Source organism: Hypanus sabinus, chromosome 14 (genome assembly GCF_030144855.1).
Source record: "Hypanus sabinus isolate sHypSab1 chromosome 14, sHypSab1.hap1, whole genome shotgun sequence".
Lineage (NCBI taxonomy): Eukaryota > Metazoa > Chordata > Chondrichthyes > Myliobatiformes > Dasyatidae > Hypanus > Hypanus sabinus.
In genome coordinates this window covers 109,586,727-109,658,815 of record NC_082719.1, presented here as the reverse complement: position 1 = coordinate 109,658,815, position 72,089 = coordinate 109,586,727, and the positions used below count along the sequence as shown (strand labels likewise).

The following is a 72,089-nucleotide window of genomic DNA, read 5'->3' as shown; positions in this document are numbered from 1 at the left end:
AGATGGGGCTCAGAAAACAAGTCAGTACTGAACTCAGGTGTAGTTATGCTGAATGCCCAGTAAACACTGTGAATTAAACCCATGCAATCCCAGGCATACAGATGCCAGGTAATGATGTTTAAAAATATCATTACTCTCAGAATTACATGCCTCTCATTATCCTGGTCCATGGGTAAAATACAAGCAGGGTCTGAACGGACCCTGCTGGGTCACCTCGGGGAGGATGTATAGTGTTTAAAGGCTCGAAACACCTGACGATCTGAGGGTGCATTACTGATGATGTGTCCCAGTGCACACCCAGTTCATTGAACCAAGTGGGGTCAGACCACAATAATGAAAGGCATGGGCCAGATTAACTTGGCTTCATCATATAAGCCTATCCGCCACAGCAGTTCATACATCACCACTCAAAACTCGGCAGCCTTACCTCATCCAGCCACACATACCGGATATCCCATGTCAAGGGGGGCAAGATTCAACAAAGGCAAGTGCTGGACCTGGTTAATGAAGGTGTGGGCTGGATCAAAATGGCAGGGTCGCGTGAAACTGAATCTCAAGTGACGTGATTAAAAAGCACAAGAGGATTGATTCGCCCACTGCCCGCATATTCTCAAACTAACCTTATAGTGACACGCTCTTCATTCTTATGGCCCACGAAAGGCCAATAATAAAGCCCGGATACCCACAAGGTGAGAGAGAATCCATAAATTAAACCCAAGATGGGGCTACAGAAAACAAGTCAGTGCTAAACTCAGGTTCAGTCCTGCTGAATGCCCAGTAAACACAGTCAATTTAACCCATGCAATCCCAGGCAATCAGATGCCAGGTAATGATGTTTAAAAATATCACTACCCTCAGAATTACATGCCTCTCATTATCCTTGTCCATGGGAAAAACACAAGCATGGGTTGTGTTTGGGACACAAGCATGGGACGCTGCTGGGCCACTTCGGGGAGGGTATCTATGATGAAAGGCCCGAATCACCTGATGATCCGAGGATGCATTACTGACGATGTACCCCAGTGCACACCCGGTTCATTGAATCAAGCGTTGTTGGACCATGATAATGAAAGGCATGGGCCAGATTAACCTTGCTTCATCATACGAGCCTATCCGTCATAGCACCTCATACATCACCACTCAAAACTCCACAGCCTTATCTCTCCCAGCCAAGCATATATATCCACCAGCCCAACAACCTAATCCTAGGGTCCAAAAGGGGCACACACCCCCACAAACCCCTGGCACTTCCTGATTAACCCTGGCTTCAGCCACACAAACCCTAAGCACACCCCAATTAACCCTTACAAAACCCCCACAAACCTGATGTCCTACATCAGGAGGGGCAAGATTCAACAAAGGCAAGTGTTGAACCTGGTTAATGAAGGCGTGGGCCAGATCAAAGTGGCAGGGTCGCGTGAAACTGAATCTCAAGTGACGAGATCAAAAAGCACCACAGGGCTGATTCACCCACTGCCCGCATACTCTCAACTTAACCCTTTCCTTTCAGTTAGTCCTGACGAAGGGACTCGGCCCAAAACGTCGACAGTGCTTCTCCTTATTGATTCCACCAGCATTTTGTGTGTGTTGCTTGAATTTCCAGCATCTGCAGATTTCCTCATGTGGGAGGTGCCTCCACTTTACCTTTGTGATCATCATTTTTATTTCTCCGCTTCTTTTTCCTTTCATGTCTTTCTCCCTATCAACATTAATATTTTCCATCTTTCTGTAGACCCCCGTTTCCACAGTGCCTCCTCTGATCTGATACATTTATCCAAATGCCAGCTGACACCTGGTGGCTATATCTCATTCCCTAGTTTTTTTATCTAATGACGCCGACAGTCTGCAGAAATCATTTTCATCCCCCTGGTTGTCTTTACAAAGTTTAAATAAAGGGGTATTAGACCCCGATTCATCAAGGGTCTGATCCATTTCAGAACTCAGATTATTCACCCTTTTGTAACCTAGTGGCGTGTCTCTCTGCACCCACTTCAGGGTCTTGACCTTCACGTGGGGGATTTCTCCTCTTAACAACCGGTCTAAGGCAGCTTGTCCAAGACAGGTACTTTCAAACAATATTATCTACTATACTTCAAAATTCCGAGGACTCTAACCCCAGATACCTTAAGTTTGAGGACTCGAACCTCACCTTCTTACATCTTTTTGAACCTTACTTTATACCTTGATCTTGAGGACTCGAACCTCATCTTCTTACACCTGAGGACTCGAACCTTACCCTCTTAGTTACCGTAGTACTCGGGTAGTTTAACTGTGGTTCTTCAGGAGCTCGTCAAAGGGTCACCCGTCAGACGAAAGGGTCACCAAAGAGGTCAACTAATGAGAGGGATCGAGGAAAATCTTACCTCAGGTTGTTGCCACAGAGTCAACCACTGTGGATGTACCTTGTCTTGAGGTCCCACCTGGGGTGCCAAATTGTTATAAACTTCTTTCGAGCTACCCAATGCAAAGACACCATGTACTACAGTGAAAGTAACTTTAACTCTTTATTAGCAAGTTTCTCGAGAGAACCCTCAAGCACTCTCTCTCAGAGGCTGCTTCGACAGTCTCTCTCTCCCGAAGCAAATACAGTTCTTTTTATACCATGCAGTCACATACACAGATACATGTGGGTTCAGCCCCCCCCTTAGTTTCTCTACAGATGAGTATTGCTAACTTTATCAGTCATAAATTGTTTGTATAACAGTTTTAATTGCTATGTCTGGATGCAGACAGGCACAACCCTACCATTCAAAGCCCGCTGCCCTTGGAAATAGTCACTTCTTCTTTATGCTTACCTTGAAGGTGCCATAAGGAATACAAGGCACAATATGTTTCTCACACCAAGGATGCTGTCACCCGCTCAGCTTATCTTATGGGAAAGCATTTGTACATTCATACTTTTTTTCTCAAGCTCATAGTTGCTATGACCTTTTAAAAATATAGCCAGGATTACAAGCGGCCTATGAGATGCTAACTTCTTAATATTACACTACCTGACCAATGAATCTGAGGAACAAGGACAGCTGCTCTCTCTCTGCCAGGTCCATTTTTGTGTGGTCAAGACTTGCTGTCATCCGGTTCAGAAACGGCCCAAGTGTGGTGTGAGAGACAGGTCAATAGTTCACAGACTTTAATGTGAACAGAATTAGAGGGAAAAGAAAACAATAAATGATAGGCCAAACAGGGCTGTTAACGAAAACTCTCAAATGGAAAATGAAGCCAATACTGTGGCCAATAGGAGTAATGAAATAGAAACATAGAAACCTAGAAAGTCTACAGCACAATACAGGCCCTTTGGCCCACAAAGCTGTGCGGAACATGTCCCTAACTTAAAACTACCTAGGCTTACCCATAGCCCTCTATTTTTCTAAGCTCCATGTACCCAACCAGGAGTCTCTTCATCTATGGATGTACCTTGTCTTGAGGTCCCATCTGGGGTGCCAAATTGTTATAAACTTCTTTCGATCTACCCGATGCAAAGACACCACGTACTGTGGAGACCCTATCATTTCTGCCTCCACCGCCATCAGTGGCAGCCCATTCCACACATTCACCACTCTCTGTGTAAAAAAAACCCTGTCATCTCCTCTGTACCTACTTCCAAGCATCTTAAAAATATACCTTCTCATGCTAGCCATTTCAACCCTGGGAAAAAGCCTCTGACAATCCACACGATCAATGCCTGTTATTATCTTGTACACCTCTATCAGGTCACCTCTCATCCTCTGTCGTTCCAAGGAGAAAAGGTCGAGTTCACTCAACCTATTCTCATAAGGCATGCTCCCCAATCTAGGCAACATCCTTGTAAATCTCCTTTGTAGCCTTTCTGTGGTTTCCACATCCTTCCTGTAGTGAGGTGACCAGAACTGAGCACAGTACTCCAAGTAGGGTCTGACCAGGGTTCTATATAGCTGTAACATTACCTCTCGGCTCCTAAATTCAATTCCATGATCGATGAAGGCCAATACACTGTATGCCTTCTTAACCACAGAGTCAACCTGCAAAACAGCTTTGAGCATCCTATGGACTTGGACCCCAAGATCCCTCTGATCCTCCACACTGCCAAGAGTCTTACCATTAATACTATAATCTGCCATCATATTTGACCTACCAAAATGAACCACTTCACACCTATCTGGGTTGAACTCCATCTGCCACTTCTCAGCCCAGTTTTGCATCCTATCAATGTCCCGCTGCAACCTCTGACAGCCCTCCACACTATCCACAACTCCTCCAACCTTTGTATCATTAGCAAATTTACCAATCCTCCTATAACATAAAATGAATACCGCTGGTCTTCAGAGTCAGTTGACTCCTTAGTCCAACTCCTCAGGTAAGGCCAAATGCAAACAGTCAGCGAAACATTGTTGTGGTTTGTTTAAGTCTTGACCAGCACTATGGGAAGTTGAATGGAGTTAAATACCATCACCTTGAAATAATTAGCTGACACGTGCATATTCACGAGCACAATTACTGTATCTGCTGTGCTGCTGAATCTGTGGTCGTGATACATACTCAGTAATTCAGGACAGCTTCTTCCCCTCTGCCATCCAATTTCATTCTTGGAATCATCCTTGTGTCTGGACCTTCTCCAATGCCAGCATATCTTTTCTTAGATGAGGAGCCCAAAACTGTTCACAATAGTCAAAGTGAGGCCTCACCAGTGCCTTATAAAGCCTCGGCATCACATCCCTGCTCTTGTATTCTAGATCTCTTGAAAAGAATGCTAACAATGTATTTGCCTCACCGTTTAGAAAATAGTCTGCATGCTTATTTCTACTACCAAAGTGCATGAGCATGAATTTTCCAACATTATATTTCATTTGCCACTTTCTTGCCCATTCTCATAATCTGTCTAAGTCATTCTGCAGCCTATCTGGTTCCTCAACACTACCTGCCCCTCCACTAATCTTCATATCATCTGCAAACTTGGCAACAAAGCCATCTATTCCATCATTTAAAGCATTTAAATACAGCATAAAAAGAAGTGGTCCCAACACTGACCCCAGTGGAACATCACTAGTCACTGGCAGCCAACCAGAAAAGGATCCTTTTATTCCCACTCGCTGTCTCCTACCAACCAGGCAATGTTCTAACCATGCCAGTAACTTTCCTGTAATACCATGAGCTCTTAACTTGGTAGGCAGCCTCATGTGTGGCACCTTGTCAAAGGCTTCTGAAAGACCAAGTATACAACATACCGCATCCCCTTTATCTATTCTACTTGTAATCTCCTCAAAGGATTCCAACAAGTTCATGAGGCAAGATATTTCCTCAGGGAACCCATGCTGATTTTGTACTATCTTGTCCTGTGTCACCAAGTACTCCATTACCTCATCCATAACAATCTTCCCAACCACTGAGGTCAGGCTAACTGGCGAATCTTCCTCCTTCCTTAAAGAATGGAGTAACATTTTCAATTTTCCAGTTCTCTGGCAACATGCCAGAGTCCAATGATTTTTGAAAGATCATTTCTAATGCTTCCACAATCTCTAACACTACCTCTTTCAGAATCTTTAGGTGCAGAATCTGGTCTGACTAATTTATGAATCGTTAGGTCTTTCAGCTTTTTGAGCACTTTCTCCCTTGTGATAGTAACTGAACCTTCTTTTCCTTCACACCCTGCAACTTCTGAGACACTGCTGTCGTCGTCCAGTAGTGAAGACTGATGCAAAATACTCATTTAGACCATCTGCCATCTTCTTGTCTCCATTATTATTTATTTGTTTTCATTTTCTAGCGGTCCTATATCCATTCTAATCTCTTTTTTTTACATTCATGAAAAAGCTTTTACTATCCACTTTAATATTGTTTGCTAGCTTGCTTTCATATTTCATCTTTTCACTCCTATTGATTCCTTTAATTACTCTCAGTAGGGGTTTAAAAGCCTCCCAATCCGCTATCTCCCCACTAATTTTTGCTTTGATGTATGCCATCTCTTGCTTTTACATTAGCTTTGACTTCTCGTCAACCATGGATGCATTATTTTGCCATTTGAGTTTTTTTTTGCTTTTGGAGTACATCTAATGCACCTTTCTCATTGTTTCTAGAAATTCATGCCATTCTGTCAACCCTGCCAGTATCTCCTTCCGATTTATTTTGGCCTCTTTCAGACTAGTGTAATATCCTTTATTCTACTGAAATACTACTATGTCAGACTTTACTTTCTCCCTATCAAATTTCAAGTTGAACACAATCATATTGTGATCAGCAAATGTTTTTACTTTAAGCTCCTTCATCGCCTCCGGTTCATTACATAACACCCAATCCAATATTGCCGATCCTCTAATAGGCTCAATGAGAAACTCTCTAAAAAGCTGTCTTGTAGGCATTCATTGAACATAGAACAATACAGCACAGTACAAGCCATTCGGCCCACAATGTTGTGCCAACCTTTAAAACCTGCCTCCCATATAACCCTCCACCTTAAATTCCTCCGTATTCGACAAACTCACTCTCTTGAGCTCCATTACCAACAGTATTACAGGAAAGCTACTCGTGTAGATAGAACTTTGGCTGACTGACAGGATGTTTCTTTTGGTGCAGGAGTCTAAGACTAAAGGACACAGCATCAGAATAGAGGGATGTCCATTTAGGGTGGAGATAAAGAGGTATTTCTTTAGTCAAAGAGTGGTAAATCTGTGCAATTTGTTGCCACAGGTGGCTGTGGAGGCCACCTGTGGCAACATTGGGTATATTGGCAGAAAACGGCCAGTGAGTGAGTGGGCCAGTGAAGGAGTGGAGCTTTGAGGCTTTGATGAGAAGAGGCAGAGGACGAGTTTGTTCCCAGTTAGCCTTTACAATGCCTCCTGAGACAGTGATATCCCTCTCCTGTGAGATGTGGCAGTCTTGGGGGAACTCCCCTCTCCTGCAGAGTCACATCTGCCAGAAGTGCATGCCGCTGGGCGATCTGGAAGACCGTGTGAGGAATCTAGCAGCAGCTGGATGACCTTTGACTCATAAGGGAGAATGAGGCAGTCATAGATGAGAGCTACAGGGAGGTAGTCATACCTAGGCTGCCGGAAGCAGGTCGTTGGGTGACAATCAGAGGGGGGAAAGCGAAGGTGAGTAAACAGGTAGTGCAGAGCACCCCTGTAGCCATTCCCCTGAGTAATAAGTTTACTGTCCTGAATACTGTTGGCGAGGACGACTGACCAAGTGTAAGCCATGGTGGCAGGGCCTCTGGCACTGAGTCTGACCCTGTGGTGCAGAAGGATGGGATGGAGAAGAGGAGAGCTGTCGTCATTGGAGACGCTATAGTCAGGGGAGCAGACAGGAGATTTTATGGACGTGAGAAGGACACCCACATGGTTTGTTGCCTCTCGGGTGCCAAGGTCCTGGATGGTACGAGAGGGAAAGCAACCAGAAGTCGTGATACATGTTGGTACCATTGACATAGGAGGAAGAGGGATGAGGTCCTGAAGTGTGAGTTTTGGGAACTAGGCAGAAGGCTGAAGAACAGGACCTCAAGGGTGACGTTCTCAGGATTGCTGCCAGTACTACGTGATAGTGATGGTAAGAATTGGAGGAGATGGCAGTTGAATGTGTGGCTGATGAGTTGGTGCAGGGGGCAGGGTTTTAGATTTTTGGATCATTGGGATCTCTTCTGGGGAAGGTGGGACCTGTACAGATTGGATGGGTTGCACCTGAACTCGAGGTGAACACCTGCATATTCTTGCAGGTAGGTTTGCTAGCATGGTTCGGGAGGGTTTAAACTAATTTGAAAGGGGGATGGGACTCAGAGCAATAGAGCAGTGAAAGAAGTGCATGGAGTAAAGCCAGATCTAACATATAGAGAGGCTTTGAAGAAAGAGAAGCAAAATAAAGGGTGTAAAGGTAGTAAGGTAGAAGGGCTAAAGTGTGTGTACTTCAATGCAAGAAGCAACAGGAAAAAAGGTGATGAACTGAGAGCTTGGATACATACATGGAATTATGATGTAGTGACCATTACGGAGACTTGGCTGGCACCAGAGCAGGAATGGACTCTCAATATTCCTGGATTTCAGTGCTTTAAAAGGGATAGAGAGGGGGAAAAGGGGAGGAGGGGTGGCATTACTGGTCAGGGATACTATTACAGCTACAGAAAGGGTGGGTAATGTAGCAGGGTCCTCTTTTGAGTCAGTATGGGTGGAAGTCAGGAACAGGAAGGGAGCAGTTACTCTATTGGGAGCATTCTATAGGCCCCCTGGTAGCAGCAGAGATACCGAGAAGCAGACTGGGAGGCAGATTTTGGAAAGGTGCAAAAATAACAGGGTTGTTATCATGGGTGACTTTAACTTCCCTAATATTAATTGGCACCTGATAAGTTCCAAGGGTTTAGATGGGGCAGAGTTTATTAAGTGTGTCCAGGACGGATTCTTGTCACAGTATGTTGACAGGCCGACTAGGAGGAATGCCATACTAGATCTAGTATTAGGTAATGAACCGGGTCAGGTCACAGATCTGTCAGTGGGTGAGCATCTGGGGGACAGTGATCACCACTCCCTGGCTTTTAGCATTTTCTTTTATATATATATTTTTTAATTAAATTTTTAAGAGAATTACATAAAATGAATAGAATAATAGAGTAATGAAAATTAATATTAGCCCTCCCCCTCCCCTTAACCCTTCCCCCTTAACATCCCTGTCTAAAAAAAAAGAAAAAAAGAAAAAAAAAGAAAGAAAGAAGGAAGAAAGAATGAATGCCTGGATATCGGAGGATCCCCACATGCTCCATGGAGTTCAAAATAACTTTAGTATATATGTTTTTTTCCCCCAAATAACTAATAATTTTATCTTCAAAGGACCTATATATTTAATCCTATCTTTTGTAGATAAGGGTGCCAAATTTTCAAAAATATATCATATTAATTTCTTAAATTATAAGTAATTTTTTCAAGTGGAATGCAGCTATATATTTCATTATTCCAACTGCCCATGGTTAAGTATGAATCTGATTTCCAAGTAACTGCAATAGCTTTTTTGGCTACTGCCAATGCAATTTTTATAAATTTTTTCAGATATTTATTCAATTTAGGATTCGGTATTATCCCTTCAATATCACCTAATAAAAATAATATTGGGCTATGTGGAAGTTGTATTCCAATAATTTGTTCCAGTAAAAGTCTTAGATTTATCCAAAAAGGTTGAATTTTAAAACAAGACCAAGTAGAGTGTAAAAAAGTATGGATTTCTTGATTACATCGGAAACATTGGTCAGATAAATTTGGGTTTAATCTATTTATTTTTTGTGGTGTAATATATAATTGATGTAAAAAATTGTATTGTACTAATCTAAGTCGGACATTTATTGTATTTGTCATACTATCAAGGCATAGTCTTGACCAATTTTTTTCATCAATTTTTGTCTTGACTTATGAATTCCTGGTTTAATTGTCTGTTTTTGAATCAAATTATACATACAAGATGTAAATTTATTAATATTTCCTTTTTGAATTAAAATTTCTATTTCATTAGGTTTTGGCACTAACATTGTTTGACCCAGTTTATCTCTTAAATAGGCTAATTGAAAATAACAGAAAAGAGTGTGATTTGATATTTTATATTTATTCTTTAATTGATCAAACGACATCAATATACCTCCTTCAAAACAGTCATCTATATATCTGATCCCTTTTTGAAACCAATTATATAAAAGTTGGTTATCCATTGTAAAAGGAATAAGTCTATTTTGAATTAGGGTTCTCTTTGCTAATAAAGATTTCTTTATCTCATCATCCACATTTATCATATTCCATAAGTCGATCAAATGTTTTAATATAAGAGATTCTTTCTTTTCCCGTATCCATTTGGATTCCCATTTATGTATAAAATCCATTTATATAAAATGGATTAAAACCTTAAATACTAGTCCCAAAGCTAAAGTAGTGACAAACAGTCAAATTTCAACATCATTCCAGTTAACAAGGTCAACTAGACAAGACTGTCCATTATCACTTGCCCTATTTGTATTGGCGATAGAACAATTAGCTGAATTAATTAGAACTGATCCAGATATTGTGGGCTTCAGAGTTAACCAGGAGGAATATAAGATTAATTTATTTGCTGATGATGATCTGATTTATTTAACAAACCCATTGCATTCATTGCATAAATTATCTTTTAGATTGGAAGAATATTGGAAAATATCAGGGTATAAAGTAAACTGGGATAAAAGTGAAATTTTACCTCTCACTAAAGGAGATTATAGTCAATGTCGATTAGTAACTCAATTTAGATGGCCGACAAATGGTATAAAATATTTAGGTATAAGAGTCGATAATGATATAAAGAATTTATATATTAAATTATTTGCCATTATTGAAAAAAATTCAAGAGGATCTTGATAAATGGATGATGTTACCAATAACATTAGTAGGTAGAGTTAATGCTGTAAAAATGAATATATTTCCCAGATTACAATATTTATTCCAAACATTACCAATACAACTGCCCCAGAAGTTTTTTCAAGAGTTGAATAAATGTGTGAGGAAGTTTCTTTGGAGAGGCAAGATGTCAAGAATATTGTTGGAAAAATTGACATATAAATTTGACCTAGGAGGGTTACAACTCCCAAACTTTAAGAATTATTATAAAGCAAATCAACTTAGATTTATTGCATCTTTTTTTGATGAAGAAAAACCGGCATGGATTAGAATAGAGTTAGATAAGATAGGAGAAAATATACCAGAAGAGTTTATATATAAATGGGAAGCCTTTAGCATCATCAAAAGGATAGAATCAGAGAGGACAGGAGAATTTTTAATTGGGGAAGGGTAAATTATGAGGCTATAAAGCTGGAACTTGCAGGTGTGAATCCGGATGATGTTTTTGCATGGAAATGTACTATGGATATGTGGTCGATGTTTAAGGATCCCTTGCAGGATGTTAGGGATAAATTTGTCCTGGTGAGGAAGATAAAGAATGGTAGGGTGAAGGAACCATGGGTGACAAGTGAGATGGAAAATCTAGTCAGATGGAAGAAGGCAGCATACATGAGGTTTAGGAAACAAGGATCAGATGGGTCTATTGAGGAATATAGGGTAGTAAGAAAGGAGCTTAAGAGGGGGCTGAGAAGAGCAAGAAGGGGGCATGAGAAGGCCTTGGCAAGTAGGGTAAAGGAAAACCCCAAGGCATTCTTCAATTATGTGAAGAACAAAAGGATGACAGGAGTGAAGATAGGAACAATTAGAGATAAAAGTGGGAAGATGTGCCTGGAGGCTGTGGAAGTGAGCAAGGTCCTCAATGAATACTTCTCTTTGGTATTCATGAATGAGAGGGAACTTGATAACAATGAGGACAATATGAGTGAGGTTGATGTTCTGGAGCATATTGATATTAAGGGAGAGGAGGTGTTGGAGTTGTTAAAATACATTAGGACGGTTAAGTCCCAGGGACATGACGGAATATTCCCCAGGCTGCATCGAGGATAAGAGGAGACATGATACAGTGTACAAGATATTAAGAGGAGTAGACAGAGTGGGCAGCCAGCGCCTCTTCCCCAGGGCACCACTGCTCAGTACAAGAGGACAGGGCTTTAAGGTAAGGGGAGGGAAGTTCAAGGGGGATGTTAGAGGAAGGGTTTTCACTCAGAGAGTGGTTGGTGCATGGAATGCACTGCCTGAGTCAGTGGTGGAGGTAGATACACTAGTGAAGTTTAAGCGACTACTAGACAGGTATATGGATGAATTTAAGGTGGGGGGTTATATGGGAGGCAGGGTTTTTGGGTCAGCACAACATTGTGGGCCAAAGAGCTTATAATGTGCTGTACTATTCTATGTTCTATATTTAAGGCAGAGGTTGATAAGTTCTTGATTAGTCAGGGCATGAAAGGTTACAGGGTGAAGGCAGGAGACTGGGAATCAAAGGGAAATGGATCAGCCATGATGAAATGGCAGAGCAGTCTTGATGGGCCAAATGGCCTAACCCTGTTCCTATTGCTTATGGTCTTATGGTCTATTAAAGTGTAATTATTTGTAATAAAGTAATCATAATCACTAAGTGATGGAGCATAATCAGTGACTTGGGGGTGGATGTGCAGCTGAGCTCAGCAGGCCATCCTGCAGGGTGTGAAAGGTGATTTGTATGTGGTGAAGCAGGAATGGAGGTAACGACTAGCATGCCACACCCCCTACATGCAAACAGACTAAGCTGCTTTGCTGCCTTACTTGCATTTCTAGCATATTGTCCTATTCATTTCACTTAGGGTTCCAATTAAATAACATACATACACACATCTATTTATTTATTTATTTATTTATTTATTTATTAATTAGAAATATTTCATTAAAACAGTAAACTCATTGTAGCCCATTCAGAAAGTCCTGCAGCCCTCAGTTTCTTGTTTTTTAGATGTGGCCCCAATGAGGATAAAGAGCCAGAGGTCACGGAAATTGTTGAGAATAATGAGAAGAATGCAACATAACATTTGGGAGAATTATGTTAGAATATAACCTCAGAAGCTGTTCCGACTTTTGCATTGCATCTGGTGCTGCATGCTGCTGTGTATAAGAATGGGAGGTGTTTGGGTAAACGTGCAGCTGTAAGGATTGTGTCAGAGGCAGAGCTTTCGCTTTCTAGATTATTGGCTTGTTTCTGGATAAGATCAGGCATGTTCAAACAGTACCAAAGCAGGTCCGACATCCTTGGATGTTGACTGATGTTGGGAAGGATTTAAACTAATTTGTCAGTGGATGGGGATACAGTAGATTCCTGGCTAACGGCAGATATCCCCATACACACTATTTCGCTGAGAAAAGAAGGAACAATATAGTCTTTGGAGCACATGATAATTAGAATGGTGTATAGTGATAATTTATTACAACATATTGAAGATTATTGGAAAACTTTTTCTAATCAATTTTTGAAGGGAAAGTAAGTTGAAAGTATATTAACATTGTGCTAAATACTTTTTCCAAATCCAGATGTGTTATAACAGCTTTTTAAATCTTAAGGTTTAAAAATAGTTCCTACATCACAATCAGGTTTGACCAGGTTGAGCTTTAGTAATATTTCAACAAAGAGCAGTGACTCATGATCAAATGGAGACAATCCCGAAGCAAGTTCACCCTTCAGGAGATCACCAAATGAGCAATCAGTTCCTTGGCATCTTGTATACTTGCTGGTATTTGGCAACCATTTTCTGCAACGTGGGTTCCGATGAGGAAAAGCTTTCGTTCATCACCAAGTTGGTCAAGGGAAAGCTTCTCATGAACCTCTAAAATGGTACAGGCCCCTTTGAGATCCTGAAAAACAATTACAATAGCAAAATATTTCCATCAATCACATTCAAGATTACCTTCAATTTACATACATCAACACCCATTATGTTCTTAATCTCTCCAGTTTTGTCTATTTAGTTAAGATAAAACCTTAATGATAATTATTAAAAAGAAAACAGAACTTTTAAACCAAAATGAGATATAGTCTGCAAGAACATGCTGAGACTCGTAGCCATGCCTGCTTACTAGCAGCACAAACAGCAGGGCACTAACCTGAACAAGTGTAGACTTTATCAACAATCCCAAGATGTAAATACAAGGAACTGCAGATGAAGTGGGTAACTGGAAGGGTAGGAATTGGTCAATCCATGTCAGGGCTGCGTAAAAAGAGAGCCCAATTAAGATTAAGAGAGCCCGATTGAGATTTCAGAGTTTTGTGGCAGTTTCTCTGAGTTGAGCAACCAATTAGTGACAGAGATTCATTAGAAAGGGCCAATAAAATAATTCAAGTGCAAGCAATGCGGCCACTGGTTTTGAGTAAGCTAGTGTTTAGAATGGATTTGGATTAGAATAGAATGGATTTGGATTAGGCTCCAGCAAAGTAAATTGTCTTGTAAGTTACTCTCTGTCCTTTTTTTGTTCATTCCTCAACTGTTAGTAAGAATGGCTTCAGGGGCAGTGTTTTTTGTACTCTGTGTGGGGTGCGCAAAGTCTGGGAGACCTATGGTCTTCCAGGTAAACACATCTGCACCGAGTTGCAGCTCCTGAGAGAATGTATTAAGGAATTGGAGCTGCCAATCAATGGCCTTTTACACATATGGGAGAATGAGGAGTTGATAGGCGGAGCTACAGGGAGGTAGTCAGCCTAAGGTTGCAGGAGAAGGGTAACTGTCAGAAGAAGGAGGGGAAGACCACGGCTAGTGCAGAGTACACCTGTGGCTATTCCCCTCAATAATAAGCATATAACTTTAGATACTATTGTGGGCTGTGGCTCAGAAGAGCAGAGGTTAAGAGGACAGCAGTGTTGATAGGAGATTCCTTAGTCAGAGGAACAGAGACATGATTACTAGGTTCTGGAATGGTTCCAAAAGAGAGAACAGTTGCAAATGTCACTCCATTCTTCAAACCAGCAGAGAGGCAGAAGAAAGGAAATTATTGGCTAGTTAGTTTGACCTCAGTGGTTGGGAAGATGTTGGTGTCGATCATTAAGAATGATTAAGGCAACGGAAGGCAGGTGGAGCACCACCAAACACAGTGTATTCTTTCTCTTTGCGTGGGTTTTTTTCTTATTTTTAAACCATAAAAGAGAGAGAGGGTCTAGCAGAGTGGCCATTGCTGGAGTGGGGGCTAGAGACAGAGTGGGAACTTAGAGACTTTGACTCAAGAACTTCAAAGAAACAGGGTAAAAGGGTAGGTTTTTCCTTTTGTTGTTGCTGATTTGGAGTTGGTTGCCCATAGTACAGTGAAGGCAGGATGGCAGGTACGGCAGTGGAATGCTCCTCCTGTAGGACGTGAGAATTCATGGAACTTGACTACACCTGAAAGACTGCATTAAGGAGCTGGAACAGGAGCTGGATGAACGTGGGATCATCTGGGAGGCACAGGAATTGACAGATACAACCTTTGAGCAGGTAGTTACACCCAGAGTGCAGAATTTGGGGAGTAGATGGGTGAACACCGAGAGAGGTAAAGGGAGAAGGAAATCAGCGCAGGGTCCCCCTGTGACCATTCCCCTCAGCAAAAGGTGAACCCTTTGAATACTGCTGAGAGGGATGACCTACCTGGGCAAGGCAGCAGCAGCCAAACCAATAGCACTGTGGTCAGCTCTGAGCTTCAACCCTAATGCGAGAGTGAAATCAGGTGGAGCAACAGTCATAGGGGGCTCTACAGTTAGGGGGACAGATAGGAGATTCTGCAGCAGCAAAAGAGACACCAGGATAGTGTGCTGCCTCCCGTGTGCTAGGGTCCAGGATGTCTCTGAGTGGTTACAGAATATTCTTGAAGGGGAGGGTGAACAGCCAGAGGTCGTGGTACATGTTCGTACCAATGACATAGGCAAGAGAGGGATAGAGGTCGTGCAAAATAAGTTTAGGGAGTTAGGAAAGAAACTAAAGAGCAGGACATCTAAGGTGGTAATCTCCAGATTATTCCCAGTGCCATGAGCCAGGGAAAATCAGAACAGGAAGATAGTTTGGATGAATGAGTGGCTGAGGAGATGGTGCAGGGCACAGGGTCTCAAGTTCTTGGATCATTGGAACCTTTTTTGGGGAAGGGGTGACCTGTACAAGTGGAATGCATTGCACCTGAACTGCAGGGGAACCAATATCCTGGGAGGGAGGTTTGATTATGCTGTTGGGGAGGGTTTAAACTAGATTTGCAGAGGTGTGGGAACTGAAGTGAAGAGGCAGAGGATGGTTGACGCACCAGTAGTGGCAGCTTGTAAGGAGTTTGTGAGGAAGGATAGACAGATCACAAGACAAAGGAGCAGAAGTAGGCCATTTGGCCCATTGATGATGGAGCAAAGTTGCACTAAGCCTGATAGTTTGAGATGTGTCTATTTTAATGCAAGGAGTATTTTAATACAAAGCGGATGAACATAGAAGGTGGATCAATATGTGGAAATATGACATTGTGGCCATTACAGAGACTTTGATGTCTCAGGGAAAGGAATGGCTGCTGGGTATGCTGGATTTTAGATGTTTCAAAAAGGACAGGGAGGGATGCAAAAGAGGTGTGGGAGTGGCATTGTTAATCAGGGATAGTGTTCAGGCTACAGAAAAGGAGGAAGTCATGGAGAGATTGACTACTGGCTCATTGTGGGTGGAAGTCAGAAACAGGAAGGGGGCAATAACTCTACTGGGTGTTTTTTTTTATAGACCACCCAATAGTAACAGAGACATCGAGGAGCAGATGGGGAGTCAGATTCTGGAGCGGTTGTTGTAATGGGTGATTTTAACTTTCCTAATATTGACTGACATCTCCTTAGCACAAGGGGTTTGGATGAGGTTGAGGTTTTTTAGGTGTGTTCAGGAAGGTTTCCTGATGCAATATCTAGATAAAGCCAACTAGAGGAGAGGCTGTACTTGATCTGGTATTGGGAAATGAGCCTGGTCAGGTGTCAGATCTCTCAGTGAGAGTATATTTTGTGACCACAACTCTCTCCTTTTCCATAGCACTGAAGAGGGATAGGAGCCTAATTCTGCTCCTGTGTCTTGTGGTATAAACCGGCCTTCATCACAGAAGGACTAAAGTAAGCACTAAGCATATCTGCCTACAATTATATCAGATGTTAGCAAAAACCATACCTAGAATTGTTGTCCACAGTTTTGGTCACTTTGACAAAAAAATACATGTTGTAGAGAGAGAGAGAGAGAGAGAACAGGAAAACATTGACCAAACTGGTTCCTTGAATAACAAATCTGTCACATGAGAGACGGAGTGGGCCACACCTATATACTCTAAAGTTTAGAAGAATGAGATAAGATCTCATGAAAACCTTTAAAGTTAAACAAAATAGATGCTTACTCAGGCAGTGTCAGTATCTTAAAACAAGGCATCAGTCAAGGGGACATGTCTTCATGCAGAGGTGGGCGAAGCTGTGGAATTCTGTCTCCCAGACAGACAGCTGTGCAGGTTGTCACTGATATTAAAGTCAGAAAGATAGTTGGAAATTTGAAAATTAGTAAGTAAAAGGTGATGAATTAGATAAAAGGATTTTGCTGGGATTTGAGGATCTGAGGTATAGAGAAAGGTTGAATATTAGGACTTTATTCCCTGGAGCGTGGATCAATAATGATATATGAAATGATGAGGGGAATAGAAAGGGTAAATGCAAGCAGGCTTTTCCCACTGAGACTACAAGCACAGCCTATGGGTTAAGTTTGAAAGGCAAAATATTTAAGAGGAACATCAGGGGGGAATTTCTTCACTCAGAGGGTCTGAGAGTGTGGATCAAGCTACCAGTGGAAGTCATGCATGTGACCTTGATTTTATCGTTTAAGAGAAGTTTGGATAGATACAAGAATGGAAAGGATATGGAAGGTTCTGGTCAATGGCATGAGGCAGATTAATGGTTTGGCACAGACTAAATGGGCTGAAGGGTTTGTTTCTGTGCTGCAGTGTTCTGTACTCTAGATCAGGCCAGAATTGAAGTGTCACAGCAGGCTTGAGAGACTGGATGGCTACTGCTATTTCTTACAGCTTTTTAAAAATCAGGAAATAGTGACAGGACCCTATGACTCTAATCCCTTAAACCTATGCTGCCATTCAATGGATAAACAAACACGGACTAGGTGGGACAAATGGCCTCTTTCTGAGCTGTAATGTTCTATGATTCTATTACTCTGATCCCTCAATCTTGCTCTGCCACTCAGTAGATGATCAAGTGTACCTTGGTGACTTTTCTATCTAAAAATAATTTCAATGATTGACCATTTATAAATTCCAAAATTAGCAATAAGATTATATTTCCCTTTGCTAGCCCTTTTCCTGCAACAATGCCTTTCAAATCTAGAGATTTCAGTTTCAGGAAACAATTTCGCAGCAATGATCCACCCAGCATCCTGCACAAGTGATGTACATGAGCTTGATTTCAACACTGAGAAGTTTGGATAAGTACATGGATAGTGAGCTATGGTCTTAGTGCAGGTCAATGGGAGTAAGCAATTTAAATGGTTTCAGCACAGACCAGATGGGCTGAAGGGCCCTTCTCTGTGCTGGACTTCTCTATGACTATGAAGATGTCAGAGTGCAGAATTAAATTCCAACATCATCTCTAGGAGACTATATGCCCCCCACCAAGGGAACGTGTCGGTTTTCACTGGGTGCTTCGGCATCCTCCCAGAGTCCAAAGATGCGCCAGTTAGTAGGTTATTGTAAATTGTCCTGTGATTAGCCTAGGGTTAATTGGGGTTGTTGGTGTCACGGCTCAAAGGGACGGAAGGGCCTGTATCTCAAAAAATAAATAAATACACTCAAGTGAGTAACTCAACCTTTTGTCATGAAACAAAATTTTCTTCCCACCTAATTTGCTATTGAAACAAACCCAGGTGGGAAAAAATGGGAGATGATGCAAGAGAGTGCAAAGGAAGAAACAAGTAAACATGTTTTGGCAAAGGTGTTTCTAAACCTGGGAGGTGATTCACTTTTATGGAAAAAGTAAACTGAGAGAGGAAAGCTAAACTTTCCTCTCACAAAAATTGGTGCAGAGATATGTGCAATTGAAATATTGCACATGGGATGTTGGTATTTTATAACAAGATGTTTTAAGTGCAGGAGTAATGAAAGCTTGCTGAAATTATTAATTGTGTTTTGGAGAGACACCATCTGAAGTATTTTATTCCAACTGACTATAGGCATTTATTTCTACTAATTAAATTTGCTGATGACACTACACTGATTGCCCTAATCTCAAATAATAATGAGGCAGCCGACAGAGAGGAATGCATCATCCTGACACAGTGGTGTCAAGAAAACAACCTCTCCCTCAATGTCACAAAACAAAGGAGCTGGTTGTGGACCTATTGACATCAGTGGATCTTGGATTGAGAGGGTGAACAGCATAAGCACCACCGAGGATCTCATGTGGTCTGTACATACTGGCTGTGTGGTGAAAAAAGCACAACAGCACCTCTTTTACCTCAGATGGTTGAAGAAATCTGATATTCAAATTCTCAGAACTTTCTATAGGGGCACAATTGAGAGCATCCTGACTGGCTGCATCATTGCCTGGTATGGGAACTGTACCTCCCTCAATCGCAGGACTCTGCAGAGACTGGTGTGGGGAGCCCAGTGCATCTGTAGTTGTGAGCTTCCCACTGTTCAGGACACTTACAAAGACAGGTGTGTAAAAAGGGCCCGAAGGATCATTGGGGACCCGAGTCACCCTAACCACAAACTGTTTCAGCTGCTACCATCCAGTACTGCGGATAAAATGGTACTGCAGCATAAAAGCCAGGACCAACAAGCTCTGGAACTGCTTCTTCCACTAGGCTATCATACTGATTAATTCACATTGATACAATTGTATTTCTATACTATATTGACTGTTCTATTGTACATACTATTTATTACAAATGACTATAAATTGCACATTCAGATGGAGATGTGACGTAAAAGATTTTTACTTCTCATGTATTTGAAGGAAGTAATAAAGTCAAGTCAATTCTTGGTGGCGGTGGGATCAGAAGTAATTACAGGAACAACACTGAGCAAAGGCTCATTTCATTAACAAAGTACTTATGTAGAATACAACTCTGAGATTCATTTTCTCCAGATAGCCACAAAACAGAAAAACCATGGTTTTCATTGAAAGAAAAGACATCAGCACCTCCACCCACATAAAAAAGGAAAAGGAACAAAAACTCACAAACCCCAACCCCTTCCTTGAACAACGAACTAACAGATCACCCATCCAGAAAACAGAAAAAAGGACATCAACCCCCAACGTGACAATTGGCAACAAGAAAGAAAACATAAAACTGAAGGAGACCAATATGAAATACAGTCCACACCAGTAGTCACATGACTTGGATTTCAATAATATTCTTAGAATTTTGATAACATTCTCAGTCAGCATCGAGGAGAGTGACTGCTCAAACCCAGGCCTTCCACAGAGAGTGACACAGCAGCATGGCCTTCTGTAGAGAGCGACTGCCAAACACAGTGGTTCTCCTCTCACTTGTTCTTCTCTGCATTCACCTCAATGTTTCCTTCTTCTTTGACACTTTAATCAGCAAGAGATAAAGCCAATTATGTCCCTGCACCCTGTCTCTGAGCTTCTCCTCAAGGCACCAAGGCCCTCCTGTAATGTTCTTGGGTCAGCAGAGTGCTAGATCCCTTGGTCAAACACCAAACTGTTAAGTCACAGGCTTAAATATTGCATTTCAGAAACACAATTAAAATAAAAAGAATAAGTACAAGACAAAAGAGAATCAGTTGATGTTGTGGATTTTCAGAAGGCCTTTGAGAAGGTGCCACCCTTGAGGCTATTACAAACTACGAGCCCATGACATTACAGAAAGCATTCTAGCATGGATAAAGTGGTGGCTGATTGGCAGGAGGCATAGAGTGGAAATACAGGGAGCCTTTTCTGGTTGGCTTCTGGGGACTAGTGGTGTGACCACAAGACAAAGGAGCAGGAGCCAGCCATTCGGCCCATCGAATCTGCTCTGCCATTTTATCATGAACTGATCCATTCTCCCATTTAGTCCCACTCCCCTGCCTTCTCACCATAACCTTTGATGCCCTGGCTACTCAGATATCTATCAATCTCTGCCTTAAATACACCCAATGACTTGACCTCTACTGCCACCCATGGCAACAAATTCCACAGATTCACCACCCTCTGGCTAAAAAAATTTCTTCGCATCTGTTCTGAATGGGCACCTTTCAATCCTTAAGTCATGCCCTCTCGTACTAGACTCCCCCACCATGGGAAACAACTTTGCCACATCTATGAGGTCCATGGATTTCAACATTCGAAATGTTTCTATGAGGTCCCCCCTCATTTTTCTAAACTCCAAGGAGTACAGTCCAAGACTGGTCAAATGTTCCTCATATGTTAACCCTCTCATTCCTGGAATCATTCCAGTGAATCTTCTCTGAACCCTCTCCAACATCAGCACATCCTTTCTTAAATAAGGAGCCCAAAACTGCACACAGTACTCCAAGTGAGGTCTTACCAGTGCCTTATAGAACCTCAACATCACATCCCTGCTCTTATATTCTATTCCTCTAGAAATGAATACCAACATTGCATTCGCCTTCTTCACCACCGACTCAACCTGGAGGTTAACCTTGAGGGTATCCTGCACGAGGATCTCAGAACTTTGAATTCTCTCCCTATTTAAATAATAGTCTGCCTGCTTATTTCTTCTATTTAAATTAGGGTTAGGGTTAAAATTATATATTTAAACCCTTCCTGATGAAGGGTTTCGGCCCGAAACATCGTCACTACCTCCTCCCATAGATGCTGTCTAGCCTGCTGAGTTCTGCCAGCATTTTGTGTTTTTATGGATGATAGAATTGATGGCTTTGTTGCAAAGTTTGCAGACAATATGAAGACAGGTGGAAGGGCAGGTAATTTTGAGGAAGTAGTGAGCCTACAGAAGGACTTAGGTTAGGAAAATGGGCAAAGAAATGGCAGACGGAACACAGTGTTGAGAAGTGTATGGTCATGCACTTTGGTAGAAGAAATGAAAGGGTTAACTTTTCTAAATGGAGAGAAAATCCAAAAAAAAAACTGAGGTGCAAAGGGACTTAGGCAAGGAATCCCTAACAGTTAATATGCAGACAAGAAACTATCTGCAGATGCTGGAAATCTAAGCAACACACACACAAAATACAGGAGGAACTCAGCAGGCCAGGCAGCATCCATAGAAAAGAGTACAGTTAACATTTTGGGCTGAGACCCTTCAACAGAACTTTAAAAAGAGTAAGGAGGTGGGGGGAGGGGAGGAAGAATCACAAGGTGGTAGGTGAAATCGGGAGGAGGAAGGGCAGAAGTAAAGAGCTGGAAAGTTGACTGGTGAAAGAGATATGGGGCTGGAGAAGGAGGAATCTGATAGGAGAGGATAGAAGGCCATGGAAAAAAGATAAAAGGGAGGAGTACCAGAGAGAGGAGATGGGCACGTAAGGTGAGAGAGGGAAATGGGGATGGGGAATGGTGAAAGGGGGTGGGGTCATTACCAGAAGTTTGAGAAATTGATGTTCATGCCATCAGGTTGGAGATTACCCAGATGGAATACAAGGTGGTGCTCCCCCAACCTGAGAGTGGCCTCATCTCAACAGTAGAGGAGGTCATGAACTGACATGTTGGAATGGAAATGGAATTAAAATGGGTGGCCCCACTGGAAGATCCTGCTTTTCTTGGTGGAGTGTAGGCACTTGGCAAAGTGGTCTCCCAATCTGCATTGGGTCTCACCCCCAGTATATAGGAGGCCACACTGAGAGCACTAGTTAATTTGCAGGTGTACTCTGTGGTGAGGAAGGCAAATACAATGTTATTCATTCCAAGAGGACTAGAATATAAATTTCTTTAGCCAGAGAGTGGTGAATCCGTGGAATTCTTTGCCACAGGTAGCTGTGGAGACCAAGTCTTTATGAATATTCAAGGCAGAGGTTGATAGATTCTTGATGAAGGGATACAGGGAGAAGGCAGGAGAATGGGGCTGAGAGGAAAATTGGATCAGAAAAATGGTGGAGCGGCTTTGATGGGCCAAAAGTCTATTTCTGTTCCTATATCTTATGGTTTTATGGTCTTATAAAAGCCAGGATGTAATATTGAAACTTTATTAAACACTGGTGAGGCCTCACTTGGAGTATTGTGAGCAGTTTTGGGCCCCATATCTTAGAAGGGATGTGCTGAAACTGGAGAGAATCCAAAGGAAGTTCACAAAAATGATTCCAGGATTGAATAGCCTGTCATATGAAGAATATTTGATGGCTCTAGACCTGTATTCACTAGAAATCAGAAGGATGCAGGGTGACCTTATTGAAACCTATTGAATAGTGCAGAGAGGATGTTTCCTATGGTGGGAGATTCTAAGACCAGAGGACACATCTTCAAAATAGAGGGGCATCCTTTTAGAACAGAGATGAGAAGGAATTTCTTTAGCCAGAATGGTGAATCTGTGGAATTCTTTGCCACATGCAGCTGTGGAGACCAAGTCCGCAATCAAGATTTAAAAGGCGGAATTTCGGAGTTGGACTGCAACCAATCACCAATCAGGATTCATTAGAAAGGGTGAATAAAAGTAACGCAATTGCGAGTGAAGCAGCCATTCTTTTGAAAGTGCCAGTGTTTAGAGTGACTTTGGCTCATAAGGCCTAGGTGAGAACAGGCTTGGGCCAGGTAAAGTTTCTCTGCTCCAGGGGTAGCGTTTTGTACTGTGTGAGAGGCTTGGGAATAGTGAGACAACTTATTAAGGAACTGGAGCTACAGCCCAATGTTCTTCAAATCATACAGTAGAATGAGGAGGTGATATATAGGAGCTAGAGAGGTAGTCACCCCTAGGTTTCAGGAGAGGAGGAGGGGAAATGCACAGCCAGTGCAGGGTACACCTGTGGCCGTACGCCTCAATAACAAGTATACCACTTTAGTTACCATTGAGGGGGAGGACCAACTGGTGGAAGCCACAGTATCAGAGTCTCCAGCACTGAGTTTTGTACTATGGCTCAGAAGAACAGAGAGGTGCAGAGGACTGCAGTGTTGATAGGAGATTCCTCAGTCAGAGGAACAGAGACAAGATTCTGTAGGCACAATAGAGACACCCAGATGGTATGTTGCCTCCCATGCCAGGGTCAGGGATGTCTCACATCAGATCCAAAGCATTCTCAAGACAGATGAGCAGCCAGAAGTCTTGGTTCATACTGGCACCAATGACACATATTTGTAGACAAGGTGAGGTGGTCCAGAAGAAGGATTTTAGGGAGCTAGGTAGAAAGCTGAAAATCTGGACCTCCAAGCTAGCAATCTTTGGAATGGTGCCCATGCCACGCGCAAGTGAGGGTAAGAATAGGATGATTTGAAGGTGAATGCATGACTGTGGTACAGATTTATGGATCACTGGGATCCTTTCTGCAAAAGGTACAATCTGTACAAAAGGGATGGGTTACACCTGAACCCAAAGGGGACCAAAATCCTTGTGGGCAGGTTTGCTAGAGTTGTTTAGGAGAATTTAAACTAATTTGGCAGGGAAATGGGAACCAGAGTGATAGCACTGAGGAAGAGGCAGCTGGTTTACAAACAGAGGCAGTGTGTAATGAGACTACTAGCAAGGAGAAGCTGATGATAGGGCAAAATTGCAGTCAGCAAAAGGGTGAATACATGACAGAGGATGTTATATTTGAATGCATGCAGTGTATGGAATAAGGTTGACAAAATTGTAGCACAGTTACAGATGTGTAATGATGTGGGCATCACTGAATCATGGCTGATAGAAGATTATAGCTGGGAGTTTAATGTCCATGGGTACACATTGTATTGAAAGGACAGGCAGGTACACAGAGGGGGTGGTGTGAGTTATATATAGAACCCCCAAAACAGCAGTAAGGATGTGGTCTACAAATTACAACAGGAGATAGAAACTGCATGCCAAAAGGTCAATAGTCATAGTGGATTTTAATATGCAGATAGTTTGGGAAAAACAGGTTGGTGCAGGCTCCTGGGGTGGGGGGGGGAGGGATTTCTTGAATTCCTTTGAGGTGGGTTTTACACCAGCTCACGGCTGAGCCCACTAGGAGATCAGCTTTTTTGGATTGGGTGTTATGCAATGAACCATAATTGATTAAAGAGCTTAAGGTAATAGAACCCTTCAGGGAAAGTGATCATAATATAATTGAATTCACCTTGAAATTTGAGAAGGCGAAGCTAAAGTCAGATGTATCAGTGTTACAGTGGAGTGAAAGAAATTACAGAAGTATGAGAAAGGAGGTGACCAGAATTGATTGGAAAAGAACACTGGCAGGGATGATGGCAGAAAATAATTGGCTGGAATTTCTGGAAGCAATTCAGAAGACACACGATATATACATCCCAAACAGGAAGAAGCTTTCTAAAGGCAAAATGACACAACTGTGGCTAACAAGAGAAGTCAAAGCCAAAATAGAGCACATTTAGTAAAGCAAACATTAATGGGAAGCTAGAGGATTGGGAAGCTTTTAAGAACCAACAGAAGGCAACTAAAATATATATTAAGGAGGAAAAGATAGAATACAAAAGTTAGCTAACCAATACTATGAAAGAGGATATCAAAAGTTACTTCAGATACATAAAGTGTAAAAGGGAGGCAACAGTAGATATTGGACCGCTGGAAAACAATGCTGGAGGGATAGTAATGGGGGCAAGGAAATGGCAGATGAACTTTGCATCAGTCTTCACTGAGGAAGACACTTATATGCTGGAAGATCAAAAGTGTCAGGGGTCAGGAATCTGTGAAGATGCCATTACTAGGGAGAAGAATCTTGGGTAACTGAAAGGTCTGAAGATAGGCAAGTTCCCTGGACTAGATGGTGCACACCCCAGCATTCTGAAAGAGATGGCTAAAGTGATTGTGGTGGTATTAGTAATGATCTTTCAAGAATCACTAGATTCGGATTTCCCCCTCCCCTTCCTACTTTCAAATCTCTTACTATCTTTTCTTTCAGTTAGTCCTGATGAAGGGTCTCGGTCCAAAATGTCGACTGTGCTTCTTCCTATAGCTGCTTCCTGGCCTGCTGCGTTCCAGCAGCATTTTGTGTGTGTTGATCAATGGCTCACATCATATACACCTCTATCAGGTCACCTCTCATCCTCCACCGCTCCAAGGAGAAAAGGTCGAGTTCACTCAACCTATTCTCATAGGGCATGCTCCCCAATCCAGGACAAGCCAGAAGACTGAGTACAGGATTAATGGTCAGTTACTTAAAGAGTGTGGATGAACAAAGGGACCTTGGGGTTCAAATCCACACATCCCTCAAGGTTGCTGCACAGGTTGATAGGGTGGTTAAGAAGGCCTATGGGATGCTAGGCTTCATTAATGGGGGATTGAGTTCGAGAGTAGAGAAGTCATGTTGCAACTCTACAAATCTCTGGTGAGACCGCACTTAAGAGTATTGTGTTCAATTCTGGTCACCTCATTATAGGAAGGATGTGAAAGATTATGAGAGGCATGGGGTGTATAGTCAGTAACTGTTTCCCAGGGCACCAATAGCAAACACCAGAGGGCATAGGTACAATATTAAGGGAGGGAAGTTTAGGGGAGACACCAGGGATGTTTTTTTACAAAGAGGGCTGTGAGTGCCTGGAATGACTTGCCAGGGATGGTGATGGAGGCTAAAACATTAGGGGTATTTAAGAGCCTCCTGGATAGGCACATGGATGAAAGAAAAATTGAGGGTTATGGGGTAGTGTGGGTTTAGTACATTTTTTTTAAAGGCTTATATGGGTCGGCACAACATGGAGGGCTGAAGGGCCTGTACTGTGCTGTAGTGTTCTATGGTTCTAAAATCCATGTAAATCTCCTCTGCACTCTTTCTATAGTTTCCACATCCTTCCTGTAGTGAGGGGACCAGAACTGAGCACAGTACTCCAAAGTGGGGTCTGACCATGGTCCTATATAGCTGCAACATTACCTCTTGGCTCTTAAACTCAATCCTCCGGTTGATGAAGGCCAATGCACCGTATGCTTTCTTAATCAGAGTCAACTTGTGCAGCTGCTTTGAGCGTCCTATGGACTCAGACCCCAAGATCCCTCTGATACTTAACACTGCCAAGTCTTACCATTAATACTATATTCTGTCATCATATTTGACCTACCAAAATGAACCACTTCACATTTATCTGGGTTGAACTCCATCTGTTCATAAATCCTGCCTCTCAGGATCTTCTCCATCAACTTACTAACCACTGAAGTAAGACTCACTGGTCTACAATTTCCTGGGCTATCCCTACTCCATTTCTTGAATAAGGGAACAACATCTGTAACCCTCCAATCCTCCAGAACCTCTCCCGTCCCATTGATGATGCAAAGATCGTTGCCAGAGGCTCAGCAATCTTCACCCTCGCCTCCCACAGTAGCCTGGGGTACATCTCATCCAGTCCCGGAGACTTATTCAACTTGATGCTTTCCAAAAGCTTCAGCACATCCTCTTTCTTAATGTCTATATGCTCAAGCTTTTCAATCAGTTGTAAGTCATCCCTACAATTGCCAAGATCCTTTTCCATCTGAATCTCTGCCCCCTGCTCCAATCTCTCAGCCACGCATTTATCCTCCACCTCAATCTATTCCTGTACTCACTGTCAAATGGCACAGGCAGTAACCCCAAGATTACTACCTTTGAGGTCCTGCTTCTCAACTTCCTTCCTAACTCCCTGTAGTCTGTTTTCAGGAACTCCTCCCTTTTCCTACCTATGTTGTGGGTACCAATATATACCACAACCTCTGGTTGTTCTCCTTCCCACTTCTGGATATCATAGACATAATCAGAAACATCCCGGAACCTGGCACCTGGGAGGCAAACTACCATCCATGTTTCTTTCTTGCATCCACAGAATCGCCTGAGTGACCCCTTAACTATAGAGTCCCCTATCACTGCTGCCTTCCTCTTCCTTTCCCTACCCTTCTGAGCCACAAGGTCAGACTCAGTGCCAGAGGTGCGAACACTGTTGCTTCCCCCAGATAGGTCGAAACTCCCAACAGTACTCAAACAGGAGTACTTATTAAGGGGGACAGCCATTGGGGTACTCTCTAGTATCTGACCCTTGCCCTTCCCTCTTCTGACTGTTACCCACGTATCTGTCTCCCAAGTCTCCATTGTGACTACTTGCCTATAGCTCCTCTCTATCACCTTCTCACTCTCCCTGACCAGACGAAGGTCATCAAGCAGCATCTCCAGTTCCCTAACCCCGTCCCTAAAGAGCTGGCACAAACGTGCTCTCTGGGAGGCTGGGAGTCTCCCAGACATCCCATATCTGACACCCAGTACAGAACACCAGCCTCACAGATATACTTCCTGTTTCTATTTTTCACAAGTAACTTTCTTGCCTTGACCTGTTATCGCCGAAGCCCTGTTGAGTCAAAGCCCTCCTACTCTGTCTACCTCTACTCTGTCGCCCGCTCCATAAAGCTGTCTTCTTTTTATATTCTTCCCACTGCGCAGACATTCCTCGATTGGAGGATTAAGAATAGAGATGAGGGAGAGAGAGCGAGAGCTGTGTGACTCCCGACTCTTCGATACGCATGAGCTCAAAATTGAAAATACTTCAGGCATATATTCCCCCATTTACTGCAGGACACTGCCTCATTGGCTTTGGTTCACAAACTTTGCTTGTGCTTTTCTTTTTGAACCCAAAGCGAAACTCCACATCCATGTAGTTTTGCTTTCTGTTGGGGTTCGAAGTTCCTTCCCCTGCTTCAGGGGGGATTGGGTTTCGTTGCCGGCCAAAGACCTTTATCTTTCTCTGCTCACCTACCATAAACTTCTTTTTTTGTTTTGGGGGGCAGGGTTGAAGCGCCGTTGTTAACATGTCACAGCTGAAGTCTCGGAAGGTTGCGATCCTGGGATACAGATCCGTGGGAAAGTCTTTGTTGACTATTCAGTTTGTTGAAGGGCAGTTTGTGGACTTGTATGACCCCACAATAGAAAATACATTTGCCAAACTGATCACAGTGAATGGACAAGATTACCACCTGCAGCTTGTGGACACAGCTGGACAGGATGAATATTCTATCTTCCCTCAGACGTATTCCTTAGATATTAATGGGTACATTAAGTGATTCATGAAAAATTGTTGGATATGGTGGGGAAGGTTCAAGTGCCCATTATGTTGGTTGGAAATAAGAAGGATCTATATGTGGAAAGGGTGATCAGTTATGAAGAAGGGAAGAGTTCAGCAGATTCCTGGAGTGCTGTCTTCATGGAGTCCTCTGCTAAAGAGAATCAGACCACAGTCGAGGTGTTTAAGTGGATAATTATGGAGGCTGACCGGGCAGATAGAGGGTGCCAGCAAGCCAAATCTTCGTGCTCAGTAATGTGAGCCCCGATGATGACAACAACTCTGAAACTGCTTTACTTGAAGAGGCAAACTGCCACTTTTTCTCCAAATTTAAAAACTCTACCTTACTTTTTACCAGTTCTACAGACGTTCAGAGACTTCCTTTTCTTTCCTCACTTACGTTGAATTCTGACCATACTGCAAATGGCTTCACTTCTGCATTTAAAAAAACACTTCAATTCTTACTTTTCGGATTGTATATAGTATTTTTTTATGAGCAATGGATAGTTGTTTCTCAGCATTCATTTTCCATGCAGTAGGAATGTCAGATGGAAGTAGTTGATTGTAAACCAACAAAAAATGCATATTGTTACATGACTATTTACACATAGGCTTGGATATATCAGTTTTCTTCATGTGTTGTATGTAAATTTGTAAATAAAAGTTAGCAGCAAACTGATTTGTTTTTAATACTTGCTGGTAGAAATATACTCGAGTAAAACTTGTGTTTGTACCAGATTCTATGTATTATACAAAGCTATTTTAAAACAATCGAGATGGGTTTTATGAGCCTGCACTTCGTTCTTGCTTTGAAGGCAGCTCATGGGATCCTAAAGTTGACTGACATCTGCTTTTTGTTTTAACTAATGTATTTTCTTTGTTTTTAAATCATCTAAACCAGTGAAGGCTACCTTTGTTAATTGAATAGCTTGCTGTGTGCAGATTTCTACTGTGTATTTAAAAAGGGTTTTTGATGGTCTAAAAGTTGAGATTGGGAAGGTTTAAAATGCAATGCAACCAATTGTATATATTTGAGAAATTACCATTTACCAGAGTATTTTGTTCCTTCGAAACATAACATGATTGATTAATGTTGTCGACAATCTGCAGTAGCACAATTGCCTTATAATCTACATTCTAAGCCCACCACCCTACAGTCATTACTTGCATAGGCACCAATGCATAATTCTTCATATGGACTATTTTTGATTTCTGTTGTGTTGCACTAGTCAGTGAAAACAAATTAGTTTCTATTTTTCCTGCAAGCTCTACTGAAGGGTTGGTAAAGTCCTATTCAAATCATTTACTAATTTCTAAATACAGGGTAACTTAAAGTGGGGTTTAATCCACGGTAGATGAGATTTGCTCACTGCACAAATGCAAGTATTTGTGTTGTTAAAGTAAGATGAAAATGTAGTTTGTCTTTAGTATAAATTTGTTGTGAATCCCAACTGATCTGTACATTTGGGCAATGCAGTTTACAGCACATGAAAATATTGCTATGATTGGTCAGAAATGCAATAAAAATATTTACTTTCAAAAAAAAAAGAAAGAATAGCGATGAGGAGGAAATTTTTTAGCCAGGGAAGGATCAAACTGTGAAATTTGTTGCCATGGGCAGCTATGAAGGCCAAGTCTTTACATATATTTAAGGCAGAGGTTGATGGTTTCTTGATAGATTGGCCTCAAGGAATGAATCATCAGGAAGGAGGCTTCATGTGAACAGCAGTGGAACAAAGATAAACTGGAACACATATAGGACTGTGCTGTTTATAGTACACAGGACAGTACAGCACAGTATGGGCCTTTCAACCTACACCATTTTGCTGCCCTTTATAAACATACTCCAGGATCAACCATAACTCTTCCCTCCAACACAGCCCATAACCCTCCATTTTCTTTAATTCAGATGCCTATCCAGAAGGCTTTTAGACATAGCTATTGCAGCTGCCTCTACTACCACTCCAGCATTCCAGACACCCACCACTCTCTGTCTTTTCCTCTGAACTTTCGTCAACTCATCTTACGCAGACGTCCTCTGGCTTTGTCCATTGGCACCTGCTGCCTATCCACTCTATCTATGCCTCTCAAAATCTTGTTCATCTCTATCAAGTTGCCTCTCATCCTTTGTCGCTAGCTCTAATGTGCAACCTTTCCACTTGTGCAAACTGGTGAGTAACATACCTGTTTATTGGCTAAAACAACGACAGGAAGCGTTGAATCCCCTTGAACTAATTGGTGAAGTTCCTGTTTCGCAAGTGGCATCCGCTTAGGATCTGCTGAATCTACCACATAAACAACAGCCTTTGCTCCAGGTAGGTGGGAGGACCAGCACCGGCGTACAGATTCACTGCCACCAACTAGGAAACAAAATACAACAGCTCATACAGCAGAGTTACCATTAAAGTTACAGCAGATTAAAGCATCTAGAATCATATTCTTTCTCTTTTTTTAAAATGAGCATCACAGAATTCTACAACACCAAAGATAATAGTTAAGATGCTACAAGGCATTAGGGCTCTGGATGATATTGTAGCAAACTGTTCATCAAATTTGCAAATGACACCAAGATTGGGGTGTAGTGGACAGCGAAGAAGGCCATCATGGCTTGCAGTGGAATCTGGACTAGCTGGAAAAATGGACTGCAAAGTGGCAAGTGGAATTTAATGCAGACAAATGTGAGGTGTTGCACTTTGGGAAGACCAACCATGGTAAGTCTTACATGGTGAGCAGTAGGGCCCCGAGTAGTGAGATAGAACAGAGATATCTGGGAATGCAAATCTACAATTCCTTCAAAGTTCTGTCATAAGTACAGTACTGTGCAAAAGTCTTAGGCACATGTAAAATAAAAATTCTGTACAGCGAAGATCTTTTCAAATATAATAAAATTATAGGCTTCTAAATATCAAAAATTACTATAAAGAGCAGTAAACAGTAAAAAAAAAACTTGATCAATATTTGGTGTCACCATCCTTTGCCTTTAAAATTGCATCAATTCTCTTAGGTACACTGTCATGCAATTTTATAAGAAAATTGGCTGGTAGATTGTTCCAAGCACCTTGGAGACCCTGCCACAGTTCTTCTCCAGACTTTGGCTCTCTCACTTACTTCTATTTCTCCAGGTAATCCCAGACAGCCTTGATGATGTTGAGATCAGGGTTCTGTGGTGGGCATTCCACATGTTGCAAAACTCCTTGTTGTTCTTTTTGCTGAAAATTGTTCTTTATACTTTATTGATGCCAAAGGAAATTACAGTGTCATAGTAGCATTATTGTCCTGTTTATTATTTATTGTAATGCCTGCACTGTTTTTGTGAACTTTACGCAGTCCTGAGTAGGTCTGTAGTTTAGTGTAGCTTTCTCTGTGTTGTTTTTTTTACGTAGTTCAGTCTAGTTTTTGTACTGTGTCATGTAACACCATGGTCCTGAAAAATTTTCTCATTTTTACTATGTACTGTACCAGCAGTTATGGTTGAAATGAGAATAAAAGTGACTTGACTTGATTACAAGTGCACAGATAAACAAAAATTAGAACAGAAATAAGAAAGCATAAAATGTACATTACTTTAAAAATAAGATTTACAAGATTTCAAATATTTAAGTTTACACTGATAAGATGGTAGTGAAAGAATTACCGTATTATACAGTACTTAGTGCACATTCACACTGTCCAGATAAGAAGTGATGGCAGTATTGCATAGGGTGTCCATGATAGCAGGGTGTGGTAAACAGAGCTAAACAGAGGTTAACAACATGAATGTAAGGATGGACAAGCCAATGACAGGATACAAGTTCAGTTAGAGCAGAGTTAAATTGTACCACAGAGGCAAAATTCATAAGAGTGAAGAATGCAGGACTGAAGGTGCTGTATTTTGAATAAAGTGGATGAACTCATGGTGCAATTAGAGATTGATTGGTCTGACGTTACGGGCATCACTGAGTCGTGGCTGAAAGAAAGCCATAGTTGGGAGCTTAACACTAAAGGATATACTTTATATCAAAAGGACTGACAGGAAGGCATATGCAGTGGTGGGGCTCTGTTGGTAAGAGATGGAATTACATCTTTAGAAAGAGGTGAATAAGGTCAGAGAATGTCCAGACTTTGTAGGTGGAGTTAAATAGTAGACAAGATGCGGGGTTGAGATTGCAAAGGAAAAGGCATATATTAAGGGCAATGACACAATTGTAATGGGGAACTTCAATAATGCAAAGGGATTGGGAAAATCACATTGAAGTTGGATCACAAAAGGGAGAGTTTGTTAAATGCCTATGAGATGGCTTTTTAAGAGCAGTTTATCCTTGAGCCTACTCAAGGAAGAGCTATCTTAGATTGGGTGTTGTGTAATAACCCAGATCTTATCAGGGAGCTTAATGTAAAGGATCTCTTAGGAGGCAGTGATAATAATGATTGAATTCATACTGCAACTTGAGAGGAAGAAGCATAACTCACGTGTATCAGTGACACAATGGGATAAAGAAAATTACAGAGGCATGAGAGAGGAGCTTGACCAGGTGGATTGGAGGAGGATACTGACAGGGATGACAGCAGAGCAGAGATGGCTGAATTTTCTGGGAATTGTTCACACGGCGCAGGATAGATATGTCTCACAGAGGAAGAAGTTCTCAAATGGCAGGAGTAGGCAACCATGATTGACTTAGGAAGTTAAGGACTGCATAAAAGCCAAGGAAAGATCGTAAAAGGTAGCAAAAGTGAAAGGAAAGTTGTATGATTGGGAAGCTTTTAAAATCCAATAAAAGGCAATTAAAAAAGCTATAAGAAGGGAAAAGATGAAATATGAGGGCAAACTAGCCAATCATATAAAGCAGAACACGAAAAGTCTTTTCAGTTATAAAAGGAGTAAAAGAAAGGTGAGAGTTGATATTGGACCAAGGGAAAATGATACTTTTGAGGTAGTAATGGGGGACAAAGAAATGGCGGATGTCTTCACTGTGGAAGACACTCACACTCACAGTGTGCTCGAGGTCCATGAGTGTCAGGGAGCAGGTGTGAGTGCCATTGCTATTACAAAGGAAAAAGTGCTCGGCAAGCTTAAAAGTCTTAAGGTGGTTAAGTCATCTGGACCAGATGGACTACATCCCAGAGACCTGAGAGAGGTTGCTGAAATAATAACGGATGCATTAGATTAGATTAGACTGTGAGGACACTCAGTCCTCATTTATTGTCATTTAGTAATGCATGCATTAAGAAATGATACAATGTTCCTTCAGTGTGATATCACAAAAACACAAGATAGACCAAGACTAACTTACAAAAACCACATAATTATAACATATAGTTACAACAGTGCAAAGCAGTGCCGTAATTTGATAAGGGCAGACCACGGACACAGTAAAAGAAAGTCTCAAAGTCCTCAATAGCCCATCACCTCACGTAGACGGTAGAAGGAAGAAAAACTCTTCTTGCCATGAACCTCCAGTGCCGCAAAGCTTCCTGATGCAGCCTCTGGAAGCATCCGACCACAGCCAACTCTGAGTCCATCCGAAAAACTTCGAGCCTCTGACCAGCTCTCCGACACTGAGCACCATCTCTGCCGAGCACTTTGACCTCGGCTCCGGCCGCCAAGCAACAGGCAAAGCCGAAGATTTGGGGCCTTCATCTCCAGAGATTTCTTGATTGCACAGTAGCAGCAGCAGCGAAACAGGCATGTCAGAAGTTTCACCAGATGTTCCTCCGTGCTTCTCACATTCGTCCTCATCAAATCAGGATTGTGCATGGCCTCTACTTACAGATAACAGATATTCATTCCTGGAGTGGCCGTGCGCGCTGCCGTCACGCCACCATTTTCTCTGCATTGGTCATGATCCTCCAATAATCCCTTGATTCCAGCATGGGCCCATAGAATTGAAGGATTTCAAATGTCACTCCACTCTTTGAAAGGGAGGAAGACAGAAAAAAGGAAACTATAGGCCAGTTAGTTTAACTTCAGTAGTTGGGAAAGTGTTGGAATCTATTATTAAGGATGTTTTGAGGTACTTGCAAACTAATGATAAAATAAGTCAAAGCCATCATCGTTTCTGTAATGGAAATCTTGCCTGACAAATCTGTTAGAATTCTTCAAGGAAGGAACAAGCTGGGTGGACAAAGGAGAGGCAGTGGATGTCACTTACTTGGATTTTCAGAAGGCACTGATAAGGTGCCTCACATGAGGCTGATTAACAAGATAAAATCCTATGGTGTTGCAGGAGAGATACTGGCATGGATAGTGGAATGGCTGACAGGCAGGAGGCAGAGAGTGGGAATAAAATGGGCCTTTTCTGGTTGGCTGCCAGTGACTAGTGGTGTTCCTCAGGGGTCAGTATTGGGACTGCTACTTTTTGTATTGTTTGTCAATTATTTAGATAATGAGTTTGATGGTTTTGTGGCAAAGTTTACAGATGATACAAAGATAGGTGGAGGGGTAGGTAGTGCTGAGGAAGGAAGCAGTGTGATTGCAGCAGGACTCAGACAAGTTGGAAGAATGGGCAAAAAAGTTGCAGGTGGAGTACTGTAATGGGAAATGTATGATAATGCGTTTTGGTAAAAGGTACAATAATGTGGACTATTATCTAAAAGGGGAGAAGGTTCAAACATCAGAGGTGCAGAGGGACTTGGGAGTCCTTGTGCAAGACTCCCAGAAGGTTAATTTACAGGTCGAGTCTGTTGGCATTTATTTCAAGGGGAATAGAATATAAAAGATTATGAGACACTAGTCAGATCGCACATGGAGTATTGTCAACAGTTTTGGGTCCCATATCTCAGAAAGGATGTGTTGTCATTAGAGAGGGTCCAGAGGAGGTTCACAAGGATGATTCCAGGAATGAAGAGGTTAACACATGAAAAGCATTTGGCAGCTCTGGAATTTAGAAAAATACAGGGGGATCTCACAAACCAACTGAATGTTGAAAGGACCAGATAAGGTGGATGTTAAGAGGATGTTTCCTATGATAGGGGTTTCCAGAACTAAAGTGCACCACCTTAAAACTGAGGGGCAAGCCTTTGGAACAGAGGTAAGGAGGAAATTTTTTTAGCCAGAGAGTAGTGTATCTGTGAAATGCTCTGCCACAGACTGTGGTGGAGGCCAAGTCTGAGAGTAAATTTAAGATGTAAGTTGATTATTTCCTAATCGGTCAGGGCATCAAAGGATCAGGCACGAAAGTAGGTGTATGGGGTTGAGTGGAATCTAGGATCAGCCCTGATGGAATGGCAGAGCAGACTTGATGAGCTGAAAAGCCCAATTCTCTTCCTATGTCTTATAGTAATGGCCACCAACCTTTTTAAGCCTAAGATCCCCTACTTTGGCCTTAGTGAAAGGCAAGATCGACCCCAGATCGATTAGTTACATGCATGCACACCGGGGCAGAAAAGACAGGAAGTAAAACCCCGCAACCCAGAAGTAGAAATAATGTATAAACACCAGGGGTACTCACCCTTTTTTGCACTGCAGACCGGTTTAATATTGACAATATTCTTGCGGACCGGCCGATGGGGGGGGTGGTGGGGGAGAGTGTGTTAAACACGATGGGAATACAGTGATACTCAAAGGGGGTTCCTTATGTCCAGTCTATTCTGCAATTTAGTTTTCCCAGCTCTCTGCACTTAGCTTCTGACCCACTTGCTCACGTTTTTTCTGCTCACAAAACTCAACGGGTTTGTCTTTAAGTGCAGGGTGCTTGGACTCAAGGTGCCGAAGCAGTTTTGAGGGCTTCATTGTCTCATTAGACAGCCTCCTGGCCCGAACTGCAGCCTCCCACCCGCCTACTGCCAGCCGGTCAGGTGTGGCTGGTCGTGGGTGGGGTGAGAAGACAAGGTCAGGGCTGGAGGTTCCTGTACCAGGGCCACAGCGGTCGCAGTCTGAAGAGAGCGACCAAGCTGCTCTGCTACTTACGAAACCCTGAGCCCGAATGAGGTTGTCTGCGAATATTTTAGCACCGGGTTCCCCACGAACATTCGGTGTGCTAAACAGGTTTAGAGACAGCGCCCATCTGTCTGCGCTCCAGGCTAGTAGCAACAGCACTTCCTGCCGGCTGCGCGAGGTGGCCGGTTACCCAATCAGTGATCCCTGGAGCGAGGGTATCACACCGTTTAGGCGACTGATGACCTTGTGTGGGTTCAAGTTCAACAGTGAGCATGACAGGGAATGAGGAAAGGTGCAGCTGACTCATATTGTTTCCTCGCGGCCTGGTGGTTGGGGACCACTGAATTACACTGTGTAGTGCGGGGGGGGGGGGGGAGCTACGCACATGTGCACTGGCAAAAAGAACGGAACTAAAACCATGCAACCCGGAAACAATCTTTCAACAGTATTTGTGTATTTACTTTTCTTTTTTTTTCAGGATCTACTGGGAAAGTCTCAAAGATCGACCAGTCGATTGCGATCGACGGGTTGGCGACCACTATCTTATAGTTTCATGGGCTTATAGTCTTACAGGAGGATGTCATCACTTCCCCGGCTAAAGATTGACTTACTTATAGAGCTTAATGATAAGAATGAACTCACATAACGCTCTTTGGAGCAGTGAAGCCCTTGTCTTAGTCTATTACTGAAAGTACTCCTCTGTTCATCTAAGGTAGCATACTCCAAAGGATCTCAGTCTCCTCAGGAAGTAGAGGTGACTATGGCCATCTTTGTACACAGCCTCTGTGGTGGACTTAAGTCTGTCATCCAGGTGCATCCCCTGGTACCTGTAGGTCCTCACCACATCCACAGCTTCACCATCAGTAGTAACAGGGAGCAGTGCAGGCTTGGTCTTCCTAAGTTCATTGCCATCTCCTTGTCGGATGTAAGCTGCAGATGATTCAGCTCATACCATTTGACAAAGTCCTCCACCAGGGCCTGTATTCATCCTCCAGTCCTCCTGTTATACACTCAACTATTGCTGAGTCTCAGAGAATTTCTGTAGACAACGTGACTTAGTATTGTATCTAAAGTCTGAGGTATACAGGGTAAACAGGAAGGGAGCCAAAGAGTCCCTGGTGGGGCCCTAGTACAGTTTATGCTCATGTCTGCCACACAGCTCTGAAGCTGCACAAACTGTGGTCTGCCAGTCAGATAGTCTGTTATCCAGGTTTCCATGGAAGTGCTAATCTGGACTGAACAGAGCATTTCCCCCAGCAATGAAGACTGTATGGTATTGAAGGCACTTGAGAAATCAAAAAACATGATCCTTACAGTGCTGCCCATCCAAATGGGAGTAGGCTCTGTTCAGCAGGTATATGACAGCATCGTCGAATCCAACGTGCTCCTGGTAGGCAAACTGCAGGGGATCAAGGGCTGATCTGACCAGGGGTTGAAGGTGAGCCAGGACTAGCCTCTCAAGGGTCTTCATGATGTGTGAGATCAGAGCCACCGGACAGTAGTCATTCAGGACTTTCATTCAGCCCTTCTTAGGTACTGGGACCATACATGATGTTTTCCACACAGTCGGGACCCTTTCCAGGCTTAGATTCAGGTTGAAAGTGCGCCGGAGAACTCCACACAACTGTTCAACACACACCTTGGGTTTCACACCATCCAGTCCCAATGCTTTGCCATGTCTGAGTTTCCCCAGAGCCCTTCTCAGCTGTTCAGTAGTGAAGGTGAGTCCACGATGACTGGGGAATTGGTGGAAGATGGGGTCTGGGAGAGGTGAAGATCTGGACAATAGCTGTTGGTATGTGGAGGTGTGGATGGTAGGTGCAGGGACAGGAGGGGGTATGGACAATCACAAACAAAAGAAAATCTGCAGATGCTGGAAATCCAAGCAACACACACAAAATGCTGGAGGGACTCATCAGGCCAGGTAGCATCTGTGGAGCTGTATGTATCTTTAATATTTGCATAGAAGAGGTCCAGTGTTTTATTTTCTCTTGTATGACACTTGACAAACTTATCGATGATGGGTGGGGTTGGTGAGAGAAACATGATTGAAGACTCCCGATGTTGTAATGAACGCATTGTGGTGTTGAATCTGGAGTCCCGATGTCCGGAGCGCAGATTTGTTCTTTCACAGAAATATGAGTGGGATTACACCCTCTGTTGTTCACAAGCAAGCCCACCTCCCTTCCTCTTACCGCACTGTAGATGAACTCTGTCTGCTCGTAGCATTGAAAACCTATTGGAATCTTGGAATTGCTCATTTAACCATGTCTCGGTGAAACACATAGCACTGCATTCCCAATTTTCGTTCCTGTCGTCTTGAGCATTGCTAGTTCCTCCATTTTATTTTCCAGCGATCTTAACTTCCCCATTAATGATAGGAAGGAGATGTGGTTTATATCTCCACATTTTGTGCCACTTTTACTCAATCTGCAGCCTGATATCTCTGCCTCAGCTCATCCAGAATATCGAGCTTCTGCTGGGCAAACAAAGATTGCTTCCCTGGCTGCTAGTAGCTGTCTCGTAATTACAGTATTGCCTCCACTTCTGTAGTCACAGCACTCAATGGAATAAGGTATATCGAGAGCCGGAAAGATGATGAAACTCTTCTTAAACAAATTAATGTCTATTGTTATTTTGCAGTACAAAAACAAAGGAAACTCCCTAAATAATGTTAAGACAAACAAACAGCTATTGTAACGTGCCTCTCTTGGCACACACAATTTTATGGAGTTTGGCCTGTCATTGTCATTGCTACATCATTGTCCTGCTACAGAGTGAAGTTGGAACCAATCAGGCACACTAAGTTTCACACTAACTTCACCTGCAGCAGCATATCTTCCCCTACCACCTGTCTGGTTGGCTTTTCAGCTCAAACCCTGATTTTCTAGTTAATTTTTGCATTAATCCAGCAAATCTCCCCGGTCTTGATATTCTTCTTCAAGAAAGATTCTCCAAACTAATCTATGGTCAAACTTTTCAGGAGAGGGGACTTAGATTGGGAGAGTTTGAAAGTAGTAGTAACTCTCAGAGAGCGCCTGTGAGCTTTACAGGAATTTAAAAGAGGAAAGTTTGTTAAACATAGAAAACCTACAGCACAATACAGGCCCTTCAGCCCACAATGTTGTGCCGAACATATTTACTTTAGTAATTACCTAAGGTTACTTTTCATGTACCTATCCAAGAGTCTCTTCAAAGACCCAATTGAATCTGTCTCCACCACCGTCACTGGCAGCCCATTCCGCACACACACCACTCTGAGGAAAAATGCTTAACCCTGACATCACCTCTGTACCTACTTCAAAGCACCTTAAAACTGTGCCCTCTCAAGTTAGCCATTTCAGCCCTGGGAAAAAGCATTTGACTATCCACATGATCAATGCCTCTCATCATCTTATACACCCCTATCAGGTCACCTCTCATCCTCTGTTGCTCCAAGGAGACACTCAACCTATTCTCATAAGACATGCTCTCTAATCCAGGCAACATTCTTGTAAATCTCCTCTGCACCCTTTCTATGGTTTCCACATCCTTCCTGTAGTGAGGTGACCAGAACTGAGCACAGTACTCCAAGTGGGGTCCTATATAGCTGCAACATTACCTCTTGGCCCTTGAACACAACCCCACGAATGATGAAGGCCAATACACAGTATGCCTTCTTTTTTTTTGTATTTTTTTATTGAAGTTCATCATCAAACATTTCCATAAGATGTATTTCAGACATTGTACATATATATCATTATAATCATATGTATCACAAATCTCCACAAAGTATTTATCTGAGGTACACACTTACAGAAAAGAGTGCAAAGAAAAAACAAGCAAAAGGAAAGAACTATGTACAAATAGGGAGTGATCTTTTTTTACAACAGATTCATTGATTTGTGAGAATAAAATCAGGCCTATGAGGCATTATGTAGTTAAACCATTTTTCCCAGTATGAATCAAATTGTTCCAAATTGGATAAAATTCTCTTACGTTTGATTGGATTTAATAGCCCATTGACATTAAAAGAAATGAATTTTACCTTGTCCTTAGCCATCTGTATTTATCTGTCAATGTATCATTGAAATTAAAATAAAACTTAATCGATCTACTCTCTGAACAAATAAGAACCAAGAAACGCAAATAATAACACAAATGGCAATGAATGTGTGATTCCAAGGCTGAGGTCTCTAGTAGATGACCCTGCGTTGAGCTAGAGGAAATGTCTAGCTGTGGGGGATAACCCCTCTTACTTGTGAGATGAGCGCCCCCATTGCAGTATTCATAAAAATCAGTGAACAAATCCATTACACAGAAAAGATTTCCCTGTGTACTCCTCCTATATATACATATATATATATACACACACACACACATATATATATATACACATACACACACACATATATATATATATACACATACACACACACATATATATATATATACACATACACACACACATATACATATATATATATACACACACATATATATATATATATATATATTATATACACACACACACACACACACACTCTCATTTTGGTGGGGAAAAAGGAGTAAGAGAGCGAATAAAGAATAACAACTAAGTAATATAAAATCCACATTATAATAAGTATTTCTTGAGATAGGTATCACCGTGTATTTTTACTACCGTTTAACTTCTCAACATTTTTAAAGTTAGCCAAACCTTATGGCTCTCTTCTGTAGGGGGTGAGGACTGTCTTTGGGAAACTCCCAGTCTCTTCCTGATATATTTCTCTCGGCCTCCTCCCGTCTCCTGCCTTCTCGATTCTCGCACTATTTCCCAAGCAAAGCGGGATAATTCCTCTGCCAGGCTTTCCTCCGTTTTGGTCACACTGACGGGCAACCCTCTGGCCTTCATCTCTGTAGTCGCCTCTTCCACTGTCTGGTACAACCGCGTCCCGTTGTCGTAAAACACTCGAAGTTTAGCAGGGTGCTGAGTTTGAAATCTAATCTTTTTTTGCTTTAGTATTTGCTTTACTTCAGAGTATTCTTTGCGTTTCGGCAGACCGCGGGGGGGGGGGGGGGTAATCTTGGTCGAAATATATTAATTTATTGTTGAGGAACACTCTCTTCTTACCCCAGGCCCTTCGTAGAATCTCTGCCTTGGTGCTGTACTGAAGGAATTTAATTATTATTGAGCATGGCTTTCTATACCGGGTAGGTTTCGAGATGAGCATACGATGGGCTCTTTCGACTTCCAGCTTCATAGCCGAGGGAAGATCCAGCGCGTCCCGCAGTAACTTTCCGACAAACTCAGTCATAGATGAGCCCTCCGCTCCTTCGGGAACGTTGTAGATTCTGATATTTTTCCGCCGTGATCTTCCCTCCAGGTCAAGCAGTTTACCTTCTTGGTGATGTAATATTTTTATTGTCTTACTCAGAATCTGTTCCACACTTTGAACGCGATCTTCCACCTTCTCAATTCGAGTCTCTGCCACCGCTATTTTTTCACTGACGCTGGCAAGTTCTGACTTAATATCACTGAGCTGCTGCTTTATTTCTTTCTGAAACTCCATTATCTCTTTCAGAATTTTGAACATATTCACCGCTTCGCCTGAATGAGGCCCAATGTCTGCCTCGCTAGCACGTGGTCGGGTAGGAGAGCCACTCGCTGCACTCCTCTCGGCCGCAGGCTCTGCAGTGTCGCTTTTTTAATTTCCATTCTTTTTCCCCATTCTTGCCCCTCTTTTCAGTTCAAATATTTTTCAAAAAATATTATATTTGATAGGTTAATGGGGCTTAATATGCGTTTTTCCGGAGGAGCTAGTGACTTAAGCTGCCATTCTTGATGATGCTGTCACTGGAACCTCATAGTATGCCTTCTTAACCACACACCTGCGCAGCAGCTTTGAGTGTTCTATGGACTCGAACCCCAAGATCCCTCTGATACTCCATACTGTCAAGAGTCTTACCATTAATACTAAATTTTGCCATCATATTTGACCTAGCAAGATGAACCACCTCACACCAACATCTCATTTGGCTTCTCGATAGCCTGCTGCACCTGCAAATCAACCTTTTCTGATTCATGCACAAGTACTCCCAAGTCCCTCTGCGCTGCAGCATGCCACATTTTTTTTTTACCATTTAAATAATCTGCTCTTTCATTTTTCCTTCCAAAGTGGATGACCTCACATTTACCAACATTGTACTCTATCTGCCAGACTGTTGACCACTCAATTAACCTATCTATAATCGCTCAGCAGACTCTCCGTATATTCTGCACAATTTGCTTTTCCATTCAATTTAGTATCATCAGCAAACTTAGAGACACTACACTTGGTCACCTCTTCCAGATCGTTAATGTATATCTTGAACAGTTGTGGGCCCAGCACCAACCCCTGCAGCACACCACTCACCAGTGATTGTCAGCCAGAGTAACACCATGCATCCCAACTCTCTGCTTTCTATTGGTTAACCAATCCTCTATCCATGCTAATATATCACCACCAACTCTATGCATACTTATCATACGAATAAGTCTTTTAAGTGGCACCTTATCAAATGCCTTCTGGAAATCCAAGTAAATATCGTTCATCTGTTCTCCTCTATCCACTATGCTTGTTATATGGAACATAGAATAGTACAGGCCCTTCGGCCCACAATGTTATGCTGACCCTCAAACCCTGCCTCTCATATAAACCCCCACCTTAAATTCCTCCATATACCTGTCTAGTAGTCTCTTAAACTTCACTAGTGTATTTGCCTCCACCACTGACTCAGGCAGTGTATTCCACGCACCAACCACTCTCTGAGTGAAAAACCTTCCTCTAATATCCCCCTTGAACTTCCCTCCCCTTACCTTAAAGCCATGTCTTCTTGTACTGAGCAGTGGTGCCCTCAAAGAACTCTCGTAAGTAAGTTTGTCAAACTTGTTCACATTCCTTATCGGTTTTGATGAGTCTTAAACAGGTCATTCTAGCAGTAGGTCAGATTTACTATTGGAAACCCATCAAACATTACTTCATATCCACAGTAATAGAACCATAAAAAACCTACAGCACAATACAGGCCCTTCGGCCTACAAATTTCTGCCGAACATGTCCCTACCTTAGAAATTACTAGGGTTACCCATTGCCCTCTATTTTTCTAAGCTCCATGTATCTATCCAAAAGACTCTTAAAAGACCCAATTGTATCCGCCTCCACCACTGTTGTCAGCAGCCCATTCCACGCACTCACCACTCTCTGCATTAAAAAAAACTTACCCCTGACATCTCCTTTGTACCTACTCCCCAACACCTTAAACCTGTGCCCTTTTGTAGCAGCCATTTCAGCCTTGGGAAAAACCCTCTGACTATCCACATGATCAATGCCTCTCATGATCTTGTACACCTCTATCAGGTCACCTCTCATCCTCCGTCCCTCCAAGGAGAAAAGGCAGAGTTTACTCAACTTGTCTTTATAAGGCAGGCTTCCCAATCCAGGCAACATCCTTCTAAATTTCCTCTGTACCCTTTCTATGGTTTCCACATCCTTCCTGTAGTGAGATGACCAGAACTGAGCACAGTACTCCAAGTGGGGTCTGACCAGGGTCCTATATAGCTCCAACATTACCTCTTGGGTCCTAAATTCAATTCCATGATTGATGAAGCCCAATACACCATAGGCTTTCTTAACCACAGAGTCAACCTGCACAGCTGCTTTGAGCGTCCTATGGACTCAGGCCCCAAGATCCCTCTGATTCTCCAAACTGGCAAGAGACTTATCATTAATACTATATTCTGCCATCATATTTGACCTACCAAATGAACCACTTCACACTTATCTCTGTTGAACTCCATCTGCCACTTCTCAGCCCAGTTTTGCGTTCTATCAATATCCCATTCTAACCTCTGACAGCTCTCCACACTATCCACAACATGCCCAACCCTTGTGTCATCAGCAAACTTATTAACCCATTCCTCCACTTCCTCATCCAGGTCATTTATAAAAATCACAAAGGGTAAGGGTCCAAGAACATATCCCTGAGGCACTCCACTGGTGACCAACCTCAATGCAGAATATGACCTGTCTACAACCACTCTTTGCCTTCTGTGGGCAAGGCAATTCTGGATCCACAAAGCAATGTCCCCTTGGATCCCATGCCTCCTTACTTTCTCAATAAGCCTTGCATGGGATACCTTATCAAATGCCTTGCTGAAATCCATATATACTACATCTACTGCTCTTCCTTCATTGTGCTTAATCACATCCTCAAAAAATTCAATCATGTTCGTAAGGCACAACCTGCCCTTGACAAAGCCATGCTGACTATTCCTAATCATATTACACCTCTCCAAATGTTCATAAATCCTGCCTCTCAAGATCTCCATCAGCTTCCCAACCACTGAAGTAAGACTCACTGGTCTATAATTTTCTGGGCTATCTCTACTCCCTTTCCTGAATAAGGGAACAACATCTGCAACCCTCCAATCCTCCGGAACCTCTCCTATCCCCATTGATGATGCAAAGATTATCACCAGAGGCTCAGCAATCTCCTCCCTTGCCTCCCACAGTAGCCTGGGGTACATCTCATCCAGTCCTGGCAACTTATCCAACTTGATGCTTTCCAAAAGCTCCAACACATCCTCTTTCTTAATATCTACATTCTCAAGCTTTTCAGTCCAGTGCAAGTCATCACTGCAATCACCAAGATCCTTTTCCATAGTGAATACTGAAGTATTTATTAAGTACCTCTGCCATTTCCTCCGGTTCCATACACACTTTCCCACTGTCACACTTGATAGGTCCTATTCTTTCACGTCTTATCCTCTTGCTCTTCACATACTTGTAGAATGCCTTGGGGTTTTCCTTAATCCTGCCCACCAAGGCCTTCTCATGGCCCCTTATGGTTTTCCTAAATAATTTCCTTCTTAAGCTCCCTCCTGTTAGCCTTATAATCTACTAGATCTCATATTACCTAGCTCTCTGAACCTTTCGTAAGTTTTTCTTTTTTTTTTGACTAGATTTACTACAACCTTTGTACACCATGGTTCCTGTACCCTACCATAACTTCCCTGTCTCACTGGAATGTACCTATGCAAAACTCCACACAAATATCCCCTGAACATTTGTAATGGTTTACATGTTTTCTTCTTATGGGTCCTTGCACATAATATCTTTCAATAGAGGAGTGGGTTGATTGCTTAGCTGAAAAAAGTGTATATAAACCTTCCACTTAGCAAATCAGAAGCTAAGGGGTTGGCAGGGTTAAGAATTAGGGGGTTATGGCAAGAGTTGTGGGATAACAGGCATAAGGGGAGACTACAGAATACATAATATTGTTCGGTTTATGGGAGTAGAGTGTAAAACCAGAAAGAAACAAATTATTTTGAAGTGCCTTAGATTTAGGAAACTATGCTTAATTATTCTAGAATGCTAGAATTATGCTAGAATTCTGTGTTGTGCAGCGAATCAAAATGTGGCATGCTCCTGCCAGAATTCAGGAAGCTTGAGAGCAATGGGGTTCACAGACCTGATTGTGAAACGAGCAAAATCACTCCAGACTCGTCTGGAGGAGCATCAATGTTGGAGTGTTGACAAAAATCAACACAAATGTAATTGCTTCTAATGTACCAAAACCTACAAATGGCGATGTCATATATATAAGAAAAAACCCACTCCCAAAACATAATAACGTACAAGGTAGCACATAACATACCCAGCAAAATTAAACCTGACAGTCTGTGTGAATTCTGCCGAATGAAATTAAGAAGTCCCAACAGTATCCACATCCTTCCTGTAGTGAGGTGGCCAGAACTGAGCACCGTACTCCAAGTGGGGTCTGACCAATGTCTTGTACAGCTGTAACATTACCTCATGGCTCTTGAATTCAATCCCACCCACGATTGACAAAGGCCAACACACCATACGCCTTCTTAACAACACTGTCAACCTGCGCCAAAGCTACCCCAAGAACTCTCAGATCCTCCACACTGCCAAGAGTCCTACCATTAATACTATATTCCATCTTCAAACCTGACCTACCAAAATAAACCATTTCACACTTATCTGGGTTGAACTCCATCAGACACTTAGCCCAGTTCGGCATCCTAACAATGTACCACTGTAGCCACTGACAATCCTCCACACTATCCGCTCCCAACCTTTGTGTCATCAGCAAATTTACTAATCTGCCCTTCTACTTCTTCATTCAGGTCATTTATAAAAATCACAAAGAGGAAGGGACCCAGAACACATGCCTGCGGAACACCACTGGTGACCAACCTCCATGCAGAATATGACCCATCTCCAACCATCCTATGCCTTCTGTGGGCAAGCCAGTTCTGGATCCACAAAGCAAGATCTCCTTACGTCCTATGCCTCCTTACTTTCTTAATGATCCTTGCATAGGGAACCTTATCAAATGCCTTACTGAAATCCATATACACTACATCCACTGCTCTGCTTTCAATGTGTTTTGTTACATCCTCAAAGAATTCAATCAGACTCGTAAGACACGACCTGCCCTTGACAAAGCCATGCTGACTATCAGATTATGTCTCTCCAAATGCTCATAAATTCTGCCTCTCAGGATCTTCTCCAACAAATTGCAGTGTGGATGATCAGAGAGATCTTGGGGTTCATGTCCACAGGACACTCAAAAGCTGCTGCGCAAGTTGACAGTGTTGTTAAGAAGGTGTATAGTGTGTTGGCATTCATCAACCATGGGATTGAGCTCAAGAGCCACGAGGTAATGCCACAGCTGTACAAGATCTTGGTCAGACCCTAGTAGGAATACTGCGTTCAGTTCTGGTCACCACACTACAGGAAGGATGTGGATACTATAGAGAGAGTGCAGAGAAGATTTACAAGGAAGTTGCCTGGATTAGAGACCATAGCTTATGAGAATAGGTTGAGTGAACTTTGCCTATTCTCCATGGAGCGACTGAGGATGACAGGTGACCTAATAGAACTGCATAAAATGATGAGGGGCATTGATCGTATGGATAGCCAGAGGGTTTTCTCCAGGGCTGAAATGGCTAACATGAGAGGGCATAGTTTTAAGGTGCTTGGAAAAATGTAAGTGTTAAGTTTTTCACACAGAGCAGTGGGTGCGTGAAATGCACTGCCAGCAGTGGTCGTGCAATAGGGTCTTTTAAGAGACTCTTAGAGAGGTACACAGAGCTTAGAAAAATAGAAGGCTATGCAGTAAGGAAATTCAATGCAGTTTCTAGAGTAGGTTACATGGTCAGCACAACATTGTGGGCCAGAGGCCCATAATGTGCTGTAGATTTCTATTTTCTATATTCTCTTTGCGGGAGTGCAAAATTAGAGACCTCTTAGGAAACTTGGCAGGGCAAGTAACTGAAGTGGCAGGGAGGAACCTCACATTTAGAGCACAGAATATTACAGCACAATTTCTTCTAAATTCCATCATGGAGTTCTCATTGGAACCTAGAGTGGACGTAAGAAGATGCTTCCTATGGTGGGGGAGTCTGGTACCAGAGGGCACAGCCTCAGAATAGAGGGATGTCCATTTAGTACAGAGATGAGGAGGGATTTCTGGAGGAGGAGCAAAGTGAAGATGACACTAAACGGCAACTCCTTTGCTTGTATCTTCGGAAACAGCTCTATTTCCATCTTTGATTTTTTTTTCCCTTTTCAAGGTTCTTTTGAAGACCCTGACCTGGAGTTACACACTGACTTTGGTTCTTTGCGGGAATGGGACCAGCTTTCAGGGCCTCACAACCGGGCACTTTTCGATATCCAAGGATGTGGCCTGTTAGGTGAGCACGCCTTCATGGTGCTAGATTTTTGTGGCTGTGGAGACGTGCTGATTCTAGGCCGGTACCCCTGACTGAAGGGTCACGAGAGAACACGGAACGTTGGGAGCAATGGGTTAACTCCCATGGGTTGTGTGTCCTGAGAGCTGCACCTTTCTGGGGCCAATTCTCTGGGCATAGAGCTCAATAAAAGCAACACAACAGAATTTTACCATTGCAAATCAGCGAGTTGTTTGTTTCGTCTCCCCTTTCGCTGTGAAACGGAGACACCTCTCTTTCCCTTATTAAGGAAAAAGAGAGCCTGTGGTATGTCAAATTACCAGGTGAACGAGTAGTTTTTGGGCTACTGCAAGTCTGTCTCTTTATTGATACTTGCTGCATGTTTGAGTGTTTGGTGGCGGGTGCTGATGTTTTTTTTTTACAGGTGGGGGTGGGGGGTCATTGGCTTGCTGCTGGTTGTGCGTGGGAAGGGGGGAGCTGGGGGGGGACTTTGGGGTTCTAACATTTAGTATTCGTTCCTTGGGGCACTTTTTTGTTTTGTGGACGTTTGCAAAGAACGAAAATTTCAGGATGTATATTGTATACATTTCTCTGACATTAAATGTACATATTGAATTTCTTTAAGTAGAGGGTAGTGAATTGCACATTTGTCTGTGGAGGCCAGACCTTTAGGTATACTTAAAGTGGAGGCTGATATGTTCTTGGTTAGTCAGGGTGTCAAGGATTATAAAGCAAACTTGATGGGCCGAATGGCCTAATTATGCTTCTATGTCTTATGGTTAAGGGTGAACGGTGAAATATTTAAGGGGAACCGAGGGAGTACTTATTCACTCAGAGGGTGGTGAGTGTGTGGAACAAGTTGCCAGTGGAAGCAGTGGGTGAAGGTTTGATTTCAATACATGAGAAATTTGAATAAGAACATAGATGGGAGAGGCAGAATAAGTTTGGCATGGACTAGATGGACTGAGGGGCTTGTTTTCTGTCCTGTAGTGTTGTACGATTATGACTTTAGAAACTAAGTTTTTCCATGGGAAGGGATCACAAACAAAAGGGCAAAGGTTTAAAATGATTTGTAAAGGGAATATAAGAGGAATGTTTTTAAACAGCTATCAGGAACACTTGCAGAGTAGGTGGTGAAGAGCGGCACAATCTCTAAGAGGCATTTAGACAGGACTTTGAAAAGGTGTGGCATGCAAAACAAATGCATGGTAGATAGGAGCTCATTTCAGTGCTGTACAACACCATGAACTTCAGAATGGAATCAAAATTCCTTATACAATTTTGTACACTACCTAACCTTTCTACTTACTCTCTAGAAATTCAATCTCAGCATCTTCAGTCTTCACAGACACACAGTTGAACATCTTGGTAGGCCCATCACTCCTCCTCATTGTGCAGGTAGACAGACTGTGCAGAACACTTGTTTTCCCTGCCCCATCAAGGCCAACCACAAGAATGTGTTTCACATTTTCTTCATCCTTTCAGAACAAAAAAAAGATAAATGCTTAAAAATGAATTTGCTCTTGACAAAACTTGATAAAAATTGACAAGATGAATTTCTATCTCCTTCACTCAGTTTCAGGGCGCATTTGACCAGGAAGTGGCCTGGTCGAGGGAAGTGTCTGGTGTGAAAAGTGCTAGGCTTTGGCACGAGAGTCTTCGGCGAGGAGACTACGCCTGGCACAATTGCAGAGGGTGAAGACATGACCGCTAAGCTGATTCAGTGTGCTACGTGCATGATGTGGGAGATCAGGGACACTGATGGTGCCCCCGGCTGCTACAGCTGTGGAAAGTGAATCTAGATTCAGCTTCTGAAGGAGCATGTTGCAGCACTGAAGAAGGAACTGGATGACCTCAGGTTTATCCGCAAAAACAAGGGTTTTCTGGACAGGACCTACAGTGAGGTCGTTACACCGAGGATACCGGAGGAGAGACAGGGGGCAACGATGAGGAAGGAAAGGATGCTTGAAGTACAGGAGACCCCAGGGGATGTACCTCTCGTAAACAGGTTCACCTTCTCGGAAGCTGTCAGGACAGAAGATACTGCCAGTCTGAGAGGCGGACAGGTCTGCGAGCCGAAAATTGGTGCAGAAGCAGAGCCGAGGAGTCAGACATCAGGAAGAGCCGTGGTAGTAGGGGATTCCATAGTAAGAGGTACAGAAAGGGGTTTCTGCGGCAACAGGCGAGATATAAGGATGGTGTGTTGCCTCCCTGGTGCTAGGATCCAGGACATCACGGACCAATTGCAGGGAATCCTCAAGGGTGAAGGTGAACAGCCGGAAGTGGTAGTGCATGTCGGCACAAATAGACAATAGGTGCAGAAGTAGACCATTCGGCCCCTCGAGTCTGCACTGCCATTCTGAGATCATGGCTGATCATTCACTATCAATACCCAGTCCCTGCCTTGTCCCCATATCCCTTGATTCCCCTATCCATCAGATATCTATCTAGCTCCTTCTTGAAAGCATACAGAGAATTGGCCTCCACCGTCTTCCGAGGCAGTGCATTCCACACCTCCACAACTCTCTGGGAGAAGAAGTTCTTCCTCAACTCTGTTTTAAATAACTGACCTCTTATTCTCAATCCACGTCCTCTGGTACTGGACTCTCCCAACATCTGGAACATATTTCCTGCCTCAATCCTATCATAAACGTTTCAATCAGATCCCCTCTCAATCTCCTCAATTCCAGTGTGTACAAGCCCAATCTCTCCAATCTCTCTGCGTAAGACAGCCCTGCCATCCCAGGAATCAACTTAGTGAATCTACGCTGCACTTCCTCAATTGCCAGAATGTCCTTCCTCAAACCTGGAGACCAAAACTGTACACAATATTCCAGGTGTGGTCTCACCAGGGCCCTGTACAAATGCAAAAGGACATCCTTGCTCTTGTACTCAATTCCCCTTGTAATAAAGGCCAATATTCCATTTGCCCTCTTCACTGCCTGTTGCACTTGCTCATTCACCTTCATTGACTGATGAACTAGGACTCCTAGGTCTCTTTGCATTTTTCCCTTACCTAACTCTACACCGTTCAGACAATACTTTGCCCTCTTGTTCCTGCTTCCAAAGTGGATAACTTCACATTTATTCACATTGAATGACATCTGCCAAGTATCTGCCCACTCACCCAGCCTATCCAAGTCTCCCTGTATTCTCCTAACGTCCTCTTTGCATGTCACACTGCCACCCAGTTTAGTATCATCAGCAAACTTGCTGATATAGTTTTCAATGCCCTCATCTAAATCGTTGACATAAATCGTAAAGAGCTGTGGTCCCAATACAGAGCCCTGTGGTACTCCACTAGTCACCTCCAGCCAGTCCGAGAAACACCCATTCACTGCTACCCTTTGCTTTCTATCTGCCAACCAGTTTTCTATCCATGTTGAAACCCTGCCCCCAATGCCATGAACTCTGATTTTACTCACCAATCTCCTATGTGGCACCTTATCGAATGCCTTCTGAAAATCTAGGTACACAACATCCACTGGCTTACCCTCGTCTAACATCCCTGTTACACCCTCAAAAAACTCCAACAGATTAGTTAAGCATGATTTGCCCTTGGCAAATCCATGCTGGCTCGGCCTAATCCTATTTCTGTCATCTAGATGTGCCACTATTTCGTCCTTAATAATGGACTCAAGCATCTTCCCCACGACTGACGTTAGGCTAACAGGGCGATAGTTCTCTGTTTTCTCCTTCCCTCCCTTCTTGAAAAGTGGGATAACATTAGCCACTCTCCAATCTTCAGGAACTGATCCTGAATCTAAGGAACATTGGAAAATGATTACCAATGCATCTGCAATTTCCTGAGCCACCTCTTTTAGAACCCTCGGATGCAGACCATCGGGACCCGGGGATTTATTAGCCTTCAGTCCTACCAGTCTACTCATCACAGTTTCTTTCCTAATGTCAATCTGTCTCAATTCCTCTGATATCTTATGACCCTGGCCCATCCACACATGTGGGAGATTGCTTGTGTCCTCCCTGGTGAAGACAGATCTAAAGTACGCATTAAATTCTGTTGCCATTTCCCTGTTTCCCATAACAATTTCTCCCAATTCATTCTTCAAGGGGCCAACATTGTTCTTAACTATCTTCTTTCTATTCACATAGCTAAAAAAGCTTTTGCTATCCCCTTTTATATTCCTGGCTAGACTGAGCTCATACCTGACTTTTTCTCTCCGTATTGCTTTTTTAGTTAAGATCTGCTGTTCCTTAAAACTTTCCCAATCATCTGCATTCCCACTCATCTTAGCCCTGTCATACTTCTTTTTCTTTAATGCTATACAATCTCTGACTTCCTTTGTCAACCACTGTGGCCCCTTCCCCCTCTTTGAATCCTTCCTTCTCATTGGAATGAACTGCTTTTGCATCTTTTGTATTATCCCCAAGAATATCTGCCACTGCTGATCCACTGTCTTTCCTGCCAGGGCATCCGCCCATTTAACTTTGGCCAGCTCTTCCCTCATGGCTCCGTAGTCTCCTTTATTTAATTGCAACACGGACACCTCTGATCTGCCCTTATCCCTCTCAAATTGTAGATAAAAACTTATCATCTTATGATCACTACTTCCTAATGGCTCCTTTACTTCAAGATCACTTATCAATTCCTGTTCATTACACATCACCAAGTCCAAATTAGCCTCGTTCCTGGTTGGCTCAAGCACAAGCTGTTCCAAAAATACATCCCTTAGACACTCCACAAACTCCCTATCCTGGGGTCCAGCACCTACCTGATTCTCCCAGTTCACCTGCATGTTGAAATCTCCCATAACAACTGCATTACCTTTAGCACATGCCAATGTTAACTCCCTAATCAACTTGTACCCAAAATCCACGCTACTGTTTGGGGGCCTGTACACAACACCCATTAGGGTCTTTTTACCCTTACTGTTCCTCAGCTCAATCCACACAGACTCTACTTCCCCTGTTCCCAAGTCACCTCTTGCTAAGGACTGAATCTCATTCCTCACCAACAGGGCCACCCCACCCCCTCTTCCCATATTTCTGTCTCTACGATAGCACGTATACCCTGGTACACTCAATTCCCAGGCCTGATCCCCTTGCAGCCGTGTCTCCGTTATCCCAACAATATCGTAGTTCCCCACTTTCATCTGAGCTTCAAGCTCATCTGTCTTATTTCTGACACTACGCGCATTCAAGTATAGAATTCTTAGCCCATTCCTCCTCTCTTTGCTTAAAACACTGTCTACTGTACCTAACCCAGCTCCTTGAACTTCCATCGGGCTAATTGCACCTTGAATTTTGATGACCTTCTCAAGATCACCCAAACCTTCTACACATTTAACCCCATGCTCCTTCTGACCAACCCTCTGTACATGTAACTTTTCCAACACATGTTCTGTCTCACCTTTCTCCTTTACACAATTAATATTTGGGAAACGTGTATTCCCCACCTGTCCCTTATCCTTCATCATATCATCTTCTCTCGTATTCTGGATCCCTGCCCCCTGCACATCTAGTTTAAACCCCCCCGAGCAGCACTGGCAAACATTCCTGCAAGAATGTTAGTACCCCTCCAGTTCAGATGTAGACCGTCCCTTCGAAACAGATCCCAATGTCCCTGGAACAAAGACCAATTATCCAAAAACCTGAACCCTTCCTTCCTGCACCATGCTCTCAGCCTCGTATTAATGTGCATAATCATTCTATTCTTCGCCTCACTCGCACGTGGCACAGGTAGCAATCCCAAGATTGTCACCCTGGAGGTCCTGCCTTTCAGCTTCCCTCCCAACTCCCTGAACTCTCTAAGCAGGACCCCCTCACTCACCTTACCTACATCGTTGGTCCCTACATGGACCATTACATCTGGGTTCATGCCCTCGTTCTCAAGAATAGCCTGCACCCAATCTGAGATGTCCCGGACCCTGGCACCAGGGAGGCAACATACCATCCGAGACTCCCGATCTGCCCCACAGAATCTCCTATCTGCCCCCCTGACTATAGAATCCCCTAAAACTATTGCTCTATTCTCTTCTCTCCTCCCCTTTCTAGTTGAGGGACATTTCAAATGACATCAGGAAGAAGAGGAAGGACATTCTGCAGCGGGACTTCAGAGAACTCGGAAGAAGGCTGAAAAGCGGGACTTCCAGGGTGGTTATCTCTGGTTTGCTTCCAGTTCCTCGTACTGGAGAGGGCAGGAACAGGGAGATAATGGATCTGAATGTGTGGCTGAGGAACTGGTGCAGGAAGCAAGGATTTACATTCTTGGACCACTGGGATCTGTTTTGGGGTAGGGATGAATTGTACAAAAAGGACGGGTTGCACCTTAATAGGCGGGGGACCAGCATTCTGGCAGACAGGTTTGCCACTGCAACATGGATGTGTTTAAACTAAGTAGTGTGGGGGGGGGGGGGGGGGGAGGGGATGAACTGGAAACATAAGGATGGAGTTAAAGGGAAAGTGAAAATAAGAAAAGTTAAAAAGAACAACAGAATCAATGGAGTAGAAAGCTCAAGAAGAGATCATACAGTATAGCCAAGTGAAATAGGAATTGAAAGAAGAGGGGAGTACCAAATTAAAAGTATTATATATGAATGCACAAAGTATAAGGAATAAAGTAGATGAGCTTGAGGCTCAGTTGGAAATTGGCAAGTACGATGTTGTGGGAATAACTGAGATATGGCTTTAAGCGGACAGGGAAATGAATATTCAAGGATATACATCTTATCGAAAGGACAGACGGACTGGCAGAGGGGGTGGGGATGGTCTGTTGGTGAGGAATGATATTCAGTCCCTTGCGAGGGGGGACATAGAATCTGGGGATGTAGAGTCAGTATGGATAGAACTGAGAAATTCTAAGGGTAGAAAGACCCTAATGGGAGTTATCTACAGGCCCCCAAACAGCAGTCTGGATGTAGGGTGTAAGTTGAATGAAGAGTTAAAATTGGCACGTCACAAAGGTAATGATACAGTTGTCATGGAAGATTTCAACATGCAGGTAGACTGGGAGAATCAGAATGGTACTGGACCCCAAGAAAGGGAGTTTGTGGAGTGCCTCCGAGATGGATTCTTAGAACAGCTTGTACTGGAGCCTACCAGGGAGAAGGCAATTCTAGATTTAGTGTTGTGCAATGAACCGGATTTGATCAGGGACCTCGAGGTAAAGGAACCATTAGGAGGTAGTGACCATAATATTATATGTTTTAACCTGCAATTTGAGAAGGAGAAGGGAAAATCGGATGTGTCAGTATTACAGTTGAACAAAGGGAACTATGGAGCTATGAGGGAGGAGGTGGCCAAAGTTCAATGGAACAATACCCTAGCAGGGAAGACAGTGGAGCAACAATGGCAGGTATTTCTGGGAATAATGCAGAAGGTGCAGGATGGGTTCGTTCCAAAGAGGAAGAAAGATCCTAAGGGGAGTAAGGGGCGGCCTTGGCTGATGAGGGAAGTAAAGGGCAGTACAAAAATAAAAGAGAAGTATAACATAACAAAGATGAGCGGGAAACCGGAGGACTGGGAAGCTTTTAAAGAGCAACAGAAGATAACAAAAAAGGCAATACGCCAAGAAAAAATAAGGTACGAAGGTAAACTAGCCAAGAATATAAAGAAGGATAGCAAAAGCTTCTTTAGGTATGTGAATAGCAAAAAAACAGTTAAGACCAAAATTGGGCCATTGAAGACAGAAACCGGTGAATTTATTATGGGGAACAAGGAAATGGCAGATGAGTTGAACAGGTACTTTGGATCTGTCTTCACTAGGGAAGACACAAACAATCTCCCAGATGTAATAGTGGCCAAAGGAATTAGGGTAAAGGATGAACTGAAGGAAATTTATATTAGGCAAGAAACGGTGTTGGATAGACTGTTGAGTCTGAATACTGATAAGTCCCCGGGACCTGATGATCTGCATCCCAGGGTACTTAAAGAGGTGGCTCTAGAAATTGTGGACGCATTGGTAATCATTTTCCAATGTTCTATAGATTCAGGAACAGTTCCTCCTGATTGGAGGGTGGCAAATGTTGTCCCACTTTTCAAGAAAGGAGGAAAAGAGAAAACAAGGAACTATAGACCAGTTAGCCTGACGTCAATGGTGGGAAAGATGCTGGAGTCAATTATAAAAGAGGAAATTACAACACATTTGGATAGCAGTAGAAGGATCAGTCAGAGTCAGCATGGATTTATGAAGGGAAAATCATGCTTGACTAATCTTCTGGTTTTTTGAGGATGTAACTATGAAAATGGACAAGGGAGAGCCAGTAGATGTAGTGTACCTGGACTTCCAGAAAGCTTTTGATAAAGTCCCACATAGGAGATTAGTGGGCAAAATTAGGGCACATGGTATTGGGGGCAGAGTACTGACATGGATTGAAAATTGGTTGGCTGACAGGAAACAAAGAGTAGCGATTAACGGGTCCCTTTCAGAACGGCAGGCTGTGACCAGTGGGGTACCACAAGGTTCAGTTCTGGGACCGCAGCTGTTTACAATATACATTAATGATTTAGATGAAGGGATTAAAAGTAACGTTAGCAAATTTGCCGATGACACAAAGCTGGGTGGCAGTGTGAAATGCCAGGAGGATGTTATAAGAATGCAGGGTGACTTGGACAGGTTGGGTGAGTGGGCAAATGTATGGCAGATGCAGTTTAATGTGGATAAATGTGAGGTTATCCACTTTGGTGGCAAGAACAGGAAGGCAGATTACTATCTAAATGGAGTCAAGTTAGGAAAAGGGGAAGTACAACGAGATCTAGGTGTTCTTGTACACCAGTCAATGAAAGCAAGCATGCAGGTACAGCAGGCAGTGAAGAAAGCTAATGGCATGCTGGCTTTTATAACAAGAGGAATTGAGTATAGGAGTAAAGAGGTCCTTCTGCAGCTGTACAGGGCCCTGGTGAGACTACACCTGGAGTATTGTGTGCAGTTTTGGTCTCCAAATTTGAGGAAGGACATTTTTGCTATTGAGGGAGTGCAGCGTAGGTTCACAAGGTTAATTCCCGGAATGGCGGGACTGTCATATGTTGAAAGACTGGAGCAACTGGGCTTGTATACACTGGAATTTAGAAGGATGAGAGGGGACCTGATTGAAACATATTGACACACTGGAGGCAGGAAGCATGTTCCCGCTGATGGGTGAGTCCAGAACTAGAGGCCACAGTTTAAGAATAAGGGGTAGGCCATTTCGAACAGAGATGTGGAAAAACTTTTTCACCCAGAGTGGTGGATATGTGGAATGCTCTGCCCCAGAAGACAGTGCAGGCCAAGTCTCTGGATGCAGATTGATAGGTAAACTACCACAATCTTTTTATGAAGCATCCATTTCCTTAAATTTTAAAAAAGATAAAGACCCTACTATATGTGCTTTATACAGACCAATATTTTTGTTGAATGTAGATTTTTAAGTTCTTTCTAAAATAATGGCAATTAGATTGGAAAAAGTGTTGCCCAAAACTATTTCAGAAGATCAGACAGGATTTATAAAAAATCGTTACTCATACTTTAATGTTAGGAGATTATTGAATATTATATATACTTCCTCACCTAAAATTCCAGAATGTATTATTTCATTGGATGCAGAGAAGACATTTGACAGAATTGAATTAAAATATTTGTTTAATACACTTGAGAAATTTAATTTTAGTTTAAAGTTTATATCCTGGATTAAATCGATACATCATACACCTTTGACCTCTGTAGTTACAAATAGTCACAGATCTCCCTTTTTTAGGCTTTTTCATGGTACTAGGCAGAGCTGTCCTTTAAGACCTTTACTATTTGACATTGCTTTAGAACCCTTGACAATTGCTTTTCGAGATTCACCAAATATATTTGGCATTATGCGGGGCAATGAAACACATGTATCATTATATGCAGATGACTTGTAATTATATATTTCTAATCCAGAGAAATCCCTTCCTTCAGTAATATCATTACCTGCTCAATTTAGTAGCTTTTCTGGTTATCAATTAAATTTTGCTAAGAGTGAGTTATTCCCATAAAATACACAAACTTTAATTTACATTTAGATTGGCTACAGATTACTTTATGTATTTAGCGTTTAAAATTACTAAGAAACATCAGGGCCTATTTAAGGCTAATTTCTTATCTTTAATTGATCATATTAAACAATTATTAACTAAATGGTCTCCGATGTCCTTATCATTAGTTGGCTGAATCAATGCTACTAAGATAATAGTTTTACCTAAGTTTCTTTATTTATTTCAGGTAGTACCAATTTTCATTCCCGAATCCTTTTTTGATATTATTGATTCCAAAATTTCTTCATATATATGGCAGGGTAAAAATCCAAGGTTGAGTAAGAAATACTTACAAAAATCCAAAAAGGATGATGGTTTGGCAATGCCGAAATTTAGATTTTACTATTCAGATTACTATCATCTGAAATTTAACCTCTTGGACCCAAAAGTTAGATAAAACCCAAAGTCCATGGTGGTTGAATCTTGAACGTGAGTCTGTGTAAGGATTTTCATTGGAGTCTATTTTAGGGGCTTTACTCCCCTTTGCATTTACTAACTTGAATAAACAAATTACTAACCCAATAATTAAATATACAATACAAATATGGTTTCAATTTCATAAATTTTTTGATTTGAATAAATTTACCCTTTCTAGCCCCGTTTTATTTAATTTTTTTTCAACCATCCAGAATTGATCAAGCCTTTCTTCTTTGGAAAATGAAAGTAATAAACTATTGTAACCCCTTGGGTCGCCTCAGGCTCGCTCAGCTCGTTCTCGTCTAGGGGGAGCAGCCTTCGGCCCTGCCAAACTGGGTAATCAGCTGGTGTGGATGCTGTGTGATGTCCCCGCCTCGCCCAAAAACAGACAGTACACCATATGCGATTAAATGAGTACAATTTATAAAGGTTACTATAACTAAGTGATTAATAACGATACAGTATATATGAAGAGAAAATTAAAGAAAAGGCGCCAAACTTATCAAAGTCCAAACCACTTCGTGCATAGCCGTTGGAGATCAATTACTGAAGTCTTCTAGCCACCATTCGCTCCCCTCCGAACTCCTCGACTCGCAGCTCAGGACCCTCCGAACTCCTCGACTCTCCAAACAGCTCAGGACCCTCCGAGTGGTCAACCAAGCACATCTAGCTTCATCTCCCCCCTCCTCGGAGAATCTCCCGGCCTTGGACCCCCCTTTGGGGTCCGATCCTCGCCCAGTTTAGAGCATTGCGTCCTCTCTCTCGACCCCCTCGTGCCGACCTGCCCAAAAGCCCGTCAACAAAAGCTTACAGACTCAGAAGAAAGAACATTAATCCCCATTTGGTTTACAAAGGAATACCATTCTCGTTATCAGTAAATTAGCATTCCTGCTAGTTAACAAAAAGAAGAAACCCTCTTTACACTCTCCCTCCACCAAATAAAAGTCATGTCCTCATGACTACTAAATAACTCGCCACCTTTCCTGCCAACACACCGTAACCCAAGCACAAACAGTGACATCTCCTCCCCACACAGTAACCCTCACGCCCTGTTTTTCAGGTGCTACTTAGGCCAACTATCTGGGAGTTCCCTAACCCTTCTGAGACCTCCGTACCCCCTCACCTAAACCCTTCAGGCTCGGACACAACTGGGGATACCTTGGGCCCACTACCAACTCCTCTCTCAACCTCTCACTCATGCCCCACACTGCACACAGCTAACCCTCCCCGCTACACCTGACTCAATGGGAGAAGGGCCAAAGGTCTCTTCCTCAATCGAGGGAAAGTCAGCAAAAGGCAGCATGTACCACACATCCAGCACATCATCCATCGAATCTGTATTCTTCCTCAGTCCTGTGATCAGTAGCTGCTGTTTGATCTTCTCCAAACGGAAATACGTGGCCTGCACTGCTCCCGCAGTCTCTTCAGCCTCCTGTTCAGTATTCACTGCACTTCTCTCCAGCTTTTTCTTCCTCATGACTTCTTCCAGATCAACTTTCAGGTTTTGCACTTCATTTGAACTGTCGATGGTCACCTTCAGGTTCCCTTCAAGCCTCCGCTTCTCTCTTCTGAGATTTGTCTGTAATTTCTTCACCTCCGCAAACTCCCCTCTCCGGGTTCTCAGTTTGCTATTACCCTCAGTCAGACAACTTTCTTCATTCTCTCCAACTTGTAAGTCTTCCGAATGGTTCCAGATCACTTTCTCCAGTCTCTCCGTCTTCATTTCAAACTTGGTTCCGTAGAGACAGTCACTCACGAGCTGCGACCTTTGCCAGCCCTGGCACGTGTCCCGAAAACACTTTAACTCGGTAGTTCTCAGCTGCTCCTGCAACGACCTCACTTCATATTCTCCTGAGGCAAATCCAAACACCAAGAGATCATCCACATACACCAAAACTCCAAACGCCTCCATATCCCCTATGGTCTTCCACCTGCCCAGCAGGAAGGTTGCAAGGGCTCCAGATATGCCCTGTGGCATCTTTTCGGACCCGAAGACTCCTAGGGAATTTATAACAGCCGTCTTCTCCTTGTTGGCCCCACTCATCGGGATCTGGCAACATCCACTCCTCAGATCCAGCACCTTAAACCATTTCGCACCACTCAGACAGGCCATCGCCTCTCCGGCCCTCAGGGCCATATTCTGGTCACTGACAGTGCGCCTCTTCAACGCAATACAATCCACACACACGCTGCCTATGTCTTCCACGGCTTCAGGGGCCAGTCGCCGCAACCTCTCTCTCTCCGAGGTGTCTTCAGCAGTCAACTCCGCTCCCTCGTGGTATTTCGCAGCGTCCACTAAGAGGGTCTCACCCTCAGATACTTCCCCCAGGCCGTACCGCCACTGGCTCTTGTTTGAATTCGGTATCAGCCCAATGCTGCTACACACGTCCACACAAGCAGCTCGAAACTCTGGGTGCATCGACAATGCCTCCAAACAACGCTCACCCGCCTCTTCCGGGCAGGCCCCCAAGCACACCAGCAGGATATTGGTCCTCTCTAGAACAGAAACGCTGCCCGTCTCAACAGGGTCCGGACACATCAGCATTAACGATTCATGAACCTCAGTCTCCTCCACATTTGCCTCCAAGAACTCCATTTTCACTGACCAACAACCGTCGTCTGGATAATCACCGGCACTGGTACCCCGAATCTCCAGTGTCCTCAATGTCGTCAAGGATAAATGCTTCCAATAACGGTTATGAAACAAACTGTACAGCAACTTAACCGGCGCCCCGGTGCCCAGGATGGCTTTAACTTGACTTCCATCCATCCGTAACAACACCTGTGCGCGTGGCCCCTCTAAACCTTCAGGAATAGAGTCTGTTCCTTTCGGGAGTTCCTTGGTACATTGCTGGGAATGTGCTCCCCCAGAGACCCCAAGCCGTTCCCCCACTGGGCCTCCTCTAAGTTTCCCGACACCTCTCGAATCAACGGAACAACTGATCCCCTTGGCACCACAAGCAATTTATCTGCCCCTCTAGGCAAAAAGAGATACCCTAAAAACTTCCCACCAATCTCCTGCCACGGATATGATAAGCCCCCCAGCTGCGGCATTTGACTTCCAGTCGAACCACACGCATTTTCCCACACTTTCCCAGAACTGGCAGCGGTCACTTCGAGGTAATTGCGCCCGACAGTTCTAACAAAGTCACCAGCCCGCCTACTCAAACTTTCAACCTGTCCCTGTCGCTTTCCCTCAGCCAAGCACTGCCACTCACCCAACAAATGAGGGGTCCGCTCTGCCCACGCCTCCGCCCCTTTAGGGCTGGACGTTATTCCAACAACCGAGCGGAGCTCACCACTGCTGAAACATCCCAACCTGTCACTCCTCACTCTCCAAACAGTACGGACAGCCCATGGTCCCACCACCATTTCGTCAGCACTAGTCGGAAATCGAACAACGACCTCCAGGCTAGCAACAGCAGCCACCCCACCCAACACACACGTAACGATAACCAGCAATCACACACCCACAAAGGCACACCAGCTCTTCGCCGCAGACACAATCCAAAAAGGGCGATCCCACAGCTTCCACAGAAATCAACCCCGGACGAGCACCCCACAATGTAACCCCTTGGGTCGCCTCAGGCTCGCTCAGCTCGTTCTCGTCTAGGGGGAGCAGCCTTCGGCCCCGCCAAACTGGGTAATCAGCTGGTGTGGATGCTGTGTGATGTCCCCGCCTCGCCCAAAAACAGACAGTACACCATATGCGATTAAATGAGTACAATTTATAAAGGTTACTATAACTAAGTGATTAATAACGATACAGTATATATGAAGAGAAAATTAAAGAAAAGGCGCCAAACTTATCAAAGTCCAAACCACTTCGTGCACAGCCGTTGGAGCTCAATTACTGAAGTCTTCTGGCCACCATTCGCTCCCCTCCGAACTCCTCGACTCGCAGCTCAGGACCCTCCGAACTCCTCGACTCTCCAAACAGCTCAGGACCCTCCGAGTGGTCAACCAAGCACATCTAGCTTCATCCCCCCCCCCTCGGAGAACCTCCCGGCCTCGGACCCCCCTTTGGGGTCCGATCCTCGCCCAGTTTAGAGCATTGCGTCCTCTCTCTCGACCCCCTCGTGCCGATCTGCCCAAAAGCCCGTCAACAAAAGCTTACAGACTCAGAAGAAAGAACATTAATCCCCATTTGGTTTACAAAGGAATACCATTCTCGTTATCAGTAAATTAGCATTCCTGCTAGTTATCAAAAAGAAGAAACCCTCTTTACACTATTTTTGTGATTTACTTATGGATAACTGTTTTATGTCTTTTGAACAGTTACCTAATAAATACAATTTTCCTAGATTGCACTTTTTTTAGATACTACAGATTAGAAATCTTTTGAATGTTATTTTGCCTACCTTTCCCGATGTCATATCAATCTGAAATTATGGGGAGAAAATTAAGTTTAAATCCCTTACTAGAGTGTAATAGCAACTGTCTACAATTTGATCATAAAAATCCCTTCAGGTATATCTGATAAAATAAAGAATAAATGGGAACGAGAATTTAAAGTAAGTATATCCATAGAAGAATGGGAAATGATTCTTAAATTAGTTAATACTCCTTCAATGTGTGCTAGACATACTTTAATATAATTTAAAGTGGTTCATAGAACATATGTCAAAAGACAAACTAGCCCATTTTAATTCCCATATAAACCCTATGTGTGACAGGTGTATCTCTGAGGTTGCCTCTTTAACCCATATGCTTTGGTCCTGCCCTCTTCTGAAAAAATATTGGAAAGACATCTTTGATATTGTTTCAGCTGTTTTACATATTGATTTACAACTCCATCTAATTACTGCAATTTTTGGATTACCAATGATTGATTATAGTTATTTATCATCTTCAGCCTGCTGTTTGATACCATTTGTTACGCTGATGGCCAGAAGATCCATTTTATTTAAATGGAAGGATTTTGATCCCCCTACTACACGTCAATGGTTTTCTCAAACTATAGCTTGTTTAAACCTAGAAAAAATTAGGAGTGGCACGGTTAACTCCTCGATTAAGTTCGAGGAAACTTGGAAGTCTTCTATTCAATATTTCCATACATATAACTTCAGTTGATTTTTTTTAATCCTTTTTCCTAACACTTAACCGTTTATGGAAGGAGGAACGGAGTCAAGGACAGAATAATTATAATTAACAAATTATGGCAGCCCGAGTTTTTTTTGTTTTGTTTTCTGTTTAGGGGTTTTTTTTCTCTTTTGAACAAATCTTCTGAATTTTTTCCTGTTTCAATTATCAAGAACGCAGGTGGATATGTCTGGATATGATATTTGGAATTTATGTTTGTGTGCATTATAGCTATTATTGTAATCCTGTTCTCTTGATATTGTTATTATTGATATGTTCATTTAACTGATTATAATGTAATAAAAAGATTTTTAAAGAAAAAGAACTGCTCGTAGCATTGCTAGAAAGGCAAATCAAAACCCCCGTTTGACTGCAAAAGACCTTCAAGAAGATTTAGCAGACTCTGGAATGGTGGTGTACTGTTCTACTATGCAGCAACACCTACACAAATATGACCTTCGTGGAAGAGTCATCAGAAGAAAATCTTTCCTGTGTCCTCACCACAAAATTCAGTGTCAGAAGTTTGCAAAGGAACATCTAAACAAGCCTGATGCATTTTGGGAACAAGTCCTGTGGACTGATGAAAAAAGGGTGCAGAATTTCATGAAAAGAACACCTCTCCAACTGTTAAGCACGGGGGTGGATCGATCACACTTTGGGCTTGTATTGCAACCAGTGGCACGGGGAACATTTCACTGGTAGAGGGAAGAATGAATTCAATTAAGTACCAGCAAATTCTGGAAGCAAACATCACACTGTCTGTAAAAAAGCTGAAGATGAAAAGAAGATGGCTTCTACAACAGGATAATGATCCTAAACACACTTCAAAATCCACAATGGACTACCTCAAGAGGCACAAGCTGAAGGTTTTGCCATGGCCCTCACAGTCCCCTGACATAAACATCATCGAAAATCTGTGGATAAACCTCAAAAAAGCAGTGCATGCAAAATGGCCCAAGAATCTCACAGAACTAGAAGCCTTTTGCAAGGAAGAATGGGCGAAAATGCCCCAAACAAGAATTGAAAGTCCCTTAGCTTGCTATAGAAAGCATTTACAAGCTGTGATACTTGCCAAGGGGGTGTTTCTAAGTACTGACCATGCAGGGTGCCCAAACTTTTGCTTCGGGCCCTTTTCCTTTTTTGTTATTTTGAAACTGTAAAAGATGGGAAATAAAAAAAGTAACCTTGCTTAAGCTATTAAAGAAATGTGTCATCTTTAACTTTATGCCTTTTGGAAATCAGGTCATCTTTTACTCGCTTAGCTATTCACAGTAACAGAAATTTTGACCAGCGTGCCCAAACTGTCTACAAACTTATATTTTCTAAGATGAGGGGCCCAAAACTGTTCACAATACTCAAGGTGAGGTCTCACCAGTGCCTTATAAAGCCTTAGCATCACATTCTTGCTCTTGGACCATTGGTTAATCAAACTAGAATCCACTGAAAAAAACTTTACTGAACACAGTAACAAATTTCACCCAATTTAAGCCCACAACTCTCATGTTCCTTTACAACTTCTCCTCTCTCACTTTAGCCCTATGCTTTCTAGTAATAGACCTCCCTCCCCCATGTTCATTCTTTTCATGGCTGTGCACACTTCTACAAAGGTCATCCTCAGCTTCTTACACCTCAGGGAAAAAGGTGACAACCCATCCAGACTGCACTTATTGCTCATGCCCTTCACACCTCAGAACAAGGAGTGACAGAATAATACACTACAGGAATGGTTCAACTTGTCTCTGCTTACCAAGTTGCCTGCCTAAGGTAGTCCCATTTGCCAATGTTTGGCCCATTTCCCTCTAAACTTTCACTATACAGTGTCACTACAGGCCTGAAGGTCAAACATGTCTATGCCAACTGTGTTGCCCAGCAAGTGGGAGGAGCTAAAGACTGCGCCAGAAGTTTTTGCAGACCCTGAACGACGAATTTGAGCTCATTCACGAAACAGCTTAAATCTCTTGTTCTCATGTCTCTTTTTTCCCTTTTCAATGTGGCTAGGGTCCTGTCAGAGCCCATGATCTACACTGTGCTCAGACTATGTTCTTCACAGAAGTTCTTGCTTTTCAGAATTAGCCGAGTGGCCTGCATTTTGGGATCTACAGGAGCAGCTGAGAAGCCATGTGCCTTTGGGGCGTGGCCCTGTGGATGACCCGATCCGTCACTGAAGCTTCGCAGGAGATTGAAACATCAAAACAGTGGACATGGCTGTCAGAAGCCTCTGTACTCAAGCTATCACACTCTCTCTCTGGTGAGAGAGAGTCTGCTGATTCTCAAGTCGGGAGAACAAAAATAAGCAATGCTGCAGATTGTAGCATCAAAACAGCAAGCTGTTGGCCTCACCCTCGCTGTGACAAGAGCAATACCTCTCTCTCTCATTAGTTAGAGAGTGGGCCTGTTGAGATGTTGAGGTGTTATAGTTTTGGATGGTCAACAGATCATGGTTTCTGGGGGTGGGGGGTTGTTATTGCTTGATGGGTGTTGGTGGAGGGGCTGATACTTTTTGCTGGAACAAAGAGGGAAGGGGGACTTTGGGGTTCTAATGTTTTTCTGTCATTCACCTGGAATACTTTCTGTTTCATGGATGTTTCCAAACAGTAAGGATTTCAGGTTGTATACTGACATTAAATTGAACCACTGATCCAGTCCAAGCAGCCCACCTTTGGCTCATAGCCCTCTAAACCTCTCCTATCCATGTATTTCCAAATGTCCTTTCAATGTTATTGAACAGAATTCCAAGTAAAAAGGCTATTCATGGAAGCTGGAGTTGTGGAAATTCAGGAAGAGTGGTGGAATTGAAACGCATTGCACAACTTGGATATGCCACACATGAAACTCAGAAACTGGGATACAAAGTTCAGCACAAAGGAAATTAAGTCCTTATTTGAGTTTTAATAGATATACCAGAAAACTTGTTCCCCAATACAAAGGAACGATCTACAAAATAAAAAGGAAGATAAATTGCAGAGTGAAAATGACTAATTTGAGGAAGTACATAGACCACATTTGAGGTGAGTTTTGCCCTTTGGAGAAGAAGGGAATGCCAGTGACAATGTGGGTTAAAATCCAAAACTGGGTTAAGAGAGTTTTTTTTTTAATTTACTTTTACCCCACATAAGTTCTGTAAGAATTAACTTTACTTCGTATCTCAAATAATTTGAGAGTTCTGTAATGGTGAACTTCCACTACCTGAACAGTTGTCTTGCATTATGTATTTAAGGATATGAAGAGGTTTTCTACATTATTATTATGGGAAAAATAAAATAGATACATTTAAAGCACAATTCCTAAATTGGAATGAGTGGATCAATTCAGAGGATCAGAATCAGTTTGGCCTGATCTTGCAATAGTGGCATAATTTAAATGTAAACCATTGGAAAGGTTATCTTTTGTCTTCAAATGCTGAAGATTAAGATACAGATACCAGAAGCAAAAGCGAATAAATGTAAACTTGTGTTTATGGTGAGGGATGATGGTACTGTAAGAGTTGACTATATTGCAAGCCCAGGCACTTCTAGCACAGTTGCAGGCGTTTTGATAGAGTAAACCTCCTTCGTATAGGGGCACACCACTTCCACAATATTTTACCAACACACAACGTTAGTTAAAACAAGTTCGAGGGCCCTCAGGATATCCTGCTCCTCATACTAATGCTTCTATCGTGAACTCAGTCTCATAGTTAATGTCGCTGAAAATTAAAGTGGCCTTTTCCATAATACTCTTTACGGTTTTCCTCGCTGACCATCAATTATATTTGCTTTGAAGGGCTTGTCTCATGGAGAGAGAAAATAAAACAAACTATAAAGTGAGGATTGCTGTTTAAAATTACTCTTACAGTCTGGTGAACACAATGGGGAATCTATTCAGAGGAAAACTTAAAACTTGAAAAGTTCAGACTGCTAATCTTGTCTGATCCCATCTCAGTTGAAATAAATATTGACAATGCAGACTGTTTTTTCTGTCACACAGCTCGGCAAGAACATTCTGATTTGCACTACTTCCTAGTATTTCAGCACAAATTGTCGCGTAATCCCGGCCTTTTAAAGATCAGTAAATGGATAAAGGAGAAACTCTCGGCCTTACCTCCGGCCCCGGCTCATTCACCCGCCTCTCCTCCTCCTCCGTCCCGATCACCGGCCTCTCCCCCGAGCCAGTCTTGACCACTGGCCTCTCGCCACCGAACCATCTGCCCCAGGCGGCGTAAAGGACTCCGCCGACCAACGCCACTGCTACCCCGAGCAGCCCAGTGCGATAAATCTGCTCCAGCATCAGCAGCACCAACACGGCCCGATTAAGAGTGGAAGTGGTTGAACGCACACGGTTTCATTCCGAGCTCGGAGCCACTCCCAGGCTGGAAACAAGGCCTCTCCCCTCCCCTGCCGCCGACACGCCCTCTATGAGTGGCAACCTTGGCATTGTGAGCCAGTGCAACCGTCAGCCGGAGGAGTAGCCTCGCCGCCCGGGCCCTCCAACCCAGAGAAGGACGTTACACAGAGCCAGAAACTAAAGAGCCGTTTTCTCTTTACAGAGGTCAAAACCACGGTGAACACATTTAAAGCGCAGGGACAGGCCTATACAATTTCCATATTCCTCTATTGTGGTGAACTATGTGCCTGTCGGGACACGCCCCCTGCTGACTGCTCCTGTGGCTCCTCCCACAGGCCCCTGTATAAAGGAGATCTGAGGCCTGACGCTCGGCCTCAGTCTCCAGGACATAGTATGATGGGCACTCACTCCTGGTTCCTTCTTCCAGTCAATAAAAGCCGATATCTCGCCTTACGTCTCAGTGTGAGTTATTGATGGTGCATCATCTATTCTCTTACCTAAGAGCCTCTTAAAAGGCTTACCTTACCTATCACCCCACCCTCACTAGACATCTTTAAACTTTTCTCCTCTTATCTTAAATGTATGCCAGCTTGTATTAGACATTTTGACTCAGGAAAAAAATCATACTCTCATAATTCTATAAAACATCCGTCAAATCTCCCTCATTTCAGCCTCCACCAATTTAGAGAAAACAACACATTTGTGTTCTTTTAGCAGATACCTTCTTATCCAGGCTTCTTGGTAACCTCTAGACCAGTGGTTCCCAACCTTTTTTTGGTCATGCCCCACCTAATCACCTCTAAAATCCTGATGCCCCCTGTGGTGATAGATAATTCTTATTATTCAAAAAGTGAACTCCTATTCACCTGGAGGAAGCCTAAAAGACCATTAACTCGGTTTAAACAAGCTTCCAAAGAACATGGCATTCATGAAAGAGAAAAATAAAAGAACCAAAGGACTGTTAAAGTTCTGAGGAAGAAATTACTAAGAAATTGTAAAAAAAAGAACATTAAGTGATATTAAAATAATAATAATGATAAATATAATAAAACAATGCCGATTCGTTTCTACAGCATACAAAGACAGATACACCGTTTAAAAGAGATGATGCAATGTACACACCTTCACACCACCAAGAACCAAAAGCTACTGCATAAAGCAGCATTGGTGCGAACTCGTACGAGTTTCTTACACGTTTGGACTTGTTCATTCGTTCCTCCCTACATCAGTCAATTCATTAATTTAATTATGAAAGCCATTTGATGGTTGTAATGATGGTGATACACTATATATACAGTACATACGCAATTACACATGTACATACACACAAGTATTTTTATGTATGCATACTGTATATACACATATGTATTAACTCGCGCACACACACTCATACTCACACAGACTTACTAGAAAAAATTCACTGTTAATAACTCATTCTCGAATTGCCCCCCTTAAAAATCAAATTACGCCCCACGTTGGGAACCACTGCTCTTGACCCTCTCCAAAGCCTCCAAATCCTTCCTATAATGGGGTGACCTGAAATGAATACCATACTCCAGTTGTGCCCAAGTAGAGTTTTATAAAGCTGCAACATAACTTCCTGGCTGTTGAACTCAATGCCTCAACTGATCAAAGCAAGCATGCCTTATCAGTATTACAGATGTATAACTATTAGAGTAAAGGGAATTAGAGAGACTGTGAGGAGCTGGCAAAAGTTGATTGGAAGGGGACACTAGCAGGGATGATCATAGAACAGCAATGGTTGGAGTTTCTGGGAGCAATTCAGAAGGCACAGGATTTATATATCTCAAAGAGGAAGTATTCTGAAGGCAAGATGACACAACCATGACTAACAAAAGAAGTCAAAGCCACATAAAAGACAAAGAGAGGGCAAATAGAGCAAAATTTTGTGGGAAGTTAGAGGATTGAGAAGCTTTTAAAAACAGAACACAACTAAAAAGTCAAAGAATGAAAAGATGGAATGCAATGCTAAGCTAGCCATACTAAAGAGGATGCCAAACATTTTTTCAGTTTTATAAAGAGTCAAAAGAGGTGGGAGTAGATATGGGACTCCTGGAAGATGATGCTGGAGAGGTAGTAATGAGAGACAAGGAAATAGTGGATGATAAGAATAAGTATTTTGCATCAATCTTCACTGGGGAAGACACAAGAGTATGCCAGAAGTTCAAGGGTGTCAGGGGGCAGAAGTGAGTGAAGCTGCCATTACTTCTGAGAAGGTGCTTGGGAAACTGAGAGTCTGAAGGTAGATAAATCACGCAGACCAGGTAGTCTACACCAAGGATTTTGAAAGAGGTGGCTGAAAAGATTGTAAAGGCATTAGTAATAATCTTACAAGAATCAATAGATTCTGGCATGGTTGCGGAGGACTGGAAATTTGCAAATGTCATTCCACTCTTCAAGCAGGGAAAGAGGCAGAAGAAAGGAAACTATAGGTCAGTTAGTCAGACCTCAGTGGTTGGGAAGATGGTGGAGTTGATTATCACGGATGAGGTCTTGGGTACTTGGAGGTACATGATAAAATAGACCGTAGTCAGCATAGTTTCCTCAAGGGAAAATCTTTCCTGACAAATCTGTTGGAATACTTTGAAGAAGTAACAAGCAGAATAGTTAAAGGAGAGTAAGTGGACATTGTATACTTGGATTTACAGAAGCCTTTGACAAGGTGCCACATGAGGCAGCTTAACAAGCTACTGGCCCATGGTATTACAGGAAAGGATAGAGCAGTGGCTGATTGGCAGAGGGCAAACAGTGTGAATAAAGGGAGCCTTTTCTGGTTGGCTGCATTAACTAGTGGTGTTCCACAGGGTCTGTGTTGGGACTGCTTCTTTTCATGTCATATGTCAATGATTTGGATGATGGAATTGGAACACAGCAGGCCAGGCAGCATCTATAAGGAGAAGCACTGTCAACGTTTCGGGCCAAGACCCTTCGTCAGGACTGATGAAGGGTCTCGGCCTGAAATGTTGAAAGTGCTTCTCCTTATAGATGCTGCCTGGCCTGCTGTGTTCCACCAGCATTTTGTGTGCTGGTGGAAAAAAATAGTTAAGACCAAAATTGGGCCATTGAAGACAGAAACGGGTGAATTTATTATGGGGAACAAGGAAATAGCAGACAAGTTGAACAGGTACTTTGGATCTGTCTTCACTAGGGAAGACACAAACAACCTCCCAGATGTAATAGTGGCCAAAGGAATTAGGGTAAAGGATGAACTGAAGGAAATTTATATTAGGCAAGAAACGGTGTTGGATAGACTGTTGAGTCTGAATACTGGTAAGTCCCCGGGACCTGATGATCTGCATCCCAGGGTACTTAAAGAGGTGGCTCTAGAAATTGTGGACGCATTGGTAATCATTTTCCAATGTTCTATAGATTCAGGAACAGTTCCTGCTGATTGGAGGGTGGCAAATGTTGTCCCACTTTTCAAGAAAGGAGGGAGAGAGAAAACAAGGAACTATAGACTGGTTAGCCTGACGTCAGTGGTGGGAAAGATGCTGGAGTCAATTATAAAAGAGGAAATTACAACACATTTGGATAGCAGTAGAAGGACCAGTCCAAGTCAGCATGGATTTATGAAGGGAAAATCATGCTTGACTAATCTTCTGGAGTTTTTTGAGGCTGTAACTATGAAAATGGACATGGGAGAGCCAGTGGATGTAGTGTACCTGGACTTCCAGCAAGCTTTTGATAAAGTCCCACATAGGAGATTAGTGGGCAAAATTAGGGCACATGGTATTGGGGGCAGAGTACTGACATGGATTGAAAATTGGTTGGCTGACAGGAAACAAAGAGTAGCGATTAACGGGTCCCTTTCAGAACGGCAGGCTGTGACCAGTGGGGTACCACAAGGTTCAGTGCTGGGACCGCAGCTGTTTACAATATACATTAATGATTTAGATGAAGGGATTAAAAATAATGTTACCAAATTTGCCGATGACACAAAGCTGGGTGGCAGTGTGAAATGTCAGGAGGATGTTATAAGAATGCAGGGTGACTTGGACAGGTTGGGTGAGTGGGCAAATGTATGGCAGATGCAGTTTAATGTGGATAAATGTGAGGTTATCCACTTTGGTGGCAAGAACAGGAAGGCAGATTACTATCTAAATGGAGTCAAGTTAGGAAAAGGGGAAGTACAACGAGATCTAGGTGTTCTTGTACATCAGTCAATGAAAGCAAGCATGCAGGTACAGCAGGCAATGAAGAAAGCTAATGACA

The 72,089-nt window shown here is 42.9% G+C and overlaps 1 protein-coding gene and 1 pseudogene across 1 annotated transcript; one reads left to right on the top strand and one right to left on the bottom strand.

The window, feature by feature from the left end:
- Nucleotides 1–12,353: 12,353 nt before the first annotated feature.
- Nucleotides 12,354–68,131, bottom strand: arl9 (ADP-ribosylation factor-like 9). The gene is made up of 4 exons (XM_059989804.1): nucleotides 67,614–68,131; nucleotides 49,342–49,510; nucleotides 30,640–30,815; nucleotides 12,354–13,223 (listed from the first exon to the last, which is right to left on the bottom strand). The coding sequence occupies exons 1-4, from the start codon at nucleotides 67,797–67,799 to the stop codon at nucleotides 13,050–13,052; spliced, it is 705 nt and encodes a 234-aa protein (XP_059845787.1). The 5' UTR covers nucleotides 67,800–68,131; the 3' UTR covers nucleotides 12,354–13,049.
- Nucleotides 25,781–29,047, top strand: LOC132405070 (GTP-binding protein Rheb-like; annotated as a pseudogene).
- Nucleotides 68,132–72,089: the final 3,958 nt, after the last annotated feature.

What these genes read in the sequence shown, in the direction of transcription:
- arl9 (XM_059989804.1), bottom strand. Translation starts at nt 67,799, where the DNA reads ATGCTGGAGCAGATTTATCGCACTGGGCTGCTCGGGGTAGCAGTGGCG. An exon ending in TGAGATTGAATTTCTAGAGA is followed by an intron (nt 30,816 to 49,341) that starts GTAAGTAGAAAG and finishes TTTGTTTCCTAG; the next exon opens with TTGGTGGCAGTGAATCTGTA. An exon ending in TTGTTTTAGCCAATAAACAG is followed by an intron (nt 13,224 to 30,639) that starts GTATGTTACTCA and finishes ATTGTTTTTCAG; the next exon opens with GATCTCAAAGGGGCCTGTAC.